The sequence below is a fragment of the Pipistrellus hanaki genome (genome assembly GCF_964339955.1).
Source record: "Pipistrellus hanaki genome assembly, chromosome: 10".
NCBI classification, from domain to species: Eukaryota; Metazoa; Chordata; class Mammalia; order Chiroptera; family Vespertilionidae; genus Pipistrellus; species Pipistrellus hanaki.
This window is the reverse complement of record NC_140512.1, coordinates 3,531,917-3,604,005: the sequence shown is the minus strand read 5'-3', so window position 1 is coordinate 3,604,005 and position 72,089 is coordinate 3,531,917.

Genomic DNA, 72,089 nt, shown 5'->3' with positions numbered 1-72,089 from the left:
GGTGAGGGAGAATGCCATGGCGATGACACAAGCATCTCGCCCCCCATCACTTGCTGCCTGTGTATGCAAATTGACCGCCATCTTTGTTGGTTTGATTTGATTATCACTCCTGATTAGCTGGTGGTGTAGCAGAGGTACAGTCAATTTACATGTTTGTCTATTATTAGGTAAGATCATGTTTTACTCATGTGTGATATCAATTGCATTAATTTGGTATGAATGATTTTATCTATGGGTTTTTATTCTTTATTTTGTTTATACACTCTCCTAATATTTATTATTTCTTTCATTCTTCTAGCTTTGAGTATAGTTTGTTTTTCTTTTACCAGTCCAGTTATTGATTTGAAAATTTTCTTCTTCTTTTTTTTTTTTTTAAAGTAAGCATTTGATCTATAAATCTCCCTGTTAGCAGTCATTTTACTTCATTGCATAAATTTTGGTGTGTTGTATATATATTGTTGTTTTTTTAAATTCATAGGAAAGTATTTAATAATTTTTCTTTGATTTTTTTCCCTTTGACCCCTAGTGTGTAAGAGTGTGTTGTCCAATTTCCACATATTTGTTATTTTCTAGGTTTTCTTTTGTTTTTAATTTCAACTTTTATTCCATTGTAGTTAGAAAATGTATGCTTAAAATGTACTTATTAAGTCTGTTTTTGTGGTCTAACATATGGTCTATCCTAGAAAATGTTCCATGTGTACTCGAGAAAAATATGTGTTCTACTTTTGTGGGATCTAGTTCTCCATTTTCTTATTGATTCCGTGTCTAGTTATTTTCTCCCTTAAAGAAAGTTGGATATAGAAGTCTCCAACTATTTTTATTATATAAGTATCCATTTCCCTTTCAGTTTTGTCAATTTTTCATTCATATATTTTGGAATTCTGTTGGTAGGTGTGAATATATTTATAACTGTTATTATTTTATTAATAAATTAACACTTTTAACAATATATAATTTTCATCTTTGTCTCATAACATTTTACTTAAAGACTATTTTGTCTGATGTTAGTATAGCTAACCTTCATTTGTATATTATATTAGTACAGCTCTCTTTTCCTTATTTTTGCATGAAATATCTATTTTTTGATTATTTCATTTTCAGCCCAATTGTGTCTTTTGATGTAAAGGGAGTCTCCTGTATTTGGATCATGCTATTTTTGTTCATTCTGTCAACCTCTCTGCCTTTTAAGTGGAGAGTTTAATCCATTTACATTTAAAGTTATTACTGATAAGAAATGAATGACTTCTGCTATTCTTTTATTTGTTTTTACATGTTTTTTTTTTTTCTTTTCTGGTCATCTATTACTATATTGTTTTTTATTTAATTGATTTCTTTTCTATACCTTCTTATTAAAAATATTTTTATTCCTTTTCACTTCCTTTGTTATATGTGTTTTAGATATTCTCTAAGTGGTTAATCTGAGGATTTTATTTTTTTCATTTATAGATGCAAATGTTTCAAAATAAGAAACCTATTAGGGTGAAAGTAATAAATGGTGAGATGAAAGAGAGACAAATATAGCTTCTTTACTGAGTGCATAAAAAGTCATCAGCGATTATTTGTGGAACTCAAATATTTCATGATATTTAACACTGTATGTTTTGATATAAAAACATTCATGCAAATTATATCTGTTTAAGTAAATAATTAAATTTCAACCCTAATTACAAATTACTTCACTATAACTATATTGGATAAGTCTGATATTATTGACAGTGTATGTATAGATGATTATTGTATGAATATAATTTTACATGGAAAAACTTGTTGAATTTTTATCTTTTCAATGCATGATTGCTGGCTTTTCTATCCTGTAAATCAAAAATGGTACACTATAATGGCAAATGAGTAATGGAAATTTACATTTGTCAAAACATTTCTGAGGAGAATATTTTAATACTTTCACTTATCTAAAATAAGTTATTTCCTCTGCCCATTCATTTTACTCATACAAGATGAAATATTTTTCTCCTCCCTCTGATAAAACACAAAGCAAAAAACCCCTCTACTCTTTAGCATTGTCGAAGCTGAGCACAGGATTCTAATACTTTGGTGGAAGGTGAATACGTAAGATTGGTAGACAATTAAAATTAAGTCAACACAGACCAAGATAATATTCTATTTGGGAAATAGGAATTAAAACTATAGACTTTGTCTCACAGCCTTTGGATTGTGAGCATTCTAAAAGCCAGAGTCAAAAAGCAATAGGTTGGCCAGTGCTGACTTAGATGGGACAAGGGACATTCTGGTTTTCTGATATTTAATTTTTATAATATCTATCCTTAATTCCTGTCTTTAATTCCAGGTGATTTGCTCTCTATCATAACAATAAATTTGTTTTTGTCGATAAACTTCCTTGAGTAAACTTATAAACTAACAATTTATACAAAATAAAAAAGGATGCTCAGAAATGAAAAAAAAAAAAAACAAACCACATTCTTTAAAGACAAATGTTCTTTAGTGAAAAAAAGTTATTCTATTTGGAAGGTGGACAGAGAGAAATTATGCAGAAAAAAACAAACTGTGTAGTTAGAGAAAGGAGAGCCATCGTATCATTGTACCACACAAATTATTCATAATCACATTCTCTCTATATATATTCATTAAAAAATCACTGTACATGTGTGGAGCTCTTACTAAATGTTATGGGCAGCACTGAATGCTTTAAATTGATTTAATCTTCACAAGCATGTACTTTAATTATTTATATGCAATAATATAAATAATTCAGTATAAAATATTTGAATGTACTTGTGCTTCTTATAAGGTCAACAGAGACTCTTACAATCTTCTTAATGTCTAGTGTTCAGTACTTGCTTTCCTCCAAGGTTATAAAAGCCAATAAATATTCTTTCATTATTTTTTTTTGTTTGCTTGTTTGTTTTTGCTTTGGACAGGACCTGCTGCTTATTTATATGATATTCATTATGATATTGACACCCTATGTCAAAGTCCTGGTTGTTTCATATGTCAGAATAGAAGGATATTCCCTTGACATAGGTTCCTGTTAGTAACAAATAAATAAATAAATACCAAGATTAAAACTAACTTCTGGGTAGATACTAAGATAATTATCTAAGTGATTATTTTTTAATATACATATTTATGGGCTCTCTTCTACTCTCCTCCTTTGTGTCTCCCCTCTCTCTCTTTCTCTCCTCCCCTCCTTCCTCTCTGTGGGGCCTTAGAATACTTGGCTTCTAGTTTCTTCTAACTTGGTTTAGAGCAGTATAACCTTGGGAAAATCACAGAAAGTACTTGGGATTTTCTAAATATCTTTCATTAAACTTATAACAAAAATAGATGATATCTAGTGTTACTTTTAGACCTAAACTTCTGTACTCAAAGACATAATGAAATATCATCTGGGGTTATGTAACATGGGCATTAAATGGTTCCAAAGGAAGACTTCTGAAAGTCCTACATTTGTTTGAAAAGCTGCATTTAATTTGACATGAAATGTCTCATTAGCCATGTGTATTGCCTAGATATATTTTTATTCCAGAGAGGAAAGGGCTAATGAAGCTAGTTCTAGCCAAGTGTTATTTGTTGGGAGGAAATAAGTGGAACACAATAGAAATCCCCAAAGAAGAGACTTTATGAGTCCAGTTCTCAGGAAGCAGAGCTGGATATTAATGTTGGGCCCGAGCTGTGCTGAGGACCCAGCCACCGCAGTATCAGCCAGGGACCCTGCTGTGGGCGTGACTCAGAGCATGAACTCCTCCCCTAATTCACATCCTTCCTCTGTTTGCTTACAGCTTCTGTTCTCTCATGTCTTAACGTACACATGGCTTTGGTTTACCATGGCCCTCACTCTCCTTCCACGTCCCTCTTTCAGCTCTGACACCCACTGCTAATCAGCTGATTCACTTTCTCAGTTCAGATTAATGAGAGAAAATCTCTTAAATCTAGTTCATTTTTTCAAACCAGGCTTTTCGGAAGGGACCAAACTTTGGCCGAATTAGCTATAGTAGGATTAACAGTTGTGTCTATGCAACAAAACATATGACCATCAAAGCTATACCTTTCAGTGGCTGAAGTGGGTGTCATGTTTCCCTTACAAGCTGCATGGCCATGCAGGTAACATGAAACATGTTTAGCATACAGCGATCTGAGCTTAAGATTACAAACAGTAACAGCTCGTTTTGGCCATAGGCGTTACTGTAGAAAGCATTTACATCCCTCCTCTGCAGGAAAACCATCTGATGGGAAGTCTAGAGGCTACACTGAGCAAGGGATGTAAGAAGAGATTTAATGTGTGTCTCTAATCCAAAAGAAATCGGACATTGACTTTCCTTAGTTAAAGCTGCTACTCTAAAGGAGATGGGAGTAAGAAATTAGAATTCTTGTATCTCTCCGCTAATTGTAATAACATACAACCTCAAAGGCTATGTGAAAGCAAAGACTAGTTGTAATTTTTAAACCAAGACATTTTTCAAAGTTATGTTTTTAAACATTATCTATTAGCTAACTCCTTACATTCCCCTCCATCGTAAAAGAAAAAAAAGCACAAGTTCAAAAATTGAAAATAGAGCCATGAATGTGACAGAGGAGAAAAGACATATTTGAAGAGAGATATAGGAGCATGGTGTACCTGGTTTAATCCTTGATAGTGATGACTGTGTCAAAATTATCTTGTATGAATAACACAATGATCACGGAAGACATGCCGTAATAGCTACTAAAAATACTTACTTTATGTTACTATTTTGTTTATAAATGGGGCCTTTTAACTGCTATGAAACAATAACCAATTTTTATATCCCATAAAGGGTATACTGTACTACCAAATGCTGAAATTGAGCTGAAATTTATAACTCATTTATCTGAGGGATTTTTAGTACATGCAGAGTATAAAGACATGCATTATTCATCTAAGTGTTAGCTCATTTGAATTTTCATTAAACAGTAAAGTCTGCATCACTGAAATGTGAGTAGAATTTTAACTTCATTCTGTTTTGTGTTTGTGGACCCAAATTTCTTGTTTCTGAAACTAAAAGTGTAATAGGCATCTATACATATATGCATACGTGCACATTTAACATACACATGCATGTGCATGTCTGTAATTGAGGACAAAATGCATTCAAATGACACATCCAATACTCCTTGTTCTTCTTTGAAATAAGATATTTTCCCATATAAGTGAATCTTCCATATAATGAAAAATTTCCTTAAGCACTGAAACTTTCCAAACATTGTTATTGTTTAAAGTTTGTTATATTTCTTCTTTTAAAAGCAGGTATACAGAATATATTATTCTGTTATCAATGATCCAAAAACATAATTTTCAGAAGCTTTTATATATACAGAAAATATATTTATTTCAATTACATTTTTTATGATTAAAAAAAGACCAGAAATTATCTTTAATTCCACTGAGAATTGGCCATTTGAGAGGACCTTTTAAGGCAGTTTTACAATGTTAATAAATAGGAAAATCCATTAGCCTCTGATTTACTGGGGTGGCCAGGACTCCTGCATGGTTTATGGAACTTTATGGAAGTTCACAAGGCGGGCATATTCTCTTCAGTTCCTGTCTTCTCCCAGCCCTTAACACTACCCTAAGAGCTGCATTAGTAGCAATAGTGTAGAAGCCGGTAGGAGTTCCGGAAAAGCTGAAGAAATCTGCCGTAACTACCACTGAAGGCACAGAGTTCTGAATTTGGCACTTATAGACTTCAAGGGTCATTTACAGCACTGCAGCGAGGCCAGAGGGAAGGCGGGTGGGTGTGGGTGGAGCTGGGTAAGGCGGGGGGGCAGGGGGACATCTGTCATGGTGTCAACAATAAAAGTTGAAAAAACAAAAAGCACAAAATAAGGTTAAAATCGTTTTAAAATAAAATATAAAGCATTAATGTTGTTGTAAAGCAGGAAATCACATTAAAATGACTCTACATTCCCTACATTTAGACATTTGTGGGCATCATTCTCTTTGCTACAACCATCCCCCGTTTGTTTCAAGTGGGGATATTTTTATTGAAATCAGAGGAATACACAATTGAAATAGTCACTGTACTTTTATATTTAATGGGTTTTCCTATTTATTAACATTGTAAAACTGCCTTAAAAGGTCCTCTCAAATGGCCAATTCTCAGTGGAATTAAAGATAATTTCTGGTCTTTTTTTAATCATAAAAAATGTAATTGAAATAAATATATTTTCTGTATATATAAAAGCTTCTGAAAATTATGTTTTTGGATCATTGATAACAGAATAATATATTCTGTATACCTGCTTTTAAAAGAAGAATACTCTCAGCTTTAAGTTGGAGCCCAGGGACCAGTGGTCCGACAGCTCTTCCACCTTGAAGGAGGTCCATGCGCTAGTTCTGACCCGCCTGGCGCGGGGCTGGACTCCCCGCTGCTGCTTGAAGCTCTGGGGATGCAGCTTCCCTCCACAGGCAGCCAGGAGGTCCCGAGAAGGAAGATTCTAAGTCCCTTTACACTCAGTCACAGAATAATGCGGGATATGGTAATTTATGGAGGTTATCCCAGGCCCTTACACCACTAATTCAGGGCAAAGCGGGGAAAGGCCCCAAACAATCCAGTTTAAACAAGAGTCAGATGGATAGATGACTGCAGGTTTTATTTGTCCACGAACACTTTCTACTGGTGTCTCTCTGAGCTGAGGGCCATGCTGGGCTCCGAGCTCACTGGTGTGCCAGGCAGCCTGGCCCCATCTTCCTGGCACTTCCCTTGGAATTTGGAGAATGGGCAAACCCAGGCATGGAGCTAAGGCAGACCCCCCCCAGTGCTGACTGTGGTGAGGGAAGCAGGGGGACTCAGGGGGCCACTCCTGGGCAAGGTAGGGACTGGGGTGCAACTGCCCCACACGCTTCCTGAGCTGCTATGGGGCCAGCAGAGGCCTCTCTGGAGAGGGGACACTGCCCTGCAGAGGAAGTGTAGGAAGGCTTTATTCATGGCAGGGACAGGGAAAAATGCAGCAAAAAAAAAGACACAGGAATAGCAAAATAAAGTTTTGAGGCAAAAAAGTATTTTAGTTTTGAAGGGAAGGTAGTTGAACTGCAATATAATCTGTTGTATTGTTTTTATTTATAATTTCTGAAATTGTTTTATTGATCTACTGTTATATATTTATTATATATAAGTGAAAGAATACATTACTATATGTATATGTTAAATGAATTATTTATTAAATACTGCCATATATATGGCAGATATGTGGCAGTATTTATATAAATAAATAAATATATATACACACACACACACACATGTGCCATATATATATATATATATATATATATATATATATATATATATACACACACACACACACATACCCTGTTTCCCTGAAAATAAGACAGTGTCTTATATTAATTTTTTCTCCCAAAGTTGCACTAGGTCTTATTTTCAGGGGATGTCTTATCTTTCCATGCGCTAGTCTTATTTTCAGAGGATGTCTTATTTTCAGGGAAACAGGGTATATGGCAGAATTTAATAAATATATATGGCAGATATATGGCAGTATATATATATATACACACACATATATATACACACACTATGTGTGTGTGTGTGTGTGTGTGTTGTGTGTGTGTGTGTATAGCAGTATTTATACACACACACACACACACACACACACACACACTGAATTACAGTCCCATATAATAGATGTTTTTGACCCTATATAAAGTCTTTTGAGTGACTCAGTGATCAGAATGGGTAAATAAGCTGGTTTAAAAAAATCACCATATTAAGTATTAGACATAACTGGATTTCTGGTTTTACCTTGTCTCCATGTTTGTATCACTGTTTCCTGTTTTTCTCAGGATGTCCTAAGACAGGCCATGACTTCAGTTCCTCCGTATACACACGGTCCTTATTTGCAATGTGCTTCTTGCTTGTCTGTGCTTGATTAAATCCTAATGATCCTTGAAGCTACATGATACTGCCTCCTCATCTACAGGTCCCTGGGCCAAGTCTCAAATTAACTCTGGGTTACCACTGTTTGGATTATTTTTCAGCCTTACTGGTATCGTTCAGTTAGAACTTAACTTGTAATGATTTTCTCCATGTGATGTTTGTATCTCAGTGTAAGGTCTAAGCTCCTTGCAGGGCTGGCTTTATCACATACTGCTTTTGTCTATGCTTCATGTCAAATATTGCTGCTCACAGAGATTTTCTCAGTAGCTGCACTCCACTTGAAATACTCCAGTCTTGTTGACATAGTTTGTTCTTTTAAGGACCACACATTCTCATGAAGATGAGCTCATCTCACTTCTTCCCCCTTTGGATCATAATGAACTCATACTAGTAGTGCTCTTCATCTGCTGTACTAGTATATGATATCACATCACACACAGAGACATGTATGTGTAAGTGTTTATATACACATTAGAGGCCCAGTTGATGACATTTGTGCACTGGGGGGGATAACCTCACCCCAGCCTATACCACCTTGCAGTCCAGGACACCTTGGGGGATGTCCCTCTCACAATCTAGGGCTCTCACAGTCCAGGACCCCTGGCTCCTTACCACCCAACAGCAGTGGAGGTGGGAGAGGCTGCCATCACTGCTGCTGGGCTCCCTGGTTTGAGCCTGCTTCTGGGTGAGCAGTGCTGCCCCTGTGGGAGTGTCTGCCCCCTCGTGGTCAGTGCATGTTATAGTGACCGTCATTCCACTGTTCGGTCGATTTGCATATTAAGCTTTTATTATAAAGGATGCGAAGTTTTCTGTTTGAATATTGGTTATTTTGTGCTTGAGACTATAGTTACCATCTTGACACCCACCACGTCAAATGATATAACGTGATGCTTGCATAGAATCATCTCAGGAATTTATTAGTTCTTATTTAATTGGTTGTTACTGAACTTATATCATTGATGATTTCCCCGTTTAAATAACTTAAAAGATTCTAAGGTGCAATCAGAGTTGAGAGTCCTTGGTCTGTCAGGCAGGTGGAAAAGACCTGGTCTAGGTAATTAAACAGAGATTAGATTTGATAGTGAGGAATCAGAAGATGTAAAAGAGGCTGCAAAGCAAACCTAGGTCATTCTGACTCTAAATGCTCCCAATTGATTGAGTATACTATTCTTTTTTTTTTTTATTACTTTTAATAGTTATTTTATTTTTGAATAGTACATATGGAATTAAAAATGTATACCCTTGATCTGGATCTCTCATAAAGTGTACACCTTTGCTTTGTGTGATAGATTATATATCCTTCTGAAAATTGGTGACAAAGACCAAGTATTAAATATTCAAGTACCAAGGTAATGTGATAGCATAAATGACATTGGTGGAAATTTTTTAGAATTTATAGGTCATTATTTGTGACTATTGTATCTGTATTGCTAATAAGAATAAATAGAATGGATTAATTATAATATTGTATTAGACTACCTTAGCTATGCTGCATGAGAGAATTCTTCAAATATTATTAGTAGAATAGATGTTGAGACTGTACTCTGTTATTATTGTGAAGACATTGATGGTGAAACATCTTTTCATTGACTTTGAAATAAGGACATATTCAACAGTTATTACAGCAATAATCAGAGGTGAATTTAACAACAAATATGTCCATTACTGAAAAGACAAATCATTTAACATTTAGACTAATCATTTAACATTAAACATTAAGGAATAATAAAAATGAATTCATTATTTAAAATTATAGCAGTTAATTTATGTATTATGAGATATCCAAGCAGTTGAATAGAAATGATAAAATGCCATCTGAGAGGGAAAAACATGGATGTGAGAGAGATATATCGATTAGTCGCCTCTCCTGAAACGAGACCCTTCAGTCCTCAGGCTGATGCTCTCTCTAACCACTGAACACCAGCCTGGGCCCTTTAGTTTTCTGCTGTAACTCATTTTTTATTCCTTCATGAATAAACTGTTTTTGAAAAAAAAAAATAAGCCATCTGGTGCTCTTCAAACTCAAGAGAATAAAATAGAAACTTCTAGCTAGTCCAATAGAGCACAGAGATAAATAACCAAACACCAGATTAAGTAGGAGAAAAGGGACACAACCACAGATTCAGAAAAAAATCTATACATGCTAGGGATAGAACAGAAGAGAAAGCAGATGACAGTAGCTGGATTTTAAAATAATTAAATGTATTGCAGTGACTTTGGTTAATAAAGTTATATAGGTTTCCGGTGTGTAAATCTATAATCCATCATCTGTATATTGTGTTGCATGTTCACCACCCCAAGTGAGGTCTCCTTCCATTGCCATTCACCCCCTTCCCTCTGGAATCATCATCCTGTTGTCTGCCTATGAGTTTTTGTTTGTTTGTGTTTTGGTTAATCCTATTCTTTCTCTAGTCCTTGGTCTTCTTACAGTCACTTTGGAGGAAAGGGACTTCAGAGGAAATCGCATTCCTAGAAGGCAAAAGCCAGTTAGAGCAATAATCTGTGAGGTTTTTACTATGAAGATTTTTCTATAAATAAAGTCTCTTTATAAAGGCAGACTTCACATTCTTATTTGCTAGTATACTTTTGTTTTGTTTAGCTTTGCCCAGGAGAGAAGCAGAACCATGTTCTGGAGACAGACAAACCACGAAGCCACTGTTTACCTTCTACTCCTGTCCCTCCATCCAGGCCCTGCAGGAGGCGCTTGGGAAGTTACCCGTGGTGAGAGGAGGTATGCTGGGAGAAGGGGAAGAGAGTATAGGAAAGTGGACAGTGAAGCAAACGCAATTTTTTTTTTTAACTTTGCAAACACAAGAGAAGGAAGAGCAAAAACAATTCTTTCACCGTTTAGTTTACCTAGAGTTTTTACAGTCACACATCTGAGAAAGCATTACAGTTCTTAACCACTAAGCCTTTCTTGAGTTTTCTGCTTCATTTCTGGCCCTTGGCTCCAGTTCCACTTCCTTACACACAGCCCTCCCTGAGCCTGACTGGCATCTACCACCGTTCCGTAGGTTTCTACTTGTGTGCTGTTTGCCTGGTCTGGTCAGTTTTCATTTCAGCTTCCAAAAGTATGTGGACAACTCCCATGCAGAGGGAGTGCAGTTATACAACATGTTTAATCTGCTGGGTTTAACCAAAATTTGTGTGTTTTCTAAGGTTTTGTCAACAAAAGATAGAAATGAGACAGAGAAACAGGAGGAGAGTAGGCATGTCCTAGTAAGTGACATGTCATAATTGTTGGAGGACACATGTGAAATACCTTGGAGATACGGGGATAACGAGGAAGCATCTTGTAAACAGATTTAGACCTGGAGCAGCAGACTAGAAATAGAACCCAGGCGACCACAGCTACCCCATCCAGGGCCAGTGAGGCAGGCTGGACTGTGGGATGGGGCAAGGTAGGACTATAAGGATTCTTCTGGTTTCTGGGGCAAAGTAGTACAAATGGAGTGGCTTAAAACAAGACAGTTTTACTCTCTTGTGGTTATCAGGGTCATAAATATACCACCGAGGGGTTGGAAGGATGAATACCTTCTAGCGCAGTGGTTCTCAACCTCTCTAATGCCGCGACCCTTGAATACAGCTCCTCATGTCGTGGTGACCCCCAACCATAACATGATTTTCATTACTACTTCATAACTATAAGTTTGCTACTATTAGGAATTATAATGTAAACAGTAGCAAAGTTACAGTTATAAAGTAGCAATGAAAATAATGTTATGGTTGGGGGTCACCAGGACATGAGGAACTGGATTAAAGGGTTGCGGCATTAGAAAGGTTGAGAACCACTGGTCTAGAGGCTTCAGGGAGAATTGTCTTCTTGCCTTTTCCAGCTTCTCCAGCCCACCTCATGCCTGGGTTTGGGAGTCCTTCTTCACCTTCAAAGCCAGTGTGCAGAGTGGTTTTGCTGGTGTAGTTGTTCCTGATTCCCACCCTCTCTCCTATAAGAACCTTTCTGATGACCTTGGGCTCACCTAGATCATCCAGGGTCATTTCCCAGGGTCCAGATCCATATGCTTGTCTGTGAAGGCCCATTTGCCATGTAAGGTAATATACTCATGAACGAGGGAATAGTTACAAAGACATTATTCAGCCTCACACACTTGGTTTCTGGTATGTTATTTCCAAAATATTATTTGTCTCGGTGTGAATTAATCTCAATGAAAATACACACCCCAATGTACAATGGCAATACAAGATTGGATAAAAGTCATTCTTATTTCAAAGTGGTAAGAATGAGAGCGCATGACAATAACCTGTTCTCTGCAATTTTCTTTTTCTTTTTCTTTATTTTTTCCATTACCATCTATCCTCTCTATGCCCTCTCCCACCTCCACCCAACACCTTCCCCCTGTAATCGCCGCCCTGTTGTCCGTGTCCATACATAGTAATTTTCAAATTCATTACTGTTCCCTGGCAGTTCTTTTCCTGGGCTTTTGGCTGGTTGTTATCTCTTTCTAGGCTTTTAGTTCTACCACCTGGACACTGGCTCTACTCTCCCCATCAACCTTTTTTTTTTTTACAAGAAATCTTTAAATTTATAGCTTCCTCAGCTTGATTCCTACCTCTAAGTGGGTCAGGGCCCGAAGGAGCTGTTTCATTTTGAACCTTCTCTGTCTATTTTGGTGCAAGCTAACAGCTTTTTCTCAAATACTGTATTCTTAAACACCCTTGTGGTTTCCCTATGAATATCATAGAATTCACTCATTAGACAAAAGCCATGGCTACAGTTCTCTTTAAGACCGGGGTCTGCCCTGGCCACAGTGTGTGGAAGCATTGCCTTTACATTCTTGGCGGTGTTTCTGACTACTTGGCAGGGTCTGTAAGATGGTCCTTAACTCTTCCTGAACTTTACCAAGGATTTCTACAGCCACGTTCTTGAGGTGGTCTTTATCACAGGGACATTTCTAACTCTGTGAGCCTTTTTCCATCAAGAGAGCTGAGAATATGATGCTTTTTTTAAAACTTAGGAACTCCTGACTTCTTTCTATTTCCTCTAAGTTTTGCTTGAATATGGAACAAGTTCTTTTTAGCTTGTTTCTCTGATGGTTCTTAGCTAGATACCTCACAGTTACATAGAGCAATTGGTCCCAATCTTGGCCATAGGTACCAGTTTAGTTAGAATGTTTTATCTTTTCCGTGTTATCCCAAGGAGCAGTTTTACTAAACTTTTCACAATTATATATATAATAGAGGTGATCTTTCATCCAGCTTCCAGTAAAAGTGTCCTTACTGTCCCTGCAGCTTCTGTTCACAAACTTGATGCTTCCCAGGCCTTTGTTAGCACCCAGTCATAAAATTAATGTTATACAGTTTAAATTGTTTTTAGTTGTATTACCACATTATAGCTACCGATTTCTCTTCTAGTTTTTTCAGCTCCATAATAAGTCATCTGAAACCTTTGTAGTTAAAAACAAAAATGAAAAAAAACGTGAACTGTCATGATTGTGTGGCTTGACTGGGTTCGGCTGAGTGTTGGGATTCTCTTACACAGTTGCCATCAAATGACAGTTGGGACATTAATGGCTTAATTAAGCTGAATGTCCAAGATGGATCATTCATCCCTGGCAACTAACATCCTTTTTTTAAAGTATTTTATTGAGTCTTACAGAGAGGAAGGGAGAGAGATAGAGAGCTAGAAACATCTATGAGAGAGAAACATCGATCAGCTGCCTCCTGCACACACCCCAAGGGAGATGTGCCCACAACCAAGGTACATGCCCTTGACCAGAATCGAACCTGAGACCCTTCAGTCCACAGGCCGACACTCTATCCACTGAGCCAAACCAGTTAGAGGGCAACTAACTAACATTCTTAATATCCTTCAGCCTGGCATATAGCTAAAGTGACTCTGTATGGATGATAGACCATGTCACCTCCATATGGGCTGGGTTTTCATAGAATTGTGGCTGGGATCTGAGAGGCTGCGTCACAGCAGTAAGTGTTCTGAGAGATTGGGTTAGAAACGACAAGTCTTCTTATGGCCGAGCCTTCCTGTTGGCAAGAAGCAGAAGAGGGCCAGCACCCATTGCCGGGAATGCTGCACAAGGACATGGTCAGCGGGAAGACTAGATCCTACATGAAAAAAGCATCAGCATCTTAGTATTGCTTCTTACGGATATGCTTTACTGAGTGGTTTAAAATTGTCCAGGTGTAGATGTATACATTTGGATGTAGTTTTATTGTGTTTTTTTAATTTTTCCAGAAATGAGAGCATAAATCTTGTCATAATATTTATGTGAATATTGTTTGCTCAGGAATTCATGTCAACTTTGTGTTTTTATTTTCAAGGATGGCTTTAAAAATCATGTGTTGTTATTGGTTTCAGGATCTCCTTAAAATAATACCAGTTTTCTTACTATTCTCTCAGATAATATTTATAGCTTGCTACATAATAACCATGAAAATGAAATCACATACTATATAAAAACAGGTAGCATGGTTAGGTGTGCCTTTAGAGCCAATACTTTTTAGCTTAAGAAAATTATCTTCTCCCATTTTCTAACATTCACTATTACCTTGTAAGTATGTTGTAAAGATTAATAACTTAATTAACAGGCAAGTGGAGGGCATTTTAAAATTCTCAAAGAAATGTGATAAAAATGATAATGATGTAATGATTTTTTTTCCCAAAGAGAATTGACTTCTTTTGAAGTAACTGATGAATTGTGCCTAAATTGAGTCACTTATACTTACTTCTGAAATGGTAATTCCATTCTTCATAGTATAAAGGTATATCTTATTCATATATACTTAGAAAATTTTAGCTTTACTATCTTCTTGATGAAATCTTGGTGATTTGCAAACCTTTGGAGGACCAAAGTAATTGATAAATTTGGTTTGTAAGTAATGTGAATGGAAAACAACACATCTGCTTTATTAGATCACGGTTTCTTTCCTTCTTCGTGGATGGATTTAAATCCCCACCCTAACTCGCATGCTTGTCACCTCACAGATGGAGGTATCTCACTGAAGCTCATCTGCTCACCCAGTGGAGAGGCAGTGGTGGGTGCCTGTCTGTGCCTGAGTACAGATCGTCTAATAAAAGGGGAAAGGCTGAGCCACACACAACCAGTGTTTCTCCCTAAACTCAATAGCTCAGTCACTAATGTTTCTGAGGTCATAAATGGAGGTGAGGCTAGAAGGTATTTTCCTAGTACTTATAAAAAGGCCAACTGCCCAGGTATGATAGAGAAAGGAGGCATATTGGGAGAAGACATGATTTTTAATGTTATTCTAAGAACATACATTTAAGAAGACTTCAATTATAGAAAAAGTAATAGTTTTATTAGATGGAGATTATTTTTTCATACTAGAGGTCCGATGCCCAAAATTCGTGCAAGGGCCTTGGCCTCAACTCCACCATGACTGGGGGCCTCTGCCTGCTGTGCTTTGTCTGGAAGGAAGGACTTTGGAAGAATGTCCGGTCTAATTAGCACACTATACTTTTGTTATTCTAGGTTTCTGTAGTTTACAAATTGATGTTTTCTTTAATATATAGTCAATTCATAATTTGAAAAACCAAAATTAGATAAAATTCTCCCATGATTGCATTTGCAATAGTGACTGCATTTGAAATAGCATTTGGGCTTTCTAAAGTTTTCTCCTACTTAAGTTGTTATATTATTACTTATCACTATAACTTGCTCTTAATATAAGGATGTCAAAACAGGAAGCAAATGTATGTCAAATAAGTCTGCAGCCATATAATTAAAAATGTTTTATAACAGCATATAACTTTCTCCTTTCCATGTGTCATGATTAAAGGAAACAATCAGCTAAGATTCAAAAACTAAGAAGATCAGTGAGAATCTCATTATCCCTGGATGTTTGCTTATAGATGCATTTTTCCTTCAATAACTTTTTCAACAAAAATTTAAAATATTCTGAATAAACTAATGATTTTTTTTTTTACCCCTGGCACACCTCACTTGTAGATATTCTTTTCACTAAATGCAACTTCTAAAGGAGTTTTTTTAAAAAAGCCTATGGCAAATTAACTTTTATTTAGTCCTTTGTCAAAAAATATCTGATTCCTTTTGTAAAGCACTGCCTGAAGAATTTAGATACAGTATATACTTCCACTTGGGTTTATCTCTCAAAATATACTGAATTTTAGAAATGGAAATCCAATCTAATGGTCAAATGTTAACTGTGTGGAGATTTAGAAATCATTCAGAATTTGATCTTCGCATTATTTTATTTGACATGATAAGTATAATTATTTGAAATGATAAATATAATAAAGAATCAACCGTAACGTTTTAAATATTAAAAAGCATTTTTAAATTCATTTAGGAAACTCTCTTTACTTTGTAAAACTCAGCTGACTTTTCCAGTATCACATGAATACTAAGAGTTCAAAACCAGGGTTTCACTCTTGGGCATTTTTTCCACTCTGTACAATCTCCTTTGGCCAAGGAACTCAGTGGTAAGGGGTAATAAAGTGTCTTATATGTGCATTGCAAGGGAGGAGGTGTGAATATTAGGCTGAAAGGCAAAATGTAAGCACAGAGAAGATGGATTGATCACTAATCTGTGATTTAGGGAATTTGTGCTCAGTCAATTTCTCGTGAATCATGGATGTTAATGGTTTCCAAAAGATGAATGTTATGTTTTCATTAAGAATTGCAGCATATTCTTATTATTTGGACTTCAAAATGTAATGAGATAGTTGCTAAAGAAAATCAGCTAAATTTCAGTTTAAATGTCTTTTTCTAGTCTGACCTTCATCATAAATATATGGAGCGCATGATGCTCCGAGGATCCAGCAGCACGTACCTATGAGGGCTGATTTCAGTGAGAAGGATTATGCTCCCAAATGCCAGAGCTGCCAGCAGCCAGCTCTGCGAAGCTGCTTTGGGACATTGTTCCTAAAATTATTGCTTTTAGCAGATGGCTTTTTCACAAGTGCGAATGATTCAGTACTTAAAATGATGAAAAAGATGGGACTTTGGGGGGTGAAAGACACTTACAATACCCAGCTGTTGAAAGCCTTATTGATATAAAATCTCAATAGTTAAGACACTAATGGGAAAATATTTCCTCTACCTCTTTCCACAAAATGCTTCCCCCCACCCCAATATGTGTATATATTAAGAATCATTGAGGGTATTTTGAACTATGATTGAAAGAGTTTTCTCGTTTTTTACAAGTACTAGGCTTTTTGTTCTCATATGGGCACTAATTTATTACTTTCAGATTATAATATATTCCATGACAAATGCTTCTGAGACAATCGTGGGTTCTCGGATGAATTCTGGAGCGCTGGTGGAGACAGTAACGTGCTAATTAAAATGCACCCGGAAAGTGTCACTCTGGTCAGGACTTCAAAGATGGTTAAGACAAATTAATATTGGTGAGCCCAAGAGATATATTATAAATTACTCGTTATGCTTCCTTTATTCCTTTCAAGGACAGTTCACCCCCTGCAGACATAACCGATCTTTTAAGTTTCTTATTGTCTCCTCCTGAAAAGGACTTTTTAATTCTCTGCTTAGCAACTTCAGGTGTATTTTTGAGGCATTTTAAATTTTGGAACCCCCAAAACATGGCATACCCTCAATTTAAAAAATTATGCGGGGAATTAGAGATGAGGAGAAATATAAAAGGAAATAAGTTGTATTTTAGAAAAAATGTGGTAGGCAACTTAAAATCATGATTTTTTATCATTACACTTACCAAATGATTTGAGAAGGTATTATTTTTAAATACAATTACTAGTGTCAGAAATACTCATTGGAAGAAATGGCTAACTATTGGAAGATGGCAGTTTAAAGTTAAGTTTACTGTTTCTTATTTGTTATTGGTATTCTTGGAAATATTTTTCTGTGTTAAAACAGTTACAAGGATGGTCATACAATTGTGAATACTATTCTCTGGAAAAGCACAGATGATGACAAATATGTTTCTTACTCTAAGAACTTGCCAAGTGGAATAGCTCATGTTCCCAGAGTTGAGCAGAAAGTGAAGAATATAAATGGGAAAGAAAAGATAATAAGAATGGGGCTATGAAAGAATGTGCCTGTATTAATCATTGAAACAAGTGGGGCAGCATTTCCCAATGATCATATGCTTAGTATCTGGCATCAGACTACCTTCTTTCTCTACTCTTTCCAGTTGATTAACTGTGGGCACATAAGTTAATTTTCTTAAGCTCAGTTTCTCACTTATAAAATGGAGAATATGACAGTAACTGACTTACAGGATTTTATAGGAAGGAAGTAAAGCAAGTGATATAAAGGACTTAGCTCAGTGTTTGGCACAAAGTAAAGGCTTAGTAAACATTTGCTTTATTAGAAATAGGCAGGCCCTTTCTTACTTGAAATGTGATTGACATATAACATGTTAGTTTCAGGTGTACCGCATAATGATTGAGTACCTGGATTTTGTGAAGTGACCGCCACAGAAAGTCTAGTTAGCATGTATTGCCACACATAGCTACACATCTTTTTTCTTGTGATGAGAACTCTTCAGATCTGTGTCTTAGTAACTTTCAAATACAGAATTCAGTGTTCCTCATTCTAGCCACCACGCTGTGCGTTTTATCTCTAGGGCCTGCTCCTTTTGTAACTGGAAGCTGCCTCTTTGGGCCCTTCATTCATTTCTCTCACCCTGGCGTGCAGGCATTTTTGTCCTGTGGCCATCTCCCAAAATACCTTTTCCTTATAACTACAAGGAGAATCCACAAACAAAGGCTTTTAGGGATTGTAGTGTGAGAAAACAGCTTAGCCAAAGCTGTCGTTGGTCCTAGGTACATTCTAGCTGAGCATATTACATTTTCAATAAGTGTGTCAAACTGAGACTTTCTGGTTTGGACTCTGGAACATTTCCCAGATTTCGTAAATTTTTAAGAATCCCTTGGTGAGACTATACTAGTTTATATTATTTTTACTGGACCTAGAGTCCTCTTAATTCTTCATTTTGTACGGTTTAGGTAGAAATGGCAGTAGTCCTATATAGTTAAAGATCACAAGGGATGCTTAATGCCAATCTCTTTATTTATGTAAATATCCATAAATGGCCTCCTGGAGTTCCTGTCTGTGCATGTGTCCCTGTGTTCCTTTCTCAACTAGATGCTCTTTCGAGTTTTGTTCCCAGTTCTGCCAGAGCCAAGTCTGTTTACGTTTTGTATAAATAAGTGTATTTCTTAGAGGTTATGTTTCATTATTCAGCAAGCAAACATAAGAGAGTAAAGGATACATTTGCAATAGCCTTTTCTCAGTTAGAGGTTTCAGAGGCACAGAATTATTTATCTTCTTAACCCTCAGGTGAGGTGCATGGACGCCCCAGGGCTGTCCCTGCCAGACTTGAGCAGTCTTGGTCAGATTCCCAAACCTGCAGTACACATTTTAACATTTAAGGAGATCATGCCAGCAGAATCCCCCAAACCACAGGAAACAGCTTACTATTATCCATAATAATATACCTTTAATTTTTTTTATCACATATTCTCTCTCTCTCTCTCTCTCTCTCTCTCTCTCTCTCTCTCTCTCTCTCTCTCTCACACACACACACACACACACACACACATTCAATAATAAATATATAGGGCTTGGATCTTAATTTTAAGAACACAAATCAACTATAATTTATATGAGCAGTAGTTTAAAAAGAGGTTTTGAACACTTACATTAGTCTATAGCTGGGCAAAATCATGTAACACAAAGAGGGGTTAGCTATGGGCTGGGTACCTGACCATACAGAAAGCAAGATAGTATTTCAGTGAAAAACCAAGATTGGATGCCAAGAAGAACAAAGATCTGAGGGAAATCCAGACACTCTCAAGAAAATATATGGGTAACCCGGATGAGAGTTGGCCAAGGAGAGGGAGGTCTTGAGGAATTCTCTGTGCCAAAGGAATTTGGTCAGACAGTCTCTTCATGGGCTTCTATCTTTCCTGCTTTTGACTAAAAGCATGTCATACAGGGCAGTGAGCTAACATGAAATGCCACCCTCCTTCAGGAAAACCTGCTCATGAGTAGGCTGGAGATAGATTTCTTCAGGTCTCGCCAGAGGATGCTTTAAATACACTTCCGTATGCCCTACATGAGTGGATGGTGTGTGTGGAGGCAGCATTGTTTATGGAACCTTAGGTGGCAGGTGCTTGTATGGAGAGGAGACCCGCACAGAGGGTGAAGAGGAAGAGCATCATGTTTTGGAGGGTATCTGTCTTCACCTGTTAGAGTGTCATTGAAGTGGATCTGCTTGAATATGGTTCTGTAGAGCAGTTGACAGGTGTCCCTTTGCGTGCCTGTTCCATGCTCTATACTCATTGCCGGGGGTGTTAGTTGTAATAAAAAGGGATGGAAAGGCATATTAAAATGTAAAGTTCCATTGCAATGTTAGTGAGGTGTCTTCTGTAATCAAAATAAAGCCAAGTCTTTGCATGACCTGCTCTTCACCTAGCGTGTTATTCTGAGTAATATGCCTGTATCTAAAAGTAATTGTACTGGAGCAGGGGTGGGTGCAGGCTAGAAGGGGTCAGTGGGGAAATAGGAGACATATGCAATACTTTCAACAATAAAGATTAAAATACTGTAAGTGACAAAATCAATTTTGGGGAACAAATGAAGGTAATTTTACAAATATTTTCATCGTAAATGTGGTCTCTTAAGGAAATAACAAGAAGGGATTATTTTTTAATGCAAAGGAAACATTTTTAAAAAATTTATGTTTTGCTACCTTTCCCTCAGAGTCTTATAGAAGATTCTTTGAACCCTTCCTTCCTTCCTTCTCTCTTGCAAGAACCCCAGAAAATTCTTCCTCTACACTAGCATATCCTTGAGTAAAGCCTTCTCTTATCTTCTCTCCCAGTGTCCCCTCCACCAATGGCTTCCCGTACTTTCCAATTTAGCAAAAGAGTGTTGATTTGGTGCCCCTCCATTTTCCCAGTCAATCATCATCTTGACTCTAATTAAAGAGACAGAGATTGAGCTGGGAGTCCGAATTCTCCTTAGAAGAGAAAGGTAAGTGTGAAGACTTTTTTTTTTCTTTCTTATATAAGCCAGTCCCCAAATACCTAATTTCTTGAGCAAATGAATATATTTTATTGACTCATAAGTTGTTCCAGCCTCATTTGAATCATGGCTTCCGATACTGGATATTTCACTTTGGGCAAGTCAGATAATTTCTCTTCTCCTGGTGAAGTTATTAGTCACTAAAGCATGGATGTTGAAAGGATTACATGGGTAACAGGAAACATTTCTGTTGTTAATGGCCCATAGCTCTCAACAAGAGCTAGTTCCTTTGAATAGGGTTCAGCTTGTGAGAATAATGATGATGAGAATTCACTTCAATGCACACATTTGTTTAGGCACACAAGGCAAGTAAAAAAAATTGTCCAAAGAGATTGGTTAGTTTTACATTTGATCTTGAATTCTATAATGCTCATGCTATGAATCATTTTAATGGGCTTAATATTTAAAAAATCATGGAGTGTATATTTTATCATGGTTTTCTGTAAATTGATTACCGTGTTGGAAGCTGGATATTTTCATGAGATTTTTTTTCTTGTTTCATTATAATTACTTATATTGACAAAATATTTTTAAACATATATGTTTTTATTGATTTCAGAGAGGAAGGAAGAGGGGATGAGAAATAGAAATATCAGTGATGAGAAAGTTGCCTCCTGCATCTCCTCCTTCTCCCTCCCACTGGGGATCAAGCCCACAACCTGGGCATGTGCCCTGAACAGGAAGTGAACCTCGACCTTATGGTTCATAGATCGACACTCAGCCATTGAGTTGTGCTGGCCAGGTGACAAATGTCTTTTGAACATGACCAATGCATAACTCTCACTTTGGATACTATATTAAAATTCTTACCTTCTAAAATTAAGAATTACCTCGATTCCTATTGACTTTCACTTGCCTTTGCCTCTTTTTGTAGTTAAGCTTAAAAGAGTAATTCTTATAAATGTGACCATTCATGTTATTTCAAAAACATTTTTTATTAGTGTTAAAAGGAAACAATCAACTACTTTTAGTGTTAGCCTAATCTCCAAATTGAGCTGTTCTGGTGTACTTTGCATTAATGTGTTTATATCTGAAAATGAAACTACCTGCTGAGTCAGTGGGAGGAGGGATCCGAAGCCTTGGGAAAGCTTTACCAAGCTTTTTACTTTAATTGAAAAAGTGTTTTACTAGAACAACTAATGGTATATAAACCCCTATCTTCTCAAATTAGGATCTTTGTACCAGTGTACCGGTTAATGATGTGGGTTTTGTGATCAGAGGAAATGATAATTTCAAGAGAAACATCAAAAGTGCTTTATTCAAAGTAATGGCCATCGCTAGCTACACATTTCCCCCATCTTTAGGTAATTTGTGGATACAAATGGAACTTTTCTTGTTTTGAGGCAAATCATTCAGAGACCCAGTTTTCCATTTCTTCATACGTTTTGAAGTGCTTCTCAGAAAGTGTGTGTGCCATCGATCTGAACAAGTGGTCATCTGAAGGAGCAAGGTCTTTTGCAGTTAAGCTTAAAAGACTATGGTGGGTGGGTTAATACTTCCCAGGCAAGATCTTTTAACGTGTTTTTAACTGGCAATGAATAATAAGAAGCACTTTCATAACTCTATGTATCAGGCATAGCTGAGCACCTTGTATACTACTAGTATATAGGGTTTCCCCCAAAAAAATGTACACAGACTTTGAATAATTATTAACTCCAATGGTTTACATCTGAAAAGAAAGGAACATCAACTGAGCTATCAGGGAAAAAAAAAGTATACTTTTTTTGGGGACACCTTGTATTTACTTATTCCCCATTAATAACTTATAAAGAAGCTCTCTCATTATCTGCATTTGATAGTTGAAGAAACCTAGAGACAGGTTAAATCACATGCCCCAGGCCCGAAGCTAAGGAGTGGCAGGTCAGGAGTGTGTTACCCAGAAGCCTGCATCTTGAGTAGTTAGCTACTCGTGTTTGGCGGAGGGATGCTGGGTAAATGAGCCTTTGTCAGATAAAAGCACAATTCTGAGCTTACCTCCCCATGTCACGAAAGGGTTAAAGTAACAGCACAACGTTTCTACCAAAGGTATTGTTTACCAACCATTTCTGTGGCTGGCAGTAAGTCAGTGCTTGTTACCTATGAATGCTTTCATTTCTTTAGTGATCCCCACATTTATATTTCTCCAGTGCCAACCACTGAGTAAAATCCAGTCTTCATCGGTAAATGAATGAGCTGGGTGTGTCTGTAAATGTTTCTGATGAAATTCGGTTTCATGTTTCTGAGGAGTCCGCTGGAGCAGATGACAGCACTCGGCTCAGTGAATCATGAGGGCACAAGCTGAGCTTCATTGACGTATTCACCATTTCTTTGACTGCGGATGTTGAAAATGTAGTTCTAACAATTATATTAGTATTCCCAACAAAACACAGAGCATTGAATTTGTACTGCTGGGATGGTGGCACACGTTTGGATTAGTTTCTTTTTATGTATTCTTACCTTTCATACTGAAAATTGTTACACATGACCCTTTTATTATTATTGACATGACCAAATATATCTCATACTTTAAGTGAAAAGTTGGGACATCTGGCTACCACACATCCCTCATCTTGCTTATATTGTATTGTTCTATAGTATACAAGTTTTGACATTTTATGGAATTTGGCAAGAAAAAAGAAACAGTGCTCAAGAGGTATCTTCTGTAATCTTAAAGGGTGTTTGAAAATTTTATAAGCTTCTTAAATAATAATGAAATATTTGAATTTGATTCTTTAAAAAGTGGATTTTTCATGAAGATAGGCAATTTAGTCAAACAAATAGACCCATAAGTAAGCTGATAGAAGAAACAATTGTTTTTAGGTAAATATGCTAAAATGTGTTATCACAGGGTATTCACCGTCATGCCTCAAACATATAATTATAGCTAGGCTTGAAATAGAAAATGGAAAAATATGCAAGTGAAGGTTGAAAAATCTACAATGTGAAAAGAAGCAGAAACACAAAGAAAGATTCCCGAGTAGATGCTGAGCCAGGATGCCCACAGGGGAGCTGGAATCACATACGGGCTTTAAATAGGGGTCATACACCTACATGGCTAATACTCCTGACTGCCAGTTCCAGAAGGATAGAAGAAGCTGGGAGCCACAAAGGCATACATTGTGTAATGTACCTAGCATAATGCCAGCTGCCTCAGGGAAATAGCAAAGACATTTTTGTCCACCATCTCTCTGAATTCTCCCCTCTGAATTCCATCCTAGTCACCTCTTGGGAGCTGGCAAGTTGAATAAAGGAAGACTTCTTCTGCCTCAAAGCCTTCACCCCTATTGTCTCCTCCTTGATCTTCGTTCTCTGCTCTGGATCTTCCTCCTCTTCTCTGTGTCAGGCCATTGCTCTAATGTAGTTTTCTCAGAAAGGCCTTTTTCAAGCACATGTACAAAATAGCATCAGCCTTCCCTGGCCAAGATGCTGTCTGCTTTACACTGCTTTAGATTCCACACAGCGCTTTTCATCATCTCTCAGGTGACACATTTGCCCTGGCTGGTTTGGCTTCATGGATAGAGCATCTGTCTGTGGACTGAAGGGAACAGGGTTCAATTCCAGGCAAGGGCACATACCTCGGTTTCTGGCTTGATTCCCGTTCCTGGTTGGGGCAAATGCAGGAAGCAACCAATCCATGTGTCTCTCTCCCATCAAAGTTTCTCCCTGTCTCTCCCCCTTCTTTAAAAATAAATGCATCTCTTCCATCTGTAGTTTTCTGATTTCCTCTTTCTTTTCCTTTCTAGAGAAACTTCCGAAAGTAGATTTCACGGCTTTTCCCCCACATCACAAAATCTCATCCACTATCACCTCAACTCTAATATGGCTCTTCCCTTAACATTTTACTGAAATTATTATTTTGTAGGTCACAAAGACCTCTGTGTTACGAACCCAAGACGAGTGTGTGAATTCTTATCTCACATAAGCTCTCTGCAAGAAATGACATTTCGGGGCATTTTTTTTCTATTTTGGAGTTCTCTTCATCATGATGGTCTTTCATGATTATATTTTTAAACTTTATTTTTTTAACTTCTCTAGCCCCTGTATTTTTTTCTTTACCTACTTTTTTAATAGTGCTATTCTAGCCCTGACTAGTGTGGCTCTTTTTATTTATTTATTTATTTTATTATTTTAAAAAATATATATTTTATTGATTTTACACAGAGAGGAATTGAGAGGGACAGAGAGTTAGAAATGTCGATGAGAGAGAAACATCGACCAGCTGCCTCTTGCACCCCCCCATTGGGGATGTGCCCGCAACCAAGGTACATGCCCTTGACCAGAATTGAACCTGGAACCCTTCAGTCTGCAGGCCGACGCTCTATCCACTGAGCCAAACCTGTCCCAGCTAGGGTGGCTCTTTTGGTTGGAGCGTCGTCTGGTACACCAAATGGTCACGGTTAGAGTCCTGCTTGTTTGATCCCCATTCTGGGCACATAAGGGATAAGGGAGGTAACACACTGATGTTTCTCTCTCTCTCCTTCTCTCTCTCTCTCTCTCTCTCTCTCTCTCTCTCTCTCTCTCTCTCTCTCTCTTCCTCTCAAACCAATAAATAAAAAATATTGCCATTTAGCATATCCATGTTCAACCCTTTATTTAACTTTACTTAATTCTATAGAATTTTATTGATATCCATTAGTTCAATTGTCACTCTTACATTCATAAGACTCCATCATGGGACAAAATAATGTTTAGATTCTGTTTTACCACATACACAACAAATAATTATTTAATATACAACTGATCCTCAAATTCAATAAAATAAAAAAAAGACAAGTTTAGCTCTCTAATCTCAAATATGATTTTCCTGAGATGTTCCTTATTGTTGCAGAGCTACTTGAAAACAAAATATTATCAAACTCTTCTTTTCTCTTTGTACCCATTATAATGGCTTTGGGCTAGCCTATTAGTCCTTGTATTGATATATTAATGATGTAACAGACAAGTCTCTTGTTTCCTCTCCCAATTATTGTCTAAAATGTTGGCATAGCTCGAGTTTTCTGAAACAATGAACTTATTTTAGTCCTTGTATGCTCAGAATCCTTTAGTGACTTTGCTTGTCCTTTAACATAAAAATAGAATCTCTGGTCATCCGAATCTGGTTCCTGCTCACCCATTCTCATTATCCTTCTACGGAGCATGCATTAATTACTCTCATATTTATTTATTTTCTTTGAATCATGAGTTCCTTGATAATGGCGTCTATGAAATAGCTCCTGAGTCCCAATTCCTAGAAAGGTGTCCCATTGTCTAAAATATACCCTGAAGGTGGTCATTATATAGGTAATTCAGTACTTGGCACATCATGGTGGTGCTCAATAAAATGTGAGGTTCATAATATTGTTGAGTCTGGTGTATATGGAGAAGGTAGGGCTGGGGGGAAAAGTAAGGGACTTGTGAGATTCTTTTTTCCTAAAGTAATGTATAATTAAAAGATAGATGATCCAGCTTAACCAAAGTAGAAATAGGGTGAGTTCCCGCTCATTGATACATAGAGGAATACCTCTATCAAAGAATTAGTGTGTAATTCTTTTTCTTTTATATATGTATGGTTCATCACCATTTATCCTCCCTATATTCTTCTCTACCTCCAAGTCATAGTTTTTCTGGGCCTCAGTTTCTTAACTATAAAATGCTGTGTAGTGTTAGATATTTTCTCCAAGTCATAGTTTTTCTGGGCCTCAGTTTCTTAACTATAAAATGCTGTGTAGTGTTAGATATTTTCTATCATCTAGTTCTGACTCTGCTATGAGACCAGGTGCTATTTTGTGGTTTTATTTTAATGAAACACATTAACTTTTCAGTCCTCAAAGGAACTCTTTTCTTAGCACTCACACATAGTGTGCACCCTAGTGTCTTTCCTACATCTCAGCATGTTTTTCCCTGGGGAAAAATATGCTCACTGTGTGGTGATGGGAGAGAATATTTTCTCATTTGCATCAGTCTTATATAAAGAGAAAAATGGTATCATAATTCTACTAGATTTATTTCCTGCTAACTTTAAAAGCTAAGAAATGCTTGAAAAATATCCCCAATGTCACTGATTAGAACATCCTGTGGAGACAAACTTTTTTCTAAATGACATTTGAAAGCTTGCGAAGGGCAAAGAACAGGAGAATTGGACTATCCAATGAGTCACTTTATGATTTCAGGCTGAAATTGGCTACCTTCTGTGATAAATTTTTGTGGAACAAACAGGACAAGGTGAGTCGTCCCCAGCTATGAGCAGAGTCCCTATTACTAATTTAGAAAGGGGCGGGATAACAGTGTGGAAAATTGTGGACTTATTTAAATAACTAAATGTGCAATAAAGAAATATGCCAAGATTTTGGCCACAATACTTGAAAGAGTTTTGGATAAATTAGTAAACAGGGACCAAGTTGGATTTATGAGGCACAAAATAATTACAGACAGTATGAAGAAGAGTTTTATGTTAATGCAAATTGATGGTGATACTCAGATTCCAGTGTTTGCAAATCCTGCTAATATTCAGGAAGAGTGGAATAAAATAGAAACAGCTTAGCAAACATTGGGTCATGTAAGTTCATAAGAAGTCTATTTTTTAAAATATATTTTATTGATTTTTTACTGAGAGGAAGAGAGAGGGATAGAGAGCTAGAAACGTGATGATAGAGAAACATTGACCAGCTGCCTCCAGCACACCCCCCACTGGGGATGTGCCCGCAACCAATGTACATGCCCTTGACCGGAATCGAACCTGGGACCTTTCAGTCTGCAGACTGACGCTCTATCCACTGAGCTAAACCGGTTCAGCAGAAGTCATTTTTTAAAAGATACTATTATTGTAGCAAAATAGGTTGTATATTTATGCTGGCAAACACCCAACATAAAACATGCAGATAATCAATGGATTACTACCTAATGGGAAAAGCATGGATGGATGATTGAAATAATTGTCCCCCCTTTTTTCCTTCTGGATGGGCTGCAAATTGAAAGACATTATTAAACAGTTTATATTTATTTTCCTCTTTTTAAAATTTAGTTGTGTGATTAGAGAATGACTTAAGTCACCAGTATGACACGTTTTAAGTGATATATTTCCAGTCCCAGGAATCTAAACTAATTTAGGAGTTGCAAGTTTTAAATGCTGATGGTGCTGTATTCTCACCAGGTCTAAAGGAAATTTGAGTGAGATGCGTGTAATCTTTTTGACTGAGCTAATTAGCATTTGAAACTTCATAGAATTAAAAAAAAACAAATCATGTCTGTTATCAGCAGGGAGGTATATTAGAATTAGAAGAGCTCTCCTCCTACAGAACAACTAACTCTTGCACAAAAATACATTGTTGTTTTTAAAGAAATAAGGGGGAGGCTGGCCAGTGTGGCTCAGTGGTTGAGTTTGGACCTATGAACTAGGAAGTCACAGTTTGAGTTCTGGTCAAGGCACATGCCCGGATTGCAGGCTTGATCCCCTGTGTGGGGCATGTAGGAGGTAATGATCATTGATTCTCTCTCATCATCAATGTTTCTATTTCTTCCTCTTCCTTCCTCTCTGAAATCAATAAAAACATATTGAAAAAAGGAAATTTCAGTAAATAACTAGCAACTTTCCTTCTGAAGCCGGGTGGCAAATGAAGACCAGGAGGAAGGAGAAACCCTCTAGAAAAAAGTGAGCTCTGACTTCTCGTTTTTCTCTCTTTTTTTTAAATTGTTTTTTCCTAAATTTGCTCATTTTTGATATTATTTCAAGGAGATAGTTTTGCAAAGCTTATGTTTCCTTATTTATGGAAGAACACATCAAGAGTGTGTAACATAATTGCCCAGAAAGTTATCTTTAACCACTTCGGTTACATTGCTAAGATAATACTGAATTTCTGATTCTAACAGCAATTATTCCATAACAACTAGCAGTGACTTTGTATTAGATTCATTGCCAAATAAAAGGAACACATCCCTGAAATTTTGAGTCATGTGCTTTGTTCTTTGAACTGTTTATAAGTAGAATGGAAGTGAATGCTTTTGGCATTTTACTATTTATGTAGATTTTTTTCTAATATATTGTGTGTAGTATACTATCAAACTAATCATAGCATTAATTTTTGCTTGTGAAAACATAATTTAGAATCATATATTTATTTATATCAGGTGTGGGGTGCTTCAGGCATGCAGGATATATAAGGCCCCTGAAATCATTTGATCTGGTGAGTTAATTAAGTGTTTGATCAAATAGAGCAGGCTAATTTTTAAAAATATATATATTTTATTGATTTTTTAGAGAGGAAGAGAGAGGGATAGAGAGCTAGAAACATAGATGAGAGAGAATCATGGATCAGCTGCCTCTTGCACACCCCCTACTGGGGATGTGCCGGAAACCAAGGTACATGCCCTTGACCGGAATCGAACCTGGGACCTTTCAGTCTGCAGGCCGATGCTCTATCCACTGAGCCAAACCGGTTTCAGCAGAGCAGGCTAATTTTTAAGTTGCTAGTTTTATATGGCCCACAAGTGATATTATAAGTATCCAAATGGCCCTTGGCAGAATAAGGATTCCCCGCCCCTGATTTATATGATATAGAAAATTTGAATGCTTCTCTTCATTATTAAACTATTTTAAATGTCCATATATTTCATATAACATTTTGAAAGAGACAGAAAAAAGAAGGCTGGTACACCTTTTAGTATATAGTTCAATGTAAATATTTGCCTTTATCCACCCTGAAAAATATTGTGATTTTGTTTAAATGACTCACCCTCCTAGAAATTTACATTGGAAATATGACCCTCATAGCTAAGAAAATATAAAATTGCCACAAAATGGAAAATGAATTACAGCATAAAAGGTCATTTGTAACATTTCTGACAGTTCAGAACATTAGAAGGTCAAAAATCAAAGACACATTGTCCTGTGCTGAAAACACCATGATTTAATCAAGCACTGTGTAGGTTTCTGTGATTCAGAATAATTCTACTGTCTCTAAATCAGGCATTCAGATAGGTAAGCGCCAGTTTTAATAAGAAATGAGTCAAATATTAGAAAAATGTTGCTTTTATTCCTTGTTTTCTTAGAAGCAAATGTAACTTTCCAACATAAAATGTGTCCTTCCACTATGTTCTGTTTCTTATTTATTTGCACAATTGATGTATATTCTCCACATCACTGAAATGCCTGTCAAAATGTATCATAACATAGAAGCGTAACAATTATAAATTCAAGGATAGTTTAACCTTGAAATTAATTGAATGCAAATTTCTAATGGTCTTTATGGTACATTATTACATTTAGTGCAACTACTTACCCCCCCCCCCCCGTACTCTTACTTTAAGACTTAGTGGCCCAGTGCATGAAATTCTTGCGCTTGGAGGAGGGGGGTGTCCCTCAGCCTGGCCTGCACCCTCTAGCAGTCGGGAGCCATCAGTCGGACATCCTTACCATGGCTGCTGCTGCCCTAGTCAGCCTTGAGCCTGGCTTCTAGGGTCTACCAGGGGGGCAGCTCCTGCACTGAGCGTCTGCCCTGGTAGTAAGTGTGCATCATAGTGACTGGTCATTCTGCTGTTCAATCCATTTTCATATTACCCTTTTGTTATGTAGGATTAGTGCCAGCCAGTTGCAGGCACCCAGTTCCCGGGTTTCCCTCCCTCTGGCTGGCCACAGGCACCCAGGACCCAGGATGGCTTTGCCCAGGCTGGCCGAAGACGCAGGGGACTGTGCCTGGGCGGCTTCGCCGGGGCCACAATTGCAGGTGCCTGGGATCTTGGGGCAGGCGGGTGGCTTGTCCCTCTCCTGGGCTGAAACCTGGCTGTTCCCCATCCCTCTCTTGCAAGCTCATTTGTGCCTGACTGTTCCTTATTCCTCTCTACCCAGTGTTCAGTGTTTGAGCCTTCATGGTGTGACAGAGTGAGGGCATGATGACAATTTGCATATTAGCTCTTTATTAGGTAGAATTAGGAAAATTAGATATTTCATTCTGAGAGCTAATTCATACAATCAATACAGTATAGCATAGCTGAGCAAAATCATCCAAATATAGTATGACTCCAATTAGACCTAGAGTCCAAAGGAAAAAAATAATTGCTTAGTTATAAAGCTTATTCAGAAAGAATGTTAGTAGCAAAGCCACTTAAGAAATTCAGCTATCCACCGTGCAAACCCAGACTAGTCTTCATGTTGAAGGTTACCATGACCTTTAATTTAATTTATATTTAATTTCAATATAATTCACTTTTTTGACATCCTATGAAACCATGTTTCCTTCCTGAAATCTCCAGAGATGCTTGGGGATCTGGGCATTTCATCTGTTTGCCTGCCACTCAGTCTTACTTCTGGTCAGTCTCCCTTTTGTTTCCTGCTGAGCTGACCTTCACCATCCTTCCTTACTCCTCCCAGGCCCTTGGTAAGTCTCTCCATCTTCGCATAGCACCACCCACATGAGAGCCAGTGCATCACATATGAAATTCGTGTGTGGGTAGCGATTAGAACACAGCACAGCATACAGCTCAGTCCCCCAGCAGCCATATCTAATCACTGCATCATTGCACAATTCAGTTGTCCTTGAAAAGCCTTAGATTTGCAGACGTCCTGTTCTTATTCATTTTGGTTTTCTTTCTCTTATGCAAAAACCTCCTTGCTCTCTGTATGGAGAGTAATTCACTACCCTCCAAACTAGCCATGTGCCTTCTTTGCACAGGAAAAATTCCTAAGACTGACTTATTAAACAGAAGGCCAGTGGGCAGTTCCAGAACTTCACATCTGCTGATAGGGTTAAATGTTAGTTTCCTAGGGCTGCCTTAACAAAAACGCTGGTGCTTAAACAACAGAGATTTAAGTTTACAGTTCTGGAAGCTAGAAGTCCAAAATTCAGATGTATGCAAGGGTTGGTTCTTCCTGGAATTTCAAAATTTACAAAGGTGCCCTCTTCCATCTTCTGCCAGGAATGACAAAGTTAACAACTGGAGATAATTTTAGACCTCCGTGAGCTTAGAGATTTCACTGGAGGGGTTTATCAGGTGTACCAGTTACTAATGCGGGATTTTTTTCAATAGACAGAGTTACACATATGTTGATATATATGCTATTTTGTTGTATTGATAGCAAGCTTCAAAACTTCATATGTCAAATTTTCTGAAGGTGTTGACTACAGGTATTTTTACACTTAAAAATGTTGAATTTTATGCGAAAAAAACACACACACACAAACAAACAAACAAACAAAAAACATTTGCAGGAAGTTTTAATTCCTTTATTTTGAAGTAAAGTGCTACAGAATACTTCTGGAAGCTTATGGTGAACATGCTCCATCTCAAGATACTTGTGAATGCTGGTTTAAATACTTTAAAAGTGATGATTTCGATGTGAAAGACAAAGACATCCAGGTCAACCAAAAAAGTTTGAAGACCAACAATGACAAGAATTATTGGATAAAGATGCGTGTCAAACCAAAAACAACTTGCAAAAAGATTCAACATTGCTCAGCAAACAATTTCCAATTTACAGGCAATGGGAAAGATTTTAAAAGAAAGAAAATGGGTGCCACATCAACTGAATGAAAGACAAATGGAAAATTGAAAGGTCATCAGGAAAATGTTGCTTCAATGGGATGAAAGAAAGTCTTTTTTACATCAAATTGTGACTGGCTATAAAAAGTGGATTTATTTTGAGAATCCCAAATGCACAGAATCATGGGTTGATCCATGTTAACCATCAACATCTACTGCAAGGCCAATGGCTTCAGAAAGAAGACAATGCTCTGTGTTTGGTGGGATCAGGAAGATATGGTATATTATGAGCTTCTAAAACCAGGTGAAACCTTAATACTGAAGACTACCGACAACAAATAATCAATTTGAACCATTCTTTGATTGTGAAAGGACCAGAATGGGCCAGAAGATACAGCAAAGTAATTTTGTTTCATGATAACGCACCATCACACACTTCAAAACCAGTTAAAGACACATTAAAAGATCTTGCCTGGGAAGTATTAACCCACCCGCCATATTCACCAGACCTTGCTCCTTCAGATGACCACTTGTTCTGTCACATGCACTTTCTGAACAGCACTTCTAAATGTACAAAGAAGTGGAAAATTGGGTCTCTTTCAAAACAAGAAAAGTTCTATTGGGACAATATCCACAAATTACCTGAAAACTTGGGAAATGTGTAGCTAGCAATGGACATTACTTTGAATAAAGCACTTGATGTTTCTCTTGAAATTATCGTGTTTTATTTGATTGCAAAAATCCGCATTATTAACCAGTACAACTGGTATATAACAAACTTGACTAGCTGGGCACTATCTATCTGTCCTTAACTATGTATTTGCCATCACCTGCTCACAGTTTCCCAGTCCTAGAGACTCCAGGTCCTGTTTTTTGCTTCTTATAAGGCCAGGTTCTAACAAAAATTTACAGTTCCTCATCTGTACACTCCCATGTGGTACCTACAAGATGAACGTTAATCAACATGCTTGTCTTCCTTTTGTTAATCTCACTTTGGTACTCGCCATATATAGCTTTTTAAAAAATTAAATTAAAATTAATTAAACTTAAATATAATTAAACATTTAAATCCTCAGTTGCATTAGGGATGTTTCAAGTGCTCAGTAGCCTCTTGTGGCTAGAGGCTCCTGGATTGCACAGCGCAGCTGTAAAATTCTTCCGAAAGTCCTGTGGACCAGCATTGCCTGGAGGGTGGACTCCTGCTCACTCTCTTGGCCAGGATTCATTTCCCTTTTCCCTTATGGCCCTTTAACTGAAGCTTGGAGAATTAAGCATCCTAATTTTCAATGCTATAGTTTCCTAATTTGCATATTGGTACCCTCTTTAGTACTTTTCTCTTCAATTTAATAGCTCTACTCATCTATATAGGTTCTGTGGGATTTTCCCTAGAAATGCATTTAAGAATGTGATTATTTTAATGTATTCTGCATCCATGAGTTTTCAGATTTGCACTGACCACCAGGGAGTGGCACAGAACAAAGGAAGGTCCTAGCCCGCAGCTGAAAGCCGGAAGCCCCCAATCAGCCCTAGGGACCTTACCTGTGCACTGGGCTCTACTAATAATATGAATTATGAAATAGTAGCTTTATATATTTTTCAAGATGTATGAATTTTTCCAGCACTATGCGTTGAACAATACATCATTTTCACTGATAATAAAAATTCATTGATGTTTAGTGCTAGAGGCGGCCTACACATGAGAGGGTCTGTTTATTCTCCCTCCCTTATGATTTGTCTGTCTAATCCTGTATCAGGACTGGACTGCTAGGATTTTCAGAAGTTTAATGATCTTTTTCTTATTCAATCTTTTTATGTTACTAGAGGCCCAGTTCATGAAATTTGTGCACTGGGAGGGCTGTTCCTCAGCCCAGCCTGCACTCTCTTCAATCTGGGACCCCTTGGGGGATGTCTGACTGCCAGTTTAGGCCTGATCCCACAATTCCAGAATGCTGGCTCCCATCTGCTTGCCTGCAAGCCAGCCTGATCACCCTTGACCACTCCCCTGCCAGCCTGGTCCATGCCTAACTGCTCCCCTGATGGCCCGATTGTCTGCAACTGCCCTCCCCTGCCAGTCTGGTCACTCCTAGCTGCCCTCACCTGCTGGCCTGATCACCCACAACTATCCTTCTCTGCTGGCCATCTTGTGGTAGCCATCTTTTTTTTTTTTTTAATATATTTTATTGATTTTATACAGAGAGGAAGGGAGAGAGATAGAGAGTTAGAAACATCGATGAGAGAGAGTCATTGATCAGCTTCCTCTTGCACACCCCCTACTGGGGATGTGCCTGCAACCAAGGTACATGCCCTTGACCGGAATCGAACAGTCCCCAAGCCGACGTTCTATCCATTGAGCCAAACCGGTCCTGGCTTGTGGTGGCCATCTTTGACCACATGGTGGTGGCCATATTGTGTGAGGTTGTGAGGTCCAATTTGCATATTATGTCTTTATTAGATAGAATTGTTAACATCCATGTGTAGGAACATTATAATTTACTTCTTTAAAAAATGACATTGTCATTTTTAATGGTAACAGATTAGGTTTTAAATATTTAGCTCAACATGCTATCATATTGAGCCTTTGTAGATACAGCATATTGCCATTTAATTGATTCAGGTTTTAATTTTATGTCCCACAAGAGAGTTTTAAATTTTATTTTATGAATCTTGCATATTAATTTTTAAATATATTACTTTATGCTTCATCCTTTCTTGTTGCTTTTATATGCTTCATCCTTTCTTGTTGCTTTTATACTTAGTCAAGCCGGTTTCATTGGTGACAGAGGAAGATAATTTCAATGTCCGCCTCCAAGGAATTGCTCTTATTTCTAAAAATACTTTTACATTGATTAGTTTTCCAGGCATACAGTATGGTTTTTGGTAAATAATAATAGTTTCACCTGTTTCTTACCTCATTTCTCTCTTTTATATAATTACATAAGCTAATGTGTCCAAAATAATGTTAAGCAAGAGTAGAAATAGTGACTATCATGCAGTGTTTCTAAATTTTCCAAGAACAGTGGTTTGTGCATTAGTACATAAGTATAATATTATGGATATTTATTTGGCAATAGAAAAAATTTAGAGCTTATAATACAATATTATAATTTTACTGTATTATAATATATACTATATTTATACTATAGTATTATAATACTATCAATATTATACTATACTTATACTACAGGATGTATAAGTAGGTATACACTTGTTTGTGTGGAAATTAATACAATAATAATTATAATACAAGGATAAGTTCTGTATCATGTACTCATAACTGTAAACCTACTTTCCCCCCTCCCTGTATATTATTACTATAGTATTATAGTACTATAAGTTCTAGATTTATAAATATGTTTAATATTTTACTATATTTTCTAATATTAGACAAATATCCTCAATCTTAAACTTATTAGGTACTAGTATTTAAATAAAATGTAGAAGTTATACTTTTATCAAATACCTTATTAACATTTAAATATTTTTTAATTTTTATATTTGAGTCTATTACTTTTATATTTTATATTTGAATCCATTATTATTCATATTATCTTACTAGAGTACTTCAATTTTGAATTATATATGAATCCAATAAGACTCTAATTAATATTGGATGATTATTTTTTGTTATGTTCCTTATTCTGTTTGCTAATATTTAATTTAGGATTTATGTTCAATAGTGAAATTGCTTTATGACTTTTCCTTGTTGTCTTTTACCTATGCTTAGATTCATTACAGATGTTCTTGAACATTTTAAATAGCACCGTTTTATGTTATTTAAATAATTGATAACATTCCATTATTTATAATTTGTGCCTTATCTATATTATAAAAAGCCAGTGCCCAGAATGCTGTAATGACCAAACAGCCGGCCACAGGAGGAGCGTTGATGGGTCCTGTGGATGTGGCGGGAGGAGCTCTGGGTTGTGCAGGGGCGGGGAGGGACTCTGTCTTTGGCAGTGGCAGGACTCGAGGTCTCCTGCGATTTCGTGCGCTGGGCCTCTCGCCTTAAATGTTTGTGTATCTGGAGATGGAAGGTGAGGGGTGTGCTTTGTCAAGTTTCTCTATTCCTTCTGTGGTAATCTCTAGGTTTCTTGAGTGGGTTATCTTAGATTATATTATCCACATCTGCAAATTAATTTTTATAGAGATGAGTCAAATAACAATTCTTTAATGTCATCTTTTGTGAAAATTTGCATCTTTTACTTTTGTTTAGTGCAGTGGTCTGCAGACTGCTGCTCTTGAGTCACATGTGGCTCTTTGGCCCCTTACGTGTGGCTCTTCCACAAAATACCATGTGCGGGCAGGCACAGATAGTGCGATTGAAACTTTGTGGCCCATACACAGAAGTCAGTTTTTGGCTCTCAAAAGAAATTTCAATTGTTATACTGTTGATATTTGGCTCTTTTGACTAATAAGTTTGTCGACCACTGGTTTAGTGTATTTCTTTTTTTATCCTTTTCAACTTAGATGATTTGTCTGTTTTAGTCTTATTTTTTCTATAGACTCCTCTCTCAGAAACTTAACTAAATTCTATTTCTTACTTCAATTTTATATTTATTACTTTTTCAAATATATTCTTCTTGCCTTATTGCTCTTTAATTTTTTAGGTTGGATATTTATTATAATTTTTTCTATGTATTAATTGAATTGTTAGACTATTAAATATTTCTATAAGCACTATTTTAGGTATGTCATATAGGGTATTAAATGAAATATTTTATTGTTGTTTTCTAGGCAGTCTATATATGCCTGTTAATCGTTAAGCTCTTGATATAAAAAAAATGATGAATTTCTACTACTGTCTCACATTACAGTATACTCATGTCTTTCAAAGCACTGATAGGTCATGTGTATTTGTTTTTGTGTTAGTCAGTGAGACAAATTATGTTATACATTAGGATTTACTAGTATTTATAGAGTTACTTTAATTTTTTTTTGTTTAAAAATGGCATAAGTCTCTTAAGATCCTTAAAATTCAAACATTATATGATGATTTTAAGCGGATTGGAATATTTCTCTGTAATAAAATAATCCTATGAGGTGGGGAGAGGAAGCCAAGTCAAAGTACACTTTGTACTTTTTCTGTTAGAGAAATAATAAAGTCATAGAAAGTCATGGGCAACCTGCCATCAGAGTAGTAGTAGTAGCTGGTTTACACACCAGTAAAACAGGCCATGAAGGGGAGGCACCGGCCTACAGCATTCTCTTCCTTAAAAACACGCCTTCTCGCCCATTCCCTGTAACTCACATTCCACAGGGGAAACCCATCAGCCAGGTTAACGCCTCCGGCTCCTGCACTCTCTCCTGTGCAGTCTTTTAGCAGCGATGCTGGCTTCATTTCCTGAGTGTTTCTGGCTCACCATTTCACCCTGTCAGCTGACCTCTCAGCTGGTGCTCCATATATTTCCAGAGAAGGAGAAAATACCACTCCCCAGGTTAACCCACTTCCACTGGTTTGCTTCCCAGTGTATTTCCCATCATGCTCATGTTACCCCGTGTTTCCAACCCCTGAATGGCACCATGAATCTCAAGTTCAAGTCCATGTGAAATCCTAGGAGCCTGAAGGACTTCTCCAATATTCACCTCCCCAACCTCCCCTTGCACTGTGCTCCTCTCTCTCCCTTCTTACAGCTCACAGCTCCCCCTTGTTCTTTCCCACGCAGGGCCCGTGTGCGAATTATTCTCACTGCCTGGGCCGCTGTTTTCTCCCTGGTCATCTAGGTGATGTCTGAAGGAGTAGGGCCGTTTTCAGGTCACACAGCAAATATCAATAGATAGTCTTGTCCTTTTCCTTTCCAGTATATATTGTAATAGCAGTGCACATTCGGGCACCCGTTTGGTTAATACCTGTATCACTAGGCTGTCGTTCAGTGAGGACAAAGTTGTAGGATAATAGTATTTTATTCTCTGTATTTAGTTTAGTGCTTGCCACCTTCCTGTTGAATGAATGACTGAATAAATGAGTGAGAAAATGTCATTTCAGCCTCAGACTGAAACACTGAGCAGGTACTTTGGGGCTGGATACCTGGGAAGTAGGCCAACCTCAGCTGGTTCACATTCCCCTGCTGGCAGGTCCTGCCAGATACTTGCCTAGTCTCATAATAATAACAAAAATAAATATTACTAATTGAATATTTACCATGTCTCAGGAACTGAGCTAAGTATTGTACATAGTGCTTTAAAAGATGTGGGCCATGGTTTTAAAGCAGCTACAGCAAGAGGTGATGTCAAGAGTTCCCGATTTCTGTGACATTTTTGTCTCCAGCAGGCTGAAGGGACACCAGTTTGAGTACTCCGAGGATAATATTTAGAGATGTAAACAGATGGAGGCTCCTTTTCTTGATATTTCCAGCTATTCCATATGGCAGAGGATGGGAAGTTTTTTCTTTAACAGTCAGCGTCATTTTTTCCTAGCCCTGAGGTTAAAATTTCTGCCCTGTCAGGCATGAAAAAGAGAAGAGAATGAAAGGGAAGCCTAGAGATTAAATTAGCTAGTGTGTCCTCAGGGTCCCAGGAGAGCGGTGGCAGAGCCCCGTGGGAAGGAGATGAGACGAGGACTCGGGCTGCCGTTGGCTGACGGTATTGTATTAGCAGTGATGCTGGCTTCATGGCCTGAGTGTTTGGTAGCAGGCCTCACATGGCCTTTTCCTGGGTGATGGGAAGCAGAAGAGGTGCCTGCCAGTCCTGTCATATCAGCCAATCAGGAGACTCTCCTCCAGACCTTCTCATCACCGCACTGTTGCTGGAATATCTTATGCACTTGACCCCTTACTTTGTGCAAAAGAGACCGCATTTGTGCTTCACTCCTTAGAAATGAATAAGTACTTTTTGCCACTTTGTAGTTTTATAAACTGTTTCTCAGGAGGAAGGAAGGTAAGGAGACTCGGAGAATGGCTGTGTTCAGTGGTGTAGCCAGAGGGTCCCACAGAGCTGATCCCTCACAAGGTGAGAATGACTAGCTGCTTCTAGTGCCACAGGAGCGAAGTGCTTCACAGGTGCATGTGCAGATGGAAGTCCGTCACTCAGAAGGCAGGGGTTAAAAAGAGCTTGGAGTGCTGCGGCCTTTGGCAGACCAGGAGTCTTCGTTGCTGTGGAGGAGGAAGCACTGTCTGCCCTCCTGGATTTTGGAAATGTTCCCTCCGGCTTCAGAGAAGATTTCTAAAATACTATTTTATAAAATAGAAGGGAAAGATATGCCTTTAGATGCGCTTCCTCCTGTTTTGATAATATATATTACATACCAAGAAGGCATCTCTCAGCGACGGAGGCTGGTTTGAAAGCCTTCATGCTCATAAATCACATTATTGTCATTATGCATATTTTTGTGCTTTTTTTGCTCCCAAATAGCTCAATTTATACCTTGAAAAACACTTTTCAAAATTTGTCTCGCTGAAAGAAGAGCAAGATATGCTTCAGAAATAAAGGTGTGCTTATTATCTGTTGGGTTTATTTTATTTTATTTTATCACTACCATCTCCACTGATTTCCATGGAATAAAAATTTGATTACAATTTCTAAAATTCACAGATTCTCCTCAATAAGAAGAGTGGAAATTTTTAAACAGTATTTTGCTGCTGTTTTGCTGAATTCCACGAGAAGCACTTTTTAGTATACAACAAAGGTATTCTGACTTAGGATCAAAGGTCTAAATTCTTCTGGAGTCGGTGGAAGCTATATATGGCTTTCTAAGAGATATTTATTACATGAAATTTGTTCCACAGAGAACAAAACGCAGCTTGCAGCATGCCAGAGTATCTTTGATGTAGCCATGGTTTATAACTATGAATATTTTTCTCCCAGCTGTAGAGAGAATGCTGGCTGTCCAGCGGGAAGAGGCAGCATGGCGCCTGTGGAGAAGCACCCGCCTGGGGAACTTGGACAAGGTATTCCTCTTCTCTCTGTTCCAGGTGATCCTGGGTTTGCACCGGAACGTTGCCTCCCGTTAGTTCCCAGCCAACGGAAAATCACTGTTTCTTTCATACCCAGGAACATGTAAAATCCCTGTTAACCCATCCCAAATAGGGAGGAAATACTATATTCAGCTTTCATATACTCCAACTTAGCAAGAATGAGAGCTTGTTATGTGTGCCTGTGGCTAATCTGCACAAGATTCCACCATAACCATTCATTGGTTTTATAACGGTTACTGTGAAAGGCATTGCGGTGGTGTTGAGGCAAGAATTAGATTTAATATCAGCCAAACCTCAGCTGATACTCTAGTTCCTAAGAGTTGTGTGAACTTGATCCAGTGTTTTACACTTCTGGGCCTCATCTGTAAGGTGAAGTTATATCTGCCCTCCAGTGTTGTTGTAATGCTTAAGTAAAATAATTATATATGTAATGCGATCATAGTTCCATGGATGGTTATTTTCATTCAGGAAGTTTCTGAGACTTCACCATCCTTCATGGTTATGTGTCACCATTCTTTTCTCAGAAACCTACTGCTTACTTTGTCCCCTTCGGACATTTGCTAAAGATGTGATGGTTATTCAGGCCTCGCCCGAGAAAATCTTAAAACAGAGATTGCCTACCTTGACCACATGACCATGCCATACTGGCCAGCATTTGCTTGGTCTCTAACCAGGCGACTGAGTAGAGAGCTGGTAGCCTTTGGCTTAGTGAAAGAATTTACCAAGAGCACGCAAGAGGACTTTATGTCCCATCTTTGGAGAGTTTTGAATGTGGCACACAAATATATTTCTTCTTTGCTATTTCTCAATATATCCTCATAATAAACCCCCATTACTTGGGTTTACCTGAATATGTCTCTTTTCATTCAGTGCAAACAGAAAGATATTGGGTCGGCAACTAAGTAATTGCGGATTTTTTAAAGAAAATCGACAATTTTTTCATGGAACTAAATAACTTTATTCTGTAATGTATTGCCCATTTTGATCAATGACCTTTTGCCATCTTTCAGGCAGCATCATAATCCCACGTTCAAAAAACTTCTGTTTTTTATTAGCAAAAAACTGAATCAGGTACGATTTGACATCATCATCATTATTGAAATTTTTACCATTCAAGGAGTTTTGTAAAGATCGAAACAAAAAGTAATCAGATGGTGCAAGGTCAGGACTATATGGTGGATGTGGCAAAACATCCCAACCAAGCTCCATTAATTTTTGCCGAGTGACCAAAGATGTGTGTGGCCTTGCATTGTCACGATGGAATACAACACCTTTTCGATTTGTCAATTCGGGCCGCTTTTCTTCAACTGCATTGTTTAATTTCGTTAGTTGTTCAATGTAGACATCAGAATTGATCGTTCGGTTGGGTGGTAAGAGTTCAAAGTAGACAATTCCTTTGTAATCCCACCAAACTGATAACAAAACCTTCTTTTGATGAATATCAGCTTTTGATGTTGTTTGAGTTGGTTCACCTGGCCTGCTCCACGATCTTTTCCGCTTGATATTGTTGAAAACAACCCATTTTTCATCGCCAGTTATCAGTCGTTTTAAAAATGGATCATTTTCATTACGTTTCTTTAGCAAATCGCAGCTGCTAATGCGTGGCATTAACTGTGATTCTTTCAGTTCGTGAGGAACCCATGTATCGAGTTTTTGAACATAGCCAAGTTGTTTTAAGTGATTTTCAATGCATGTATGTGATACATGAAGCTTCTCTGCAATCTCACGTGTTGTACTGTGACAGTCCGAATTGATTATTGCTTTGATTAGGGCGTCATCAACTTCAACTGGACGACCAGAGCGTTTTTCATCTTTGAGTGAAAAATCACCAGAACGAAATTTGGCAAACCAATTTTGACACTGCCGTTCTTTTAAGGCTTCGTCACCATAAACAGCACATAACTTTTTATGAGCTTGCGATGCGTTTTTCCCTTTGCGGAAATAAAAAAGCAAAATATGACGAAAATGTTCCTTTTGATTTTCCATTTTTCAATGAACGCCAAACGAAAACTACAAAACAGATCAAAAAACTTTTTTTACTGATTAACAGCTGAATAGCCAACTATCAAATAACAAAATGTGTTTTACATTTGTACTACGTCTGCAAACCTAAAAATTCAACTGAAGCCATATATGTGTGAAACCCGCAATTACTTAGCTGCCGACCCAATAATACATAAAGCAGTCCTTTCTTTTATTTTGCCAACAATATGGCGCCTAAGTGATATTTTTAGTGGTGAATATTTTTCCCTCAAGAGCTAGGCATAAAAGACCACTGTCCACTTTATCTCCAAGGAATAGAACTGCACCGTTGGGAACTCTCCAGAAGCACAGAATTAGAATATAAAGGATAAAACTGCCCACTGGCCCACGTCCCAAGTGAAATCACTGATATCTGATGCTTATAACATATCATTTAGTATTAGAGTAAATAGTAATTGGGGAGAAAGTGATGGATTAGTTTAGTTGTGAAGTGTATATTTGCAAAATTTAGTACAATGACACTAAGTAGAAATTTTGGGCATAATCACTTGGAAAAGATATAAAATGTTCAAATAGCCACTTTAGAAGATTACTTAATTCATGTTTATAAATTAGATTAAAGATGAAAAACATTTAAATGTGAGAGTATCATCTAACATGCCTCAAAGACTTTAATTTATGTGCAAAATGACAATTACCAGATTCTAATTAAATAACGGGGAGAATAATCCTTTGATGATAGTACAGTCCTTGATTATTAGAATCCAAGTTTATTGATCTTAGGCAATCTCATTTTTTTCTGATCAGACTAAATTAAATATTATTTTCATGGGAATTGAATAATTTAAGATCAGAATGTTTGGATTTGGTCTGACATAAATAATCATTGATAGAGCCAATTGTCTTCTTTAACTCATATTATTCATTAAGTTGTTAATCCTCTTCTTTAACTCTTAAAAGATAAGATGCTGTAGACATATATAAATGAAAAATTTCTATTTTATCCTCATACTAAAATTTCTACAATCATTTATCTGCTTACACACACATACACACACATATATGACCATAAACATGGTTTAAAATAGGATATAAAAAGTTGTGTATATTATAACATTATTTTTGATAAAGATGTACCTATAAAAAGTTTTATAATTAACTTTTAAAATTTATTTTACTGTTTAGAGAGAGAGAGAGAGAGAGAGAGAGAGAGAGAATAAGAGAGAGGAACATCAATTTGTTCTATTTGTGCATTTATTGGTTGACTCTTGTATGTGGCCTGACCAGGGATCCAACCCAAAACCTTGATTTATCTGAATGACATTCTAACCAACTGAGCTATCTGATCAGGGCCTACAGTGAATGTAATGTTTTCATTTAACTAAGGTATTAATATATTATGTCATAAATATACCGCCGAATAATCATCTCTTATAGCGTTATTTGAAGTTCAATGTAGAAAGAAATAGATCTGTATTTAATCTGAAAACGTGACATTTTCTTTTCTGCAACTCATATTTATTCCCAGCTTCAGTATTCAGCCTGTCTTTGCTATTCATTAATTGAATCCATCATTCATTCACTCATTCGTTCTGAAAACTATTATTGAAATGCTCTTATGAGTTCTGAATATTCTGTTAAATTTACAGAAGATAAAGAAAGGTAGATTGCGCTGAAACCGATGTGGCTAAGTGGATAGAGCATTGGCCTGAGGACTGAAAGGTCCCAGGTTCGATTCCGGTCAAGGGCATGTACCTTGGTTGCGGGCACATCCCCAGTAGGGGGTGTGCAAGAGGCAGCTGATCCATGATTCTCTCTCATCTGTGTTTCTAGCTCTCTATCCCTCTCTCTTCCTCTCTGTAAAAAATCAATAAAACATATTTTAAAAAAAGAAAGAAAGGTAGATCTCATCTTCTCAAAAACATTTCCTCTGTAAGGAATGGGATACATAAGTGGGTAAAACACGCAGAGTCATCATGCTGTGAAGATAATATGCACACGGCACTGTATGGGGACCGCTTCTGGTGGGTGCTTCCTGAAGAGCTTTTTCCGGGAGGAGCAGCTCTCCACCAGGGACGGGAGGAGGGGTGGAGTGCCCCATGACAGTGTGCATGGGAAGAGGCGCTGGTAATTTTGGGTATGCAGTAATGGTGTGCCGTAAACAGGGACAACTATTAGGTCTCTGGACTTAAAGTCAACGTTCGTGTTTCCTAAAAGGAAGGAACACCGTGGTGGGCTCTGTGTGCGATTCAGCAGTATCTCTATGACGTCACCCTAATCATGTACCATGTTTCTGTTCCTTGTACCGTTCCGCACTGCACACTCATTTCCTGGCATGCACTAACAGTCTCAGCAAGCCAACTGATGGCCAAGTTCCGGGGTAGAAGTGTAACGTATCTGTGTAAAATAGGCATGTTTCCATTGGGTAATTAGATATTATATGTTACAGAAAAAAGGACCTATTTTGAAAACTTGAGGCAACTTTTCATTTTACTCCTTCCTGACTTACCCCAAGGAGTCAGAAAATTGCAGTTAACGTCTAGAAAAATTTTTAACTATGCAAGTCCTCAGGCTGAGAGGAAACCTCCAATGGTGATTAGGACCCTAACGATCTGGGATGCCTGTACATTAAGTGTAAGCTATGGACATTCTAGAAGAACTTAAAGGAAAAGGAAGTTTATTTCCCGTTTTGTCTCCTACTCTGAGGTGGGTTTTTTTTTTTCATTCTTAATTGGAGGAGCCATTGTCTTCGGTATCACATGAGGGTCCAATTAATCTTCAGGCGGTGTGTGAGCAATGTGCGTGTCAGTGCCATTTAGGGGAGGATAATAGATCATAAGTGGCTACATTTGTCAGGAAATAAAGCTAGAAGCCTCATTCCATGACCTTTTAATGTCTGCCATGTTAGAATCGTCTCCAGGGAATAAATTCATCTCTGTGTCTACAAAATGGAGAGTACACATCCCACTCAATTTTTGGCAAGATGGAACATTATGAGCTGGGAGGGTCCGCTGTTTTTTTCTGGTCTGGAGGAACCCCATTCCCCTCAGTCCCAAAAAGTCCCACTTTCTCTGTCTCAGGAGCTCCTTCAAGACATAAGTGTGGCCCATGAGCTGTGTTAGGACGACCACGCTTCTCAGTTTCCTGGGAGACAGGACAGCAGCAGGAGCTGACAGTGCTCTGCTCCTCTGCGCCATCTCCTCTTTGTCATCTGTGCACAGAGCCCCAGCGGCTCCTCCCTCACAGGCAGCGCATGTGTCTCTTTGGGGGAGGGCTCCCCTCCTCAGAGGCACGTTCTCCTCCTGGGGGCCCCTGTGCTGGGCACATAGAGAGCGGGGCGGGGTGGGCCAGGAACCAGACCAGGCACACACCTCTGCGTAGCCAGTGACGGCCAGCGCCAGGCTTCCTCTCTAGCTCCCTGTACCCCAGCCTCTGAGTGTGACCACACTCTTCTCTCCACACTCTTGGGGAAGGCTGCCACATTTGGCAAATAAAAATACAGAACACGAGGAAGGAATAGTTTTCTGGATTAAGTATGCCCCGGGTAGTATTTGGGACATACATAAGCCACACTCAAAAGAGTAATTATTACTCAAATCCAGTGCAACCAGTGCCTGGCTCTTTGTCTGATAACCATCCTCCCCTGGGGAAGCCTCTGGTCATGGGGTGTTCTCTCTGGGCTTGTTCCACCCCGTTCTGCTGCTGCCCCTCACCCAGGTGTTCCTGGGAATTCACCCCGAGGAGTCACCTTAGTACAAGCCAGGGTCTGTTTCTTTCAGCTGCTCTGCCTGTGGCTCTGCCGGGATTATGAGCACCTCCTCCTTCTCCAATGCTTCTTCCCCGGAAGGACAGAGCATGTGGTCACTAAGCTGTCACAGACATGTGACTTACCGAGGACAATGCACTACATTTTTAGGAAATGGAGCATCGTGAACTGTGTGGTGAGCGCAGGGGGCGAATTGGAAAGATTATGAGAGAAAGGATTTGCAACAAGTGGGCTTGATGCAGGGTGTGTGGTTTTCAGAACGAGCAGAGATGAGGAGCCGGGCCCTGACACCTGGAGAGGTGGCAGCTGCTGCCTGTTCCCTGACTAACAGGCCTGAGGCCACACACCAGGGCTGCTGGCCTCAGCAGAGTGCCCTCTGCGGGAACACACCAAGAACTGTAAGACCCAGGCCTGCGGGGGTTTGGGCAGCACTCCCTGTCCGCAGAGAGGACTGACCCTGGCGTTGGGCTGCGTGTGGGTCAGCCCTAACAATGATGAAGATTGACCATCCCATTCCCTGCGAGGAAAGAATACAGTACCATTTAACTTCATTTAAAAGAAAGCAGCCTTTTCTTGTGTGTGCACATCCAAGTTTATGGCTGAAAATGTATAACACCTCCTTGCCTAGAATTGTATAATGAGGCTGATAATTAGTTATTACCTTTTTAAGTTTTAGTTAGAATCTGTTAAGTACTCAAAAGCCACTCAGGTATTTGTGCGTTTACTTGAAACCTGTGATAGGAATCTAATTTCTAGATTGATAATTAAATAACATACAGATTATTTAAATGTTAAATTTCAGTGATCACCGATAGTAGCCAGCAAAGTGAGACAGATATTGTATAAATTAAGCCCTGTGAGCAGGATGATTTTAAATATATAGGACCACAGAGTCTATTTACCATTGCTTTAAAAAATGAGCTGTGTTAATCAATTTCCTTGGCTGAATTAGTATAAGATGACCCCAACTTTTAAATGTACTCAGTTCTCTGTCATCGGGACTTCCTCCATGAAGAGATACAATTTAGAAATTAGGAGGCATGATGAATAGCTTTTCACCGAAGGTCAGACATAAGGTACTCAAAGCTAATGGCAAGCATCCTTCGGAGCCAGAGCCAATGAGCTCGACCAGCGTAACAAACTGCCGATACCAGCCCGAAGCCATCGCGAGTGTCAGGGGACGTGCTCTTCATTTGCAGCGTTTGATTGTTCATATAAATATTTAATGAAAATATTATTAGACTGTTCAGCTGAGTGAAATAAACTGACGGCTTGAGTCGCTACAGAAGCTTACTTAAAATTCACTAAATGAAGTGGCATAATAATTTATTTTGCATATTATATTAGCCTTCTGAGAGGCTTCGTACTTTTAAACTTTTTAGCACTTTTTAAAAGGCACCGCTACTGCCCTAATTGTGAGTTCTTAATATATGTTTATGGTTATGGAAAGCGCAGCAGGCATTTCATAGGGAGAAGGAGAGCCATCGTGCACATAAGGCGTGATGGGGAGGAGGTGACCTTGATGTGGAAGGTTGGCTTACCTGTAATATAGCTTCCCCGAGCCTCACCACAGATGTTCGCTTCCTACTCCATAAAACCACACAGTGGGCTTCTCAAGAGCAGAGCTGACATGACTGAGTTGAGAAGGTGGAAAGTTTTATGAGTATCATGTGAACTTGGGATTTTCAGAATATTGGAAGTCCCCTGTTCTGAATCATGCTTATTTTTAAGCACTATTTTAGCTCTGCTATGTGAAGGAAAATGTGGAATCCAAGGTTTTAGAGAATTTACATATGAAATTTCTCACATTGCCTTTCTAAATGCTGCATATATTAGTTGTTTTGAAAAATATTATTACATTATTATATAGCTGTATATAGGATACTAAAATACATAGTCAAACAAAAATATATTCTAATACGTTCTTTGGAAAGTAAGAAACTAGAATAGGGACTGACTTTTTTTTTTAGGAAGTTAGTATGAGTGTGTGTGTTCATGCACTTATGTACTTCCATTATTGTGGTATTTTCTCTTTGCTTTACCCCCATATTATAAGAGAAATAAATCCATCACCTTATTTCTTAAGGGTGAAGCATAACCAGCATATCACCCACATGTATCCTATCAAAGCATTTCTGCACTTTGGAGTAGATGTGGTGAAATCGAGGGTAATGGAAGGGGGAGAAAATATGACTAATAAGAACTTGTTGCAAATTCTATTACACTGGGGCCCGGCATGTGAAATCACATGAGACTCAGGACCCAGAGTTCCATGGCTCAGCAGGACCCAGAAAGAGTCCTGCAGCCACTGCCACAGCCACCGCCATGGGATATAGGACCCAGAAACCCACCGGCGCCTCTGGTCAAGTCCTTCAGAGTCAGGTCCCAGCCCAGCTGTGTGCGCCTGCCATGCACACAGCCTCCTGCTGATGGGTTGTTAGGGCGTGATGGTGTGATGACAACAGGCTTTTTATATAATAGAGTAGTCGCCTGGTGCATGAAATTCATGCACCAGGATGGGGAGGAAGAAGGGGAGAAGAGGGTGTCCCTTAGCTCAGACTGCACCTTCTCCAATCTGGGACCCCTCAGGGAATAACTGGCAGTCGGACATCTCTCTCACAATCCAGAACTGCTGGCTCCTAACCACTCACATGCCTGCCTGATTGCCTCTAATCTCTTCTGCCTGCCAGCCTGATTGTCTCTAACTGCTGCCCTGCTGGCTTGATTGCCCCTAACCACCTCTGCCCTGTGCTCTCCACCCTGGACCCAGGATTCCCTCCTCCAGCCGACCACAGGCACCCGGAATCCAGGCTTCCCTCCCTCTGATCAGCCGTAGGCACCCAGGCTGGCTGCAGCCTTGGAATGATGGGCAAGTGGCTTCACCTGTACTGCAGCCACAAGTGCTGGCACCCAGGACCGCAGGGTGGGTGGCTTCTCCATCTCCCAGGCCACAACCAGCCGCAGTGCTGGTGCCCAGGACTGTGGAGTGGACGCCATCTCTCTCTACCAGACTGTAACCAGCTGCACATGCTGGCACCTGGACCACAGGAGGGTGGCTTCTCTGTCTTCCCTGGAATGCAGTGTGGGTGACTTCTCTGGCGGGCTGCCGCCTGGGATCCAAGGGAAGGCGGCTTCTTTGTCTCCTGTGCTGCAACCAACCTTAGGCGCTGGGGCCCAACTTCTCCAGCCCCCACAGACCTGGAGCAGCGGGGCAGAAGGGAAGGGCTGCTGCCATGGTTTCAGGTTAATTTGCATACTCATTCTGATTGGCTGGTAGCTTAGTAGAGTGATGGTAATTTGCATGTTTCTTTTTTATTAGTGTAGATTATTGGTCTCTTGAAGGAGATCATCATTTGGAATGAGTTTTTATGAATGAGGCCTGCTCAAAGTCTTGGTTTGCTTAGGAAATGTAAATTGTTTTTGTTAGACTGACCTTATTGAATCAAAAAAGAAGCCTACAAACCATAATGTGGATGCAAGCACAGTGATTGATTTGATTGAATACACCTAGAAGATATTGTCACAAACTCTGATAATGATTCCGTTCAATTGAACTCTGTCCTTAAGCGTGATTTTCCCTCTAAAATAGAGGTGTGATGAAGATCAGCCTGGACCTCATCCAGGATTAGGTCTCTGGCAGTGGGAAATGTCTAAGAGACATTGTCACTTCCTTTCTTCATAACTTCAGGGAAGGTAAGGAGAGACTTTCAAAAGGCTTTGCAGCCTTTTTCTCTCTAAGTCAGACTTTTGGGCTGGATATCCCTCTATATAGCATTTCTCCATCATACTAACCAATGCATGGCCAAGTGTAAATCTCCGGGGTAAGGAGTCTGTTTTCCTCTTGCTACAGAATGAATTGAACCCAAAGTACTAAAGAAAATCAATATCCAGAAATCCAGGGAAATAACTCATAATTTGTTCCTCAGAATGTCGAAGCTAAACAAGGATACTGAAACTCTCCTTAAGCTGAAAAACAATAATCCTGTAATATAGAATGAGATCTATGTGGATAAGTGAAAAAAATGTATTCCTTAAAAAAGAAATCTGAGACTAGCCTATGGTATAAATCTGATATTTGAACATTAATTTTGACATGAAAGGGAATTTTTGAGAGGGTTCTCTTGATTAGTTGTCACTCCATGGAGCTCACTGATAAAATCCTAAATGTACAATGTCAGGGTGTTCTCTCTTTTTACTGAAGATATAAATTTAACCTACAGGGGCATAAATTCAGTCACATATATTGAGGACTGTTTTGATAGCAAAGGACATTGAACTCAAAAACAGACTTACTGGAAGAGAATTCTCAGATTCTGTAGCTGTATAGTCATTAAATAATAACCCTCATCTGTCGAGCATGACTTTTCTGCATTTCCTGCTGATGCCAACAGGATGAATCAGATGCACTTTCAAGGATCTTTGTTGTCATATAATTTTTCAAGATTGATGCAATGTATGTTAAGCATAATTCAAAAATAAGAAGGCAAAGGCATGTGTAGCATTGCGAATACAAGTCGCTTTTTTCATATTTACAGACACAGATAGATAGTAGACATTGAGCTCTTTGCTTTGTCATCTTCTGATGAATAAGAATATAAAATTTCCAATGGATTAAGCCTTCTGATGGTTATATTTACCCTATCTAATAAAGACGGTATATGCAATTTGACTGTAACTCTGCGACAAAGATGGTGTCACTCACAGCCAATGATGAGGGAATATGCAAATTGATGCCACAAGGCAAGAGGTAGAGGGCAGCTCCGGCCTGAGCGAAGGCAGAAAGGCACCTCTAGCCGGAGTGAAGGCTGTGCTGGCAGTCGGGAAGGAAGGCCTATTCTTGCATGGATCTTTGTGCATCAGGCCTCATCCATTGCCTGGAACAGCTGGTCACTATGGCATGCACTGACCACCAGGGGGAAGATGCTCAACACAAGAGCTGCTCCCTGGTGGTCATTGCGCTCCAATAGTTTAGTGGTTCTCAACCTTTCTAATGCCTCAACCCTTTAATACAGTTCCTCATGTTGTGGTGACCCCCAACCATAACATTATTTTCGTTGCTACCTCATAACTGTAATTTTGCTACTGTTATGAATTGTAATGTAAATATCTGTGTTTTCCGATGGTCTTAGGTGACCCTGCTAGCCTAAGAAATCCACAGGTTGAGAACTGCTGCTGTAGAGCCTAAGACCATCAGAAACCACAACATGAGGAACTGTATTAAAGGGTTGAGGCATTAAAAAGGTTGAGAACCACCGCCATAGTGGGAGTTCTGCTCAGCTGACTGACCCGTCCAGCAGCCCACCAGCCTGGTGGCAGCCACTCACTTCCTCAGTAGTCCTACAGTCCAATCTCTAGAGAATGGGTCAGGCACCAATAGACCAGTGCCACCAGCATGATCCTGACCAGCACTACTGGCCTTCTGGAGGTCAGCCTTGGGCACCACAGCTGCTTCCTCTCCGTAGATGCTCCACAAGGAAGAAAGGATATAAAAGTGGTTGACAGGTGCTCCCAACAACCCACATGAACTTCAGCAGGATGGATCCAGATTCCAGGTTGGCAAGGGCATCCCAGCCCCTCCCTGGAGGGCCAGCTGTGTCTCGCTCCCCCCAACCCCTTTGAGACCCCCACCTATGCACAAATCCATGCCTCTACTTTTATTATATGAAGCAAATATAATAATTAAACAATTTCTGATATGTATAATTTGAAAGGAGCACATTTTCTAATCACAAGAAATACCACTTCTTTTGTAGACAAATGTAAACATTTTCTACATGCTGGGGTACCATACATTATTGGTACCCAAGAAACATTTGCTAAATTGGATTGTGTAGATGGCTTCCAGATCCTAAATGTCTTATTAAAGAAATTTAATGAGAAGTGAAGCCTGTATCATCTTTGTGTGGTAAAGATTAAATTAGAGCATATCTTCTCTTAGGGTTACCATTCTTACCCTAAATGTCACCACTGCATAATAATTGTGTGTGTGCTTTTTTAATTCAATAAGAATTTATTTATTTATTTATTTATTTATTTATTTATTTATTTATTTATTTATTGTTTAAAGTATTAAGTATGTCTCCTTTTTCCCTATTGAGGTCTCCCCGGTCATTTCCACCACCTTCTCTCCCCCCCCCCCCCCCCCACAACACATGCCTTCATCCCCCTACTGTCTGTGTCCATGGGTTATATTTATCTGCACACATACAAGTCCTTTGGTTGATCTTTCACCTCCCCACCCTCCTCCCTTCCCTCTGAAGTTGGATGGTCTGTTCCATGCTTCTATGTCTCTGGATTTATTTTAGTTCTTCACTTCATGTTGTTCATTCCATAAATGAGTGAGGTCATGTGCTATTTATCTTTCTCTGACTGGCTTATTTCGCTTAGCATAAGGTTCTCCAGGTCCATCATGCTGTTGCAAATGGTAGAAGTTCCTTCTTTTTTAAAGCAGCGAAGTATTCCATTGTGTAGATGTACCACAGCTTCTTAATCCACTCATCTGCTGATGGGCACTTAAGCTGTTTCCAAATCTTAGCTATGGTAAATTGTGCTGCTATGAACATAGGGGTGAATATATCCTTTCTGTTGGTGTTTCTAATTTCTTTGGATATGTTCCTAGAAATGGGATTACTGGGTCAAATGGGAGTTCCATTTTTAATTTTTTTAAGGAAACCCCATACTCTTCTCCACAGTGGCTGCACCAGTCTGCATTCTTACCAGCAGTGCACCAGAGTTCCTTTTTCTCCACATCCTCACCAGCACTTGTCATTTGTTGATTTGTTGATGGTAGCCATTCTGACAGGTGTGAGATGGTACCTCATTGTTGTTTTGATTTGTATCTCCTGGATGACTAGTGAGTTTGAGCATGTTTTCATATTTTTTTTGCCTTCTGTATGTCCTCTTTCGAAAGGGGTCTATGTAGGTCCTTTGTCCATTTTTTGATTGGGTTGTTTATATTCCTTTTAAGTTGTTTATTTCCCTATAAACATTGGAGATTAAACCCTTTTCAGAGATAAGATTGGCAAATATGTTCTCCCATGCAGTGGGCTCGCTGGTTGTTTTGTTGATGGTTCCTTTTGCTGGGCAGAAGCCTTTTGTTTTGGTGTAGTCCCATTTGATTATTTTCTCCATAGTTTCCATTATCCTAGCAGCTGTCCTGGAGACTGTCTTGACTCCATTGCCTCCTTTGTCAAATATTATTTGAGTGTAATGGCTTGGGTCAATTTCTGTGTTCTCTGTTCTGTTCCATTGGTCTATATGTCCAGGCAGATTTGAGAACAGTGGTTTTGTTTTATCACCAGAACTTTCTGGATTCATTTTGTTAGCAATACAGTAAAATGAATTTTAAAAGTCGCCGTTTTGATGTGTTATATTACATTTCCCATGGTTTTCTGTTGTATTTTCCTTAAATTACACTTCTTATGACATGTCATTTCCTTTCTATTTCCTTTGAGAAAACATCATGAAAAGAATGAGAATATGCAACATCAGAATATCAGTATTTAGAATAAAGCATGAACTTAAAACGTGCTGATAATTTCCCATCCCATATGCATAAATTCAAACTTATCTATTTTTATTAATAAAAGTTTGAAACATCCTTTGTGTCAAAAATAGAACATTTAAAAAAAATAGGGTGATGAGGTGTGGATTGCACCAACAAAATCACATTGAATGAAGAAATTCACACCAGCTGTTTGTATTCGTTTAGGAACAAAGGTGGATTTAGCACAAGTGCTTATTTTTACCTTTCATCCACTAGAAATTTTACCAGAATGTCACCTACATAGGGCTGAATTTTTCAGCATCATTTCTCATCATGTCTGTTTGTGATTTGAAGTAGTTCCCAGTAGATGGCAATATAGGTACCATATCCAAGTGGGTAGTCACACAGCAGGTATGCCCTCTGAGACCAGCGATATTGTGGAAGATCATGGAAAGTAGCATTAATGTAGAGTATATTAAAGAATGCTATTTATTTTTAAATTAAAAAATATAACTCAACTAACAAGAGGAGGTTTATATATAATGAAGAGAGTTTGATAAGCCAGGGTTTCTACAATGGTAAGATGCTCTGAGACCTGTTTCTATCCCAAGAACTACAGTAAATCTGAATGCTCTCACTGGGATATACTAGTGCAGAATGCGTTATAGTTGAGACCTTTATTGCATTATCTAATCTCATAGACTCCAGTCTTGCTTATTACCTGTATGTCCTGACTTCATTCCTTTGATCCAGTCTGACCTTGTGAAACTTCTCTGTGTCTCAGCAGCAAAGAATAGTTATGTTAGGACACTCCAGCCAAACATGCAGTAGCTCTTGGGACAATCTTGCTTCACACCCTGCTGTTTCCTTTTCCTGTTTCTGAGCTATTGGCCAAGGCTGGGTCTAATTTTCTTACCTTGTCCCAGCCTTTGGGTTTGTACATTGTTTTGGTTTTTGTAGGCTTAGTGTTAGCATTCTCTGAGGATGCTGACTGAATCCCATCCCTGCTTCTCGTCTGGGGGTGGGGGTGTCAGTTCAGTTCATTCTCTTGACTTGTCTTGACCTCTGGCAGCATCTTCTGCAAATCTCTAGGTGAAGACACTGTTCTCTGTTGTCAGCTGCCTAAAACCCAGTATAGCTGACAAATGATGATGTGGTGAATTCTTAGGAAGACACTGTAGCACCTCGGAAGGTGGATTACCTCTCAGGGATGTGAGCACACTCAAATGTAGAAGTCTCTCTGCCAGTCCAGAGGGCTGGGGAAGCCTGCCTGTGCATGGCTGTCACCACTTAGGCGTTTCTGATTTTAAATTCAGGCAAGTACCTGCAGGCTAGAAAGCTGAGGAAAGAGATAGCTTTGTTTCTCCAACAAAACATTTCATTTCCCAGCTTTAATTAAAACAGATGTCTCATGTGAAGATTCTTTTATTTATATAGAGTACACAGCTAAAGCACAGGCTTTTCACACTCTGAAAAGCCTTTACTGACCAGAAAAATGAGGCCATGCTAACCCAACTTCATTTAAGTCCCCTGACATTTCAAACATTTCAATTTCAACTGCTCTTCACAGCGCCTTTCATAGTAAGCTGGGTGTGAGCTCAGGTACAGGTCTGCACAGAGCCACATGGATTGCCGGGGGAAGGGTGAGAATGGCAATTGACCAATTCTTGACTTCTCTTCTGGAATCTGTCAAGACTACTCACTGGAGAGTGGATTAATGGTCACAAAAGCCTCTCAATGTAAGTCCCCAAGGCTGCAGGACTAACAGTATGAATCCTCTAAGAAGGCTGTAGCATTCTGCTCACAAAGCTCCTCAAGTTCTATGTTCAAGGTTGAGGGTGTGTGACGATTGACTGACTCATTTGGTGTAACTTATGTTAAGGTGTTTTTCTCTCTCTAGTTATTTAATGGGGGTATGGCTTGCTTGCTTATTTATTTATTTGTTTATTTCTCTAAGCAGCACCTCTCTACTTACATCCTAAGTAGATTATAAGGCAGGGCAGCTTTTTCTTCCATTTCCAGTGTTCTGTCTTTTACTTGTCTCATCAGTTTCACTTTCTCTCAGTGTTATGCTCTTTCTTTCTGCTCAGGTACCCAGGGGAATAATTATTTTCCTTCTTGTCTTTGGCTCCTGTTGTACCAGGATGCCAACAGTGATAATGCAGAAACTTTGAGAAGTAGGTTTCCCTTTCCTACTTCCTTTTGAATATGTAGTGCAGTATTTCACATAAAATGAGCACCTGTAATTTTTTCCCAAGATTGATTGATTGACTTACCTTTTCAATACGAAGTGATGTAGCAGCCTCATGAAATGTTAGCGTTCATTTCCCATATTGCTTTTCTGACAGAACATGCATTATACAGGCTATTTCCTGCACTTTAATTGAAAACAGGTGTTATAGATCATCCTCAGAAGATGGTAAGTGTGCATAAATTCATACATCTTGGGTGAGCATTCTTCTAGGCTGACTAAAGTTGAATAAAATGATTTTCATTCCCTTGGGGAAGTGGAAAAAATATAAAAAAGAATTGCATGCAATATGGTGAATATGCAATAGTAAACAGCAACTAAGATTAACCTGTTTTGAATAAATATTTTCAATTATTATGATGTGTTAAAATTTTACTTTGAGATTTTTCAAAATATTATTTACTAAATTATATTTAAAAAGAAGACTTTCATTCATAAGCATTCTAAATACATGAGCAAATGGCAAGCCAATGATTGCAAATATTGTTAACAATGATGCTAATAATCATGGCAAAATGAACAGGAAGGAAGCTACATACCACCTGAAGCAAGACATACAAGGAGTTAGTGAATATCTTTACAAAGGAGTTACATATCTATACTAATAAAAGGGTAATACTCTAATTATACTGGGAGACCTTCCGATGTCCTTCCAGACAAAGCCATGGTGGTGAGACTGAGGCAGAGGCAGATAGGGGCTATCAGGCTGGTAGGGGAAGGCAGTTGGGAGTGAGCAGGCCTGAAGGGAGGAATTTAGGGGCTAGCAGGCTGGCGGGGAGAATAGTTGAGGGTGAACAGGCAGTGGAGGGAGCAGTTAGGGGCAAGCAGGCCAGTAGGGGCTGAACAGGCTGTGGGGGTGCAGTTGAGGGGTCCAGGCCGGTGTGCGGACCAGTTGGGGGTGATCAGTCCAGCAGGCAGAGTGGTTAGGAGCTATCAGGCAGGCAGGCAGGTGAGCGGTGAGGAGACAGCGATCCTGGATTGTGAGAGGGATGTTGGACTGCCACAGGGATTAGGCCTAAACCAGCAGTCGGACATCCCCAGAGGGGTCCCAGATTGGAGAGGGTGCAGGTCTGGCTGAGGGACACCCCCAATGCATGAATTTCGTACACTGGGCCACTAATCTATATATAAAGAAAGTGGATTATTCTATTTTCCTTGTGAATCTGAATTGCAAATTTTAAGGTATCAGACTTGTCAAATTTTTGGAGGTATTTGCACATAGGAATTAAAAATTATTTAAATTCAAATCTTTATTCAATTTAAATAGAAGTATAAAATGGTAACTGACATTAAACACTAGAGATTTTAGATATTTCAATAAAATATTGAGGTTTAACTTGAATAATTTACACATATTCAGGCTAACTAGAAATACAGTTCACAGGCAAAAATCCTGTAAAAATATATTATGAAAAATATTTGATGACATTCTACTTTTTCAACAAACTCTACTATATAGAATTAGCGTGCATCTGACAAAGCTTTTTTTTTTTTATAAAAGCATAGCTAACACTAAGTTCTAATGCTGCCTTAATTTATTCATACTCACATTCCCCAAAATTACTTCTTTGTTTAATTCAGGATACTGAGGACAAGAAGCAATCCTTAGAAAAGATATGCTACAAGAAAGAATCCACTATTAGAGTGAGGATGGGTTAGTTAGGCCAGTGATAGAGGTAGACTGATCACGATGTGTGATGTTTCACCTCTCGGTTGGGGGATGGGTAAAAGAGGCAGATGTGCCAAAGTGTAAGAGTTGGAACTCTGGTGTTTGATTCCTGGCCCTTATAAACTATGTGACCTTGAACAAGCCACTCACCTATGTACTTCTGTTCTCTCCATGAATCTGAGAACTCTTGAACATGTCAAAAGGTAAATTCCACTGCTTGTCTCTCCACTGAGGCGGGCAGAAAGGGAACCAGAAGACCTTCGAGGTGGTCATTGCAGGAGAAAGGATAAGAGGCACCATCCCCACCCCTGCTGCTTGCCCTGGGCTCCTCTCATGAATGGTTCCCTCCTCATTCGCGGATGGCGATGGGTGCCTTCTCCCTGGTCCCTTTCCCCCAGCTAGATTCTGTCTGGCTCAGGCGTATGTATTTTTTCTTTTGAAGCTTCTCCTTTCCAACTCGAGACCAAACTGTCATCACCATCTCTCACTCATCTGGCTTCTTCCGCACCTTGGCCCCCACAGGCCGTCTCTGCCAGACCATCCCCGTGGCAGCCTCCAGCCTCTTACAAACTTGCCAACGCTCACCTTTGTGCGGAGGGTAAAATATACTGTATCCAAGATTCTTCCCAGTCTGGCTCAAATCGACCATTGTCCTGTAATTATAGTCCAAGAGGGAGAGAAAATATGAATTAAAAGTGTCATTGATTAGGATTTTGGAGTCTAACTCTATTGCCCATTGGTTAGAACAATTCTTTACTATTGAACTGATGGGAGGAGACCAGTTTTGTACTGGTGGTGAAGGTGTGCTAAATGAATGATAAAACTCCCCATCAGAACTGGTAAAATTATACTAGAAGGTGGGGCTGGAAAAGCAGGAAGCCAAGGAAGAGATGGAAGGAAACCTTGAGCAGTAGGTAAGTCTGATGTGGGAACAGGAAGAGTCCCGTGTGTGGAAAACACAGGGAAAGTTCCAGACGAGGCGGTGTGCAGGTGTCCAGCGGTGAATTAAAGTGAACTGTGTGTGATGGAGGGAGGAGGAGGAAGAGCAGAGAGAGCTGTGGAATATTGAAGCAGAAGATGAGGCAAGTTCAGGGAGCATGGCTGCAGCTCTGTTTTGAATGTACAGGTGTCTCTCCACTGCCCCACCCCCACGTTCATTCCTATTCTCCTTTCTAACATGATCCATTGAGAGGGACGTAGATTTTGAGAGCATACATTACGTTTTTCTTATATTTCTGCATAGTATATTCATTGATTATTCACTTTTGCACATTGCAGAATTGCCAGAGAAACTTCTAGAATTTTTGATCCAGTAGGAGTGGATTAATGCCCAAGTAATTTCATTTTTAATGTGATCACAGGGCTGGTGAAGGAACCCAATTCTCAGTAGCACTGGGCTACAGTGTAGTCATGAAAAAGTCAGGAAAATCATAACGCGCGCCCCCCCCCCCCCCCCCAACTCCCTTTGGGGATGAACATGCTATGTATCAGGAAGAAATACTTGTGTTTGGCAATGGGAATGAGACTCCCAAACTTAGGCTCTGGCGAGTCCTGCTTATTGGAAGGCTCTTTGCCGAGCTGAGCTTGGCATGAGTTGGGATTGCATGTCTGTGGACAAAGGCTGGAGCTGAATGGAATCTCTCAGCATGAAAAAGGAGTTAAAATAGCTCAGGAGTAAATGGAAGGAAGAGGGACCAGGGAGGCCTTGTGCAGAGAGGGAAGAGAAGTCTCCAGTGATGGTAAAATAAAGGTGAAACTCAGCAAAAGAACAAGTGTAAGCGATTTTTTAAAAGAACTTAGCTCTGGACATGTGAGACTGAATGACCAGAAGTGCTTTGGGCAAGAGCATGCTTTGCAGGAGTGGAAATATTGCTGTGTAGACCCAGCGATCCCAGGATGGGGGTGGGGAGGCTGATGACTGGATACTGCCATCCTATAAAAATGATTAAAATATTCATTTTAAATTTATATTGTACCTCACGCTGGAATCAGGATGATGGCTCATCTCTGATGTAGTTTAACATTTGCAATGCATGCATCACTTATCAAATGAAATAAACCCTTCAGAGCTGTCAATTAAGAGAAAGGCAGAACAATAGAAATCTCAAGAGCTTTGGGGACAAACACATCAGGTAAAAATAAATATTCCTTCAAAGGAGAAAAATAAACAATTCCCAGCTCACTTCATACTCCGCATTCACAGACACACATTGAGATCAAGGTCATGATGTCTCAGAATATTCCCTGCTCATAGCCATTGAATCCCAAACTTATTCATCTTTGCTAAAATAACAAAGTACTGACCTGTCTGCTTAATTAGCCAAGGAAGATGAGACATCTGTCAAAGGAAACATGGTAGATAATCCAGAACTATTCATGTTTTTGTATAAAAACTTCACTTCCTTTCTAATGTTGAAGTATATTACTTTTCATAAAAAAACTGGAAATACAGAAATTACAAATTGTAAAATCACCTATAATCCAAACTTTACAGGATATGTATATATTACTTACCTATATGCATTCTGATATCACATGCAAAAAAAAACAATTAAAATTCTCTGTCTTCTAAACTATGTTCATCCTGGCCAGTGTGGCTCAGTGGTTGAACATCGACTTACAAACCAGGAGGCCACAGTTTAATTCCAGGTTAGGGTACATGCCCAGGTTGTGGGCTCAATTCTCAGTGTGGGGTGTGTAGAAGACAGCCAATCTATGATTCTCATCATTGATGTTTCTATTTTTCTCTCCCTTTCCCTTCCTCTTTCTGAAATCAATGAACATTTAAAAAAACAAAACCATGTTCAGGTATGATTTCATTTTTACCTTTTTCTCTTGTGTTTTAGGTTATTCTCAAACAGCATATAGTATTGCAATTTAATGCTTTTATCCAAGTGAAAGGGATATTTTCACCTAATGGGGAATTGAATTATTTTTATATGGTTTATAAAATTAGTATTATTTTTTTTTCCTTTAAAATGTGCCCTGACCTGGACTTGAATCAGCAACCTATTGGTTTCTTGGTTGATGCTCAACTGCTTACCAACACTAGCCAGGCTGGTACATCTTTTTATGTGTTATTTTCATGCAATTTACAATAGTTTCATTAAGTACAATATTAATTATGTATGTGTTTTGTTTTACACTTATTTTAAATAATTTAAAGTTTATACAGTAGGTTTATAACAACATGTGGTTAGATTTATGATTTTCAAAATTGCCAAATTCAAGAAGGATTTCATCACTCCTGGCTCTCTCTTAACATATAATGAAGAGTTCAGCAAAAATTCTCTTGCTCCCTGATTTCTCTCATTGCAATTAGATCTGCATTTATATACTTATATAATTATTATTAACTAGAGGTCTTGTGCATGAAAATTCATGCACTGGTTGGGGAGGGGAGGTCCCTCAGCCCACTCTGCACCCTCTCACAGTCCGGGAGCCCTCAGGGGCAGGAGGTGACCAGGCGATCATGGGAAGGCAATGCCTCCATCACATCACACCTCTGCTGCTGCCACTGCCAGCAGCACAAGCCTCGGCCGGCCCTGGTTACCTGAGCCTCGGGTGGCCATGGGTGCTGGGCAGCTGACATCTGAGGCTTGCCTGCACCTCAGGCTCAGCCTGGGTGGCTAGGGGCCTGAGGTGGGTCCAGCCACAGTGTGCGCCTGCCACCTCACCCCCTCACCCCCCGCCCCGGGCAGGGCTGAAACGACTGGTGGACTCCGGTGGGAGCTGAGTTGGGGACTGGGTGCTGCCATCTTGCTGCTATGGGCTCTACCATCTTTGTGATGGTGTGATGGTCAATTTTCATATTCCCTTTTTATTAGGTAAGATTTTCCTGTCATCTTTAAGAATGAATATTTGTGATTTTTGTGGTTTTTGTTAACCTATTGCTCACTTTTTAATTTTACTTTTTATTCTGTGCTTGACATTGTGTTAGGCATCTTGGTATTTAAAAAATATATGTTGAATTAATGACTGACTTAAACTGCATTTTAATTATACAGACTAGCCATCACAGAGGTGAGGATATGAGAAAGAGTCAGGGCTTATGCCATCCTATAAATCTAACCTGCATGTTAGAGTTCTTCAATTAGGACTTGTTTGAATCTGTAGATCGCTTTGAGTAGTATGGACATTATAATAATGTCAATCCTTCCAACCATGAATACAGTATATGCTTTTACTTATTTGTATCTTCATCAATTTCTTTTTTCATTGTCCTATAGTTTTCCAAGTATAGGTCTGTCACCTCCTTGATTAAATTTATTCCTCAGTAGCTTATTTTTTTGTGGCTGTGCAATAATAAATGGGATTGTTTTCTTGGTTTCTCTTTCTGTAAAGGGGGAGGAGGTGGGGACATCTGTAACAGTGTCAACAACAAAAAGCCCATAGACACGTGCTCTCAGCATCTTTTCAAAGGGAGGCCAGGGCTGGCTGCACTACGCAGTCTTGGTCGGGATGCAAACAGCTTGGAGTCTTTAAGATCAGAGGTTAACTGAGCCGAGTTTTTCAGGGTTTCACTGTTAGACCTCCGAATCTCTCAGGGAAGGAACTCAGGATTCTAATCACAAGCAAGTAGGGAAGAATGCCACACATGAAGATAGCAGGAGAGCTCCAGGAGGCGAGGAGGCAAGAACAAGGGAGCAGAGCAGATCCGGAGGGAAAAAATAATGCTTGGATTTTGGATGACACCAGACGGGGACTTTTAAAGTGTGAGGCTGGTCAAAGTTTCTCCTTGTTTTTTTTTTTGTTGTTGTTGTTTGTTTGTTTGTTTTGTGAATTTTTTTTTTTTTTGGTAGGGCAGTTGAGTCCTGAAGGCAGAAATGGGAAAACGAAGGCTTGAAGACATCCTTACTCAGGCTTCAGGAAGAGGAGCCCACACACCTCTGCTACCTTCACCGTGTTCCCTGCTGTATGTGTGTCTCAGCACGGGGCGGAAGTCTGCTCGCTGTTCTCCTAGAAATGAATCTGGCTATTATTGCGCTTTTTCCCTCCAGACACTTTTTAGGGAGGCCTGACAGGCTTTATAAAAGTCCTGGAGGGATTTATAAAGTAATTGAAGGGAAAATGACATTTTTACAATAGTGAGTTCTCTCTTACAGAATATGTTCTCTCTCAGTTCATTGCAGTCTACTTTTATGACTTTCAAGAAAGCTTTAGACTTTTTCTTTTTTGGTTATTTGTGAGTTCTGAAGTGCCTTTTGTGTGTGTGCCACACTTTATTATATTTTCTATTTGATAACATTTCTATTTGATAAAAATGGCACATAGGCAGGAAAATTAAAAATGTTTGGCTTTATTTAATTTCGCACTTAATTCTTTTGTATGCCTAAATGTGGGATATTGATTTTCTTGTATTTTCATTGTACATAATTAACATGTTTGAAAATAATTGAAATTTTGAATTCTGGGTCCCAATATTCATATCGTAGTAATTGTTTCATAATTTCATCTTTATGGACATAGTGAAATTTCTCTCCACAGGCAACGCATTAGGGGCCTCATAGCCATAAACTCTCAGCACATTTGATTTGCCATGTCTTATAAAGTGGCCAATCAAGGTCTTTCACACTCAGTTTTATTTGAGCATCTCTGATGGCTAATGAAGTGAGTCATATTTCAGATGGTAACTTACCAGGTTGGATTTCTCTTGTGATCATTGACTAGTTTATTTATTTTACCCATTTTTCTTTCTTTTAAATTTATCTGAGGAAATGATTTATATAAACAATTTAGCGTTTTAATATACTTTTAATTATAATTGACATCACTATTATATTAGCACTTGAAATGATCACAGCTGGTCTTTGCTGTCCGGTTTGTTTTCAGTTCAACATTAATTACATGTCATAGCCCTTCAGGTTCCCAAGCCTCCGTTATTTTAAAGAACTCTTCCTCCTCGGCAGGTCCCGGCTCCCATTTCCCCTTCCTCGTGCCCATGGGACGACAGTTCTGCTCAAATGGTCATCCTCTCAGCCCCAGCTTTTTCCATACCCATGAGCATGGTGGGAAAGCAGAGCCAATGTCATTTTTCCTCTTCTGACTTCCATTCATTCCTGTGGTAAATATTGGCTCAGAAATCGCATGTTGCTTAAGTAACTCTTAGAGGGCGTCAGTGAGATAGTGTTTAAATACTCAGTCCAGTTTTCCTAGTTGTGTCAGCAGAACAGTTTTGGGTTATGTCCCAGAATTCCTAGCATAAGAAAGCATGTATCCCCAGTTTCCCTGTATCTTCACTTACACATCTGAATTGACTTTTCTTTTTCCCGAACCTGTTAAAAACAAAATGGAGTCACTCATGCTAAGCCCAATGTCATCAAATGGACGCTTAAGTTACAGTGTTGGCTCTTCCAGAAATGGACTCTTAACCCAGTCCATCAGGAGTCTCCTGGTCAGCACTGGCTGGGTGTCTGTGAAACAGGCCCCTCCTGACCCTCGGGAGGGGTAGCCTAGCAGTAACCACCCACCTTTGTGCCTAGTGTAACTCTTATCCTTGCTCCCTCTGCCTATAAAAATCTCACTAAGCACAGTTCCTGGGAGCCCCTTTCTGTCCGCCTCACTGATCCTAACTCATGGGTCATTGATAAAGCCAGTAGTATCTTTAGAGTTTATTCTATTGTATTTTGTTTTTTAGCAAACCATACTCGTATACTAAGTATAATATATAGATCTTCGGGCTTCAGTGTGCATTTACCCTGGGATTATATGCTTTAGGTCTCACCTAGGTTCATGTTCAAGCCTCTTTTCTGAGATAGATGAGAAATGATGAGATCCAGCTCATGAGGTTTGGCAAATCCATACCTGGTGAAAGTGGCTTCATTGTGGTCCTTACCTCTTTAAGCTCCAGTCTTCACGACACTTTTGGTCAAATAAACTGTAATTTACCACTTCTTCAATGTTCTGAGGATGTTTTTTCTTATTCCTGTACCAATAGCCTTGTTGTATAATATTAATGGGAACAAAAATACTTCTTAAATTCTATCTTTTATTTTATATTTTCCTTTTTGTCCTTACTATGGGAAATTCAAGTTAAGATTGCTTATTCACAGAATCATTTTTTTAAAATTTATTTTTAGTCTGTATTCTCTACTTCCATTTCAGTTTTAAGTTCTCTTCACAGTTTCACTCATCCCCCCCTTATTTAATGGTTCCTAATCAGGACTTCATTTTCAACCTGCACAGATGCAGTTTCTTTCTGAATATTATTGAGAATAGAATTACAAGTATTCTCAAATCAATTTTGTCCTTTTTTTTCTATTTCATCAGAAGATAATTTTAGAGAGTTTACAAAAGATACATTTCTATTTATTTGGAGTGTTTTCTTATGCTTAATGAGGCTTTTAAAATTATGTTTTTAAAGAGACTTTTGTTCTTCTTAAGTAAAGAATTGGTATAAAATCTGTCCAACTGCTTATATTCCTATTTTATTAGTAATATGTTCAACTAGTCCAGTCCTAGCAAAACAATGTAGAAATGTTTGGCTTGGCCATAGCTATACGTTGCTAACTTAGAAATACATACAGAAGCTCCTTGGGAATGAAAGGCAAGCCAATATTAGCTTGGCTTCTGTGTCAATCAATTTTGTATTTCACATGTAATGTGATAGAGGGAACATCAGTGTTCCATTTATACCAAACACAAGCTGTGTCCACACTACCGCAGAATCCAAATTTGGTGTGACTGCCTTTGTCCCCTGCGGTTCCCATAGGTGACTGAGGGAGATGTCTATACTGCATGTGCTCCATAGGCTGTCTTTGATTGCAGCTTTAGTAAGTGATAAGGTTTCCGTTCATTTTCTTCCATGTGGTATGTTCCTGTGTAATCAGGAGGCAAGTAGAGTGTCTCTTTTCTCCCATCTGGTTATGTCCATACTAATTTCAGGAGAAATTAATAAAAATTCATATTCTGTGGATATTCTTCTGATTTTATTAAAAATCTAATTTTAATGCATTGTTTTGATTTTTTTTAAAGTAGGAGCAGTGAAATTAGGTGTGTACTCAGGTGTTACCTTACCTGAAAGAATACAATATTTTTTTTAAGCATCGTTTCTGTTTAACCTGAAGATTTAACCTATAAAAGTTACTAAGATATTGCTTTTTAAAATATGTATTTTTTTTAAATTGATTTCAGAGAGAAAGGGAGAGGGAGAGAGAGGGAGAGAAAGAGAAAAACATAAAAAATGTTAGTCATCTGTGCACTGCCTCCTGCATGCTCCCTACTGGATATTGAGCCCACAACCTGGGCATGTGCCCTGACCAAGAATCAAACTGTGACTTCCTGGTTCATGGGTCGATGCTCAACCACTGAGCCACATCAGCTGGATGGATATTGCTTTTTGAAAAAAATTAGATTTCATCAATTCAATCTTTATGAACTTAGTAATTTTATTTTATACTTATTGGAAGACCTCTTTTAAATATATATACACACATAATCATATAGCATTGTTTATATACATTAAAGTAAAAATAAGCAAAACAAGTTGATGTTATTTCTAAAATGTCTAAACATTCTGAGATTTACTGTTTTTAATATCTTTGCAACTCAGAAGCATAGTGACTTGATTAAATAATTGATACTCTTGACCTACATTGATAGTATCAATTATTTGCTTGGTTTTCTGCCCCTAAATCTAACCTTCACGGCTTGTGTCATTCAGATTCTACTTGTTTCTTTACTATTTCCCCCAAACTCTAGGGTCTATCTGGTACAGTTGCCAAGGGAACTTGGAGAACTAGATTCCAATTTGCCTTGCTCTGTCTACTATTAATTGTGTGCCCCAAATTGTCTTACTGTATTCCTTTTTTATTGTGTTTCCCCATCAGCCAATAGAGAAGAGTATTAGTGAGGTGTACAAAACTTCCCTAAAAAGTCAATTTCGATATTTGCTAACAATGCACATTTCAGAGTCTATACCATATTTCTTGAGATAGAATATCTTGGGGGTTAGTTCAGGGATCTGAATGTTTACCAAGCTCAGTGGGTGATGGTTATGTACACTGAAGTTTGAGATCCACTGCCACCATAATTCAGAGTAAGACTCATAGTTACACAGATATGGGTTCTAATCCTGTATGTAGGATTATTAAAATGAACATAACATGTGTGGTTCATTTTACAAATTGACATGTAGTATAGTATAAATTGTAGTATAGTCTAGCTGTGAGGAGATAGTAATACTGTAATCTCTTAGTACCATTCCTGGAACCTGCTTAATTCATCAAATCTGAGATGTCATTGATCTAAAGAAGTATGCTTATTTAACTTATAGTAGAAAGAAGAGGATGTACATTATGACACAATGCTTAGCAATCACTTAAAAATTTTATTTTATATATATATATTTACTAATCACTTTATCAAAACTAGGAGATATGTTTCGTTTGGCTCCTGTGTTACTTCTATTCCTAATTCTACAGAATATGATCAAAGTTATTCAAATTGACTTTCAAAGCCCTGGGTAGTCTGGCTCCATATTGATCCTTGCACGCTATCGCCTTATGCTCTCTTCTGGAAAGCTCTGCTCGAGTCAGGTTGATCTAGTCACGGTCCTCTGAACACACCATGAGCATGCCTTCCTGCCTTCCCCCCTTCCTCCTCCGGCATCTCCCCAGACAAAGCAAATTTCCGTCTCTTTTTTTCCTCCAGGGTTGCCTTGATTATAATATCCTCTCCTATTCTTTAACAATATCCTCTCCTATTCTATAACATTCTTGTATTTCCCTGCCATTTGTTCACTCAGCAAATATTTCTCGAGTATCTATTATACCAGGCACTTGACTCAGATAAACAAAAGTCTTGGTCATCAGAGGGTATAGGAAATAAACCAATAAACAGAACTGTAACATATTTTTTTTTAGATTCTAATGATCATGCTAAGATAAATGAGAGTGATCAGAATAGTTTAATAGACTTTATTAACTTTATTATTAACTGACAACTCCAATCATTGGTGCATTTAAATATTATGTCCCGGGTTGTAATTCTATTTATATGTATATAACTATCCTCCATAATAAAAACATAAAATCAGAAGCTGAATTAATTTGTATCTGCAAGACAACTAACAGTACATTCAGAAACAAAGCAATTCAAATGTTGTTCCTTTTGCCCATAAGGTAACTTCTATCACCAGATATGCAAACACGCTAAACCTCACAATAAAACAAATACCTATGACCTAGATTGATTCTTGCGTTTCCCACTCTGCTTTTCAACAGGGCCGTGTTCGTCCTGTGTTCTCGCTGAGGATGAGGAAGAGTAGGAATGACTTGGAGGAGAAGGTGAGGCTTGTCTCTTGCTAGAGAATTGACAACAACTCAGTCCCCGCGAGTGGAAGGGCAGAGGGTACATTCCTGTGTTCCCCTGTCCTCCAGGGCCACGGGCTTCGCTTACTGCAGTTTCCTAGCATTGCAGCCACATGCAGAAAGGGTAGGTAGCAACAGCTCTGCCCGGACTATTTAAGCTGAGACTGACAAATTCCATCGGCTGGTGACAAACTACAGACAGGATCCAATAAATGATGAAGCAAGGGGAATGCGTGCTCACAGATGAGCATTGTTGTAGATTTGCATTGAGTATTCAGAGTGTAGATCCTTTTGCCTCTTATTGTCAAAGGCGAAGATGTTAACATTTTTCCATAGGTTTAATAAGTATCTAATGTCCTGACCATGTGTCTAGTATTAACCTACAACTCTGTAGATACCATATTTTTAGCATACTATTTGTAGAATTTTGTGAAATTTACAACTTCCCATTCATGCTGATGGAAATAATTAAAATTTATCTTTTACTCTTGAATTGTAAATGGCATCTGAGAATAACGTTTCATAAAGTCAGCAGGAAAGTGTCCTGGCCTTTTCGCCTTCTCTGCGGGCACCTGCAGAGTTCCCATCTCACTTGGAAATTGGTAGTGGCTGTGACTCCACGGGACATAGTATCAGGCCCCTGGAACTGGACGTAAACCATCTCCCCAAATGTCTCCTTCCTTAAGGGACCTCATGCGAAAAATCTCAGTTCTTCTCCTGCTCTTTGGAGCTTCATCAGAGATCCTTTGGACAAATCACTTTCCTTTTCCTCTTTTATTCTCCCCTTTTATTTTTCAAGAGTTGTTCTATCTTAAATGCTACCACATGTATCTATCTTAAAATGCTTTATATGAGTTATACCTACCTATGGAGGCAGATATACAACAACTGAAACAAAAGTGTATAGCAAAACGCAAGTAATGACTGTTCAATGGCACCACTTTACTAGTACCTGAAAAATAGTCAAAGATGCTAGGTTTAGTCACCACTGAGAGTTGTTCATCAAATTGCCTATTCATCCCTTCTTGTTCTTTTTTATTTTATTCCATTTCTATCAATTCTGATTCAGGGATTTTGGCCCTGGATTCCAGCCCATGTTTCCCATTGAAAGTTTTTCAGACGTTCTATGGATAAGAGAGCATCTGGCTTATGGTATTGATAAGTGTCTGCACTCCCTAATATGCTAGTCAATTTTCAGTCATTGTGGGACTGAAAGCCAGAGAGACCCTGGGCGGAAGTGCTGGCTTCAGATCAGAAAGCACCATCTTATCCCACAACCCTCGCCCACTAAAGTTTGCCCAGGTCCCATGCAGTGTCCTGTGCTTGCAAAGATGCCAACTTAGGTAACGGCAATACTTATCAGACTGACAGTAGGTGTTAGAAAACCCCATGCAGCTTAGCATCATGCACAAGCCAAGTCCTCCGATGTCTGGATTGACTCATTCTGTATGAGAGATGGACCGGCTTCCACTCCTGCTCACTCATGATTATTGTAAAATGTGAATGCATTCCTTGTGGATAAACATGACATCTATCTACCTCAGTGTACTCATTAGTGTAGCAAACTGTGCCTCTCACACATTTCTACCACCTTATTTGTAAGTTAAACTCACCGCAGAGGAGTTTTCCTTCCTGGGCAAAGGGAAGCTGTGCTGTTGGCCACAACCTCAGTTCCCATTCGGGCATCTCTCAGTGTGTGGGCTCAATCACTAGTGTGGGGCCTGCAGGAGGCAGCCAGTCAATGACTCTCATCATTGATGTTTCTATCTCTTTCTCCTTTTCCCTTTCTCTCTGAAATCAATACAAATATATTTTTGAAATACATACATACATAAATACATATTTCATGAAATTCATTTAGAAGGTAAATTTCATGAAATAGTGTACTACTCTTCCTGAGTTTTGAATTTTCATTAATGAACCCTTGCCACGATTTTCTCTCCCTGCCTCTCCCTGATTTGACATCTGGCTGAGTCTCCTGTAATTATGAGATTTCAAAGCTACTGCCTGGGAAAGGAAAATGTCCAATTTCTAGGCGTTACTGGCACACATCTGGGTCTAGGAGACCCATTCCGGTTTCTAAACCCCTCCAGTTGAACATGCAAATATCAACGGCTTGACTAGCAGAGGCTTCCAGATATAAAATAGCATTAGCGACCATTTCCCATGTATCATGAGCTCTGGCATTTTCCGGCTTCATCGGTTCCCCGGGCACCTGCTCTTTGTAGTGGATCGTGGTCCTACACGTGGCTTCTACCGCAGGTTCAGGTGAGTCAGTTACCTGGTGGATCCACAGCCGCATTTTCTGTCTCCTCACCTTCATTTAAGGGGACACTTTGATCAAAGGTGGCGACATGTGAGATTCTGGCAGGCTGCCTGTCACATTATCTGGGCCCACTGTGGGAGTTCAAGCTCAGTGTGCCTACACTTCAGTATGTTTTAACAAGAGTACGGTTAGGTGCCTGCCCAGCACTGTTCCCCACGTCCAGGAGGATGGGGACTGTCCCCAGGCGTCAGCTGGCACCGGAAAGCAAAATGGTGTCGCCCTAATGGAAATCGCTAATTGTATTTTATTTTAAAACCGCACTCCTCTGCCTGGAGTGAGCCCTGAGCGTGGATGGAAATCAGTCTGTTTCCAAGTTTGGTGGCAAAGTGCTTTATATAAGAAGAACTGTTAGCTGTTTCCTCCGCCGTGGAACAGCCTTTTCTAGGGCATCTGCGGCAACTGTCACACATGAAAAATAAGACATTTTGAAAATCTGTCTGCAAAATTACCAGCTTTATTTCTGTGAAGAAAGGGAAAATGTCCTTTGTGGGCTTCAGCTTTATTGAAAAATATTGATTGATACTTTATTCCAGCCTATTTGTTAGCTTCTCGGGAACAAGAAATGCATAACTATACCCCATGCCTTCATGGAATCCCGGCTGGCACAAGGTACACAAATGCAGGTGGCAGAGTCCCACGTCAAGGAAGAGAGATGAGAAAATAAATAATCGCAACGCAGACGTGACTAGGCCCAAACAAAGTGGTTGGCCCTGACACCAAATGCAGAAAACTGAGGTTGGCAGGAATGACTGGCCATTGTTCTGTGCGGGGGAACTATAACAGTTTATAGCAGTTTCTGATTGATACATGTCCTTTCAATTCAGAAGGCACTAATTCACTAAACATGCTTAACATTGACAGCAACAACAAAAATAAGGTGTATTTTTTAAAACCCTTAGTTCTATTAAAGCTTTTGTTTCTGTGTTTGTTCTTTGTTAGTCCTCATGGGAGCATATTTTTCTATTGATTTTTAGAGAGAAACATGGATGTGAGAGAGACACATCCACTGATTGCCTCTCGCACTCACCTCAAGGGTCAAGCCTGCAACAGAGGTATGTGCCCTTGACAGGAATAGAATTTGAGACCCTTCAGTCCTTGGCCCGACACTCTATTCACTGAGCCAAACAGGCTAGGGCTAGTGAGCCATGTTTGGTGCTTGCACCTGTGGTGACAAATGTAAAAATGGTGATATAGCAGCTGCTATTAATGGGAACGCGAAGGAGGAGGGAAGGGAGTTTGGTGGAGGTGTCTCGGCAGCTCCATGGGCAGGTGGGAGTGTGCAGAAGACCTGTCCAAGCTTCTGTCCGACTCCCGGGGCACAGCCAAGCGCTCACACGTCCCCGACACTGAGCATCAGCAAGAGACGTGTTTAAGAGAGGCATATGCTCAAACTACTTTATGAATTTTATTACTTTCCTCCCTATATTAATACCACGAGAAGGTGTTTCCATTTCTGTGGCGGGCAAGAGCTGGGTAATCCCATACAGTTTGAGCAGATCTTGACCTTGCTTTGCTTTTATTGCTTTGGGCTTGGGATGTCAGGCACCTTTGTGATTAGAATACCCAGGATTCTCAAGTCCTGCCTTTGGTCCCCTTGGTCAATTTCTCTCTTCCCGCCATCTGGCTGCCTGGAACTCTGTCTCCTCGCTCTATGAACCAGCTCATGTGTTAGTTAAATGTGAGAGCTCTCTCTGACAAATGGGCCCTCCGTTTGCCTTCCTGTCGCTCCTTAATAAATGCCTGGGTGGGGTGCGGCTGTCAGAATGCCCCTCTCGGGTGAAGGATGAGTTCCACTTGGCCCTTCCTACAGCCACCACCACATGTTGGACTTTGGAGCCAGCATATCCGCTCTTTGGGTTTGCTGCTCTGGCTCATTGAGCAGGTGCCTTGGGAAGGGCCCATCCTGTGTGGGGCCCACCATGGAAGGCGCTGTGCAGGCGTTCACCTCGGGCCATATGACACATAGGCAGGGCTGCCGGAAGTGTCAGTGTGGGGCATGGGGACTGCTTGGAGCCTAACGCTAGGTCAAGGTCAGAGTCAGGAGAATGTG